A 69,884-nucleotide genomic window follows, 5' to 3' on the forward strand; every position below is an offset into this window, starting at 1 on the left:
GAATCTGTAAATTATATCCTATTAATTGTTATGAATTTCCCTTTTTTTAGTAGTGTCAACTTCTCTGTTCCTCATTATGTTGATTTTGATTGTTTGGTGTTGCTGCTGCGGGCTTCATGGTAACATATAGGCCTACGTATTTTCTTTTGTAGGCCTATATTTTTATGTGTAGCTATATCCCACATTAGCTGTTGTTGTTCCTCTCATGAATACATGAGTTCACCAGCATGGGTTATCTAAAATAGATAAAAAAGAATAATAAGAAAATATTTAACTGAATAAAAAATGGCTTCAATGAATTACTATAGGACGGTCAGTGTAAAGCGGGGGTTTTCAACTGATTATGAACCAGGGGCCACCACCCTGACTGAGAATCAACCTGGGGACCATTGTTGTGTTTGGAGGTGGATATGGGCGTGGTGCCGTGGTATGGGGGAAAAATATATCTTCCATATTATAGAGGGTATGCGCGTGACATCATCGTACCTGGAAGTTATGCGGGAACGCCCACTGAGTGGCAGAAAACTACTTTCTGGCCTTGACAGCCCATTCATCCAAACAGAAAAGTCCTGTCTGATTGCATTAAACAATGTTAAACTCACCAACATTGCAGCTGTACGAAAAGCTTGAATTATCCTCTTTCTATCTGCAAAGTTTTGGTTTCATAAAAATCCACCATAGAAATGTTATGAGCTACTTTCTGTCAAGAAATGCCCTGCATTTGATTATTTTTTTAAGTGTCTTCAATAACAACATTTTGCTGCCTCCTGCATTATGTGACATTTAGAAACAGGTGGTACGCGGGACAGTTGAGTGATTTCCAACGAGCTCTTCCAAACTCCAACACTCCATGCTGCTCAATGTTTTGCCACTCAGTCTAGATGAGGGGGGCGTGTCCTGATGGGAAAATCATGCATGTGCATATTAAACTCATGTTGCTGTTCATTGTAACTTACTCTAGGCCTATGTAAGAGTAAGCACTCAACCAGGCAATCCGGTACAGTTTCCCTTGAGATTCTAACTCCCTTTTCTGTCGAAGTTCTTGACGTCCGACTTCCCAGTAACTGACAACATTGACGTGCATTGTTTCTCAACTTGTAGTCAATTCAAATCTTCACTTTCCTACATTACTAAATGCATGGTCACCAGCTGAAACCCCATTAAGGAACAATAAAAGGAAATGTTATTCAACACAACAGCCAAAACAGGTAGGCTACTTTATCATGCTAGGTCTTTCTCAAATTCATATAAGGGAACACAGCCAGATAGCCTAGTTCCTTCCTACCCATTGTAAGGCAGACTTGTATATTGTATTCATCACATTTGAAATGTATTGAAGGTGAAGGGATACCATTGAGTGTAAGATTTGAACTATAGGATTTTATTTGTATTTTAAACATGCTTTTGGTCAATATATTTGCACATTGTTCTTAAAATGTAAACGTGTTTTCTAGCAAACAGAGCCTTGCATTTATTTGATGAAATGACCTATAGGTTGTCATCTTTTAGATCTGCTTTTAAAAATAAATAAAACAATAATCTATCTAAATTACATTTTAGGGATTCCCAGGGTTAATGTGTTTAACACAATTGTTTCTATTAAATAGTTGAATAATGATATTGTCAAAGAATATCAGACATTCTACACATAGTCAGTCTACATTTACAAAAAGGAAATTTATTTAATCAGCATCGTCCATGGCATCACCTCCAAAACCCTCAATAAACTCCAATATGTTCAAAACTCAGCTGCCTGCCTGTTTACCAGTACCCACTCCAGAGACCACATGCACCAGTCCTCCACGACCTCCACTGGCTGCCTAAAAAAATCCACTTCAAAATGTTCCTCACCATGCACCTTTAAGGCACTCCACAACCTGGCTCCCCTCTGCCTCTCTGACCTAATTGAACCGCAAGGTTCCCAGTTCGATCCCGGGCTCTCCCCCAGAGATAGATGTCGACGTGTCCTTGAGCAAGACTCTGAAGTTCTGAACCCCTAATTGCTCCCAGTGGTTGCCACCATTGGTGTGTGAATGTGGGAATTGAGGATACTGGCAATGGCTGGGTTTCCCAAAGGTCATCATGCGTAGGAAGTGGTTGTGTGGTTCTTCTCAACAACACCCTCTTCACTGTGAATTATAGATATTCCGTGCATAGATGTGCCACGCAATGGTAGGCTGGTATGGTAGGCCTCAGGCCTGAGGCTTGCTATGGTAGACCTCAGGCCTGCATGTGTTTTCATATAGGCCTACATTTACCTTGCCGACATCACTTCACCTCTGAAGTTTTATTGAATAATATTTGGACTGCTGGACAGATGACAGTAGGCTCTCTTCACTCTTAATCTTGTTTAATTTAATTTAATTTCTTTATTGCTGAAGTAGGCCTAAACATGTTTGTTTAATTTAAAAGTTTAAATTTAAATGAGATGAAGAAAGTCATGCACGAGTCAGACCACACATTTCTCTGCGAATGGTTTTACTACTGCCACATGTCGACAGGCTAAAGAGGCTTTAGGGAAACAGGTTTGTTTATGTATTCATGCAGGAGGCCTTATGTGCGCAATGAGGACAGGTATGGCTGTGCTCTAGTGACTAGACTAAACACTGTCAAACACAACAACATAGAAATAGACAACATAGACTAGAGTCTAGTCTATGTTGTTGTGCCATGCAGCCAACCTAGAAGGGTGTGTTCAAGCTATACAACATTTCTTTGGGAAACCCAGCCATTGACTGTTTGCCGCTTCACCTCCCAATGTATGAATGAATGGACCATTGTAAAGCGCTTTGAGTGTGCATAGAAAAGCGCTATAAAAATGCAATACATTATTATTATTATTATTTCCTCCTGCCCCGTTCCCTTATGGGGTCCAGACCAGACCAGGTGCCGGCCCTAGGTCTCCATGGCTGACCCCTCCCTCTGGAATGCACCCCCCCTCCCTCCCTACCTTCAAAACCGCCCTGAAAACACACCTGTTCACAATTTACTTTCCGAGTTGGCTTTGTACCAACTCTTGTTTTTAGTTGATACTAGTTGGCCCACCCAAACACTTTGGGTTACGAATTACAATTGAACCCTTGGTTATTCAAATTACGTGTTGGCCATGTGTTATTCACACACTCTTTGTTTTTGTGTGAGTGTGTGCTGTCACAACACAACCTTTGTTCACCCATTGCTTGAACATGTCAATTTTAATATTAACTTGCTGTGTTAAAGTTACTGTACGGTCCCATTCTGGGGGCAATTCCAGGGCACTGCCAACATGATCAAAGCCACCTGGTTGAGCAGAATTCTTAATTTCCATGTCACATGCAAATTGTAGATACTGTTTTTGCATGTACCCATGCCCGTGTTTGTGTGTGTTTAACACCTATTATTCTATTGACTTACACTTTACAAGGTTCAAGGTTTCTTTATTTTTGTCTCCCAAGAGAGAAATTTGTGTTGGACCCCAAGGACCCTTCCTGCAGCATACAGATACAATACAATACAATACAATACAAGACAGTACACAATACAAGACAACAATGCACACAGTGACCCATACAACATAAAAAAACCACACCCAACATACCTAGTGCAGAAGATGAATTAAGAACATCACCTCATAACCTTCGACCCCTACCCTGTCTGCCCTCTGCAAGGACTCTTGCAGGACACAAGGACTCAATCAAGGAGTGTGATTGACAGGGGGACAAAGGAATGCTTGTACCTATTGTATTTGCACGCATGGACCTCGTACCTCCTACCTGATGGCATTAGCCGATACTCGGGGTATAGAACATGGGAGGGGTCAGACACAATTTTCTTAACCTGTCCAATGGTGGCCTGCTCAAAGATAACCTTGATGTGATGCTTATCCTATACGTACCATAAAGAGAAAGACTATAGGTTCTATTATGGAATTCCCATGCGATGATTATGTCAAATTTGGTAGGCTGTTTTCTGAACTGTCCACAGCACACCAATGAGACAGAGTGAGAAGATGGAAATTGTGTCATCTAATATGAGCTGAAGAAATTTTGTGACGATATGTTTGAAAATGGACGAAGTGCTCCTTTAAGGCTGTATACGTAAACAGTAAAATATAGGTAATGTAGATTTTTTTTATGAATTTGTATTCATACAATTCAACTAGGCCTATATGATACAATCCACAGTTCTTCAATCTCTGCTCTATTAGTTATGTAGCCTACTGTACCGCAACTTTGAACTTAATTGTTGGCATGCTCTGTTGAGACTAACATTTTAAATGTATCTTCTCCTGTAGTAGATACAGCAGGGAACAGGTCAAGTACACAGCGAGCCAAAACAAATTCCATTGGTGAATCTGCCTCCTAATACCGGTAAGCATAATTCACATTATTTACATACATACACTGGAGTCTCGACCCATAATAATACATTTAAGTGAAAATGTTACTTTATAAGAATAGATAATAGTAAGTTATAAGAGAAATGTGTTTTCCAGAGCTGACAGAAAATGTCATAGTAACGTCATTCTGTAGTTTCTTAAGTTCAGGGTTTAATGTGGAAGGGATTCATCCACAGCACAGAATAGAATGGAACTCTAGGTTAAACATGCCTTTTAAACAACCTAAATTAGCTGATCTTTGATGCAATGGTGGTAGCCAACTATGTCAAGACTATCTTGTGCTGGGAAATTGGAGCAATACATAACAAACTCAAGTCATCCCTCAAAAACGGCTGTTGAGTATACTCAGTCTCAAAGCGTTAACTGGTTATCTTTCATTCTGCCTTTCAAAATGTACCTGTTTAGATACAAGCTATACTATTTTAATTAATGTATATCTGAAACTCAATAACTCAAACAATTGCTAAAAGAAAAGAAAAGCACAAAAAAACTATAAATAATGAAAAATAAGAAAACTAATCTGAATTTAAATTTAGAGTTCCTGATTGAGTAAATTCCTGTTTACCGTGCTCCAGGCAGCTCCTGACTGACTAAGGCTTTTATTTTTAGGTGTGCCATATGACCCGAGGCAGCACTGTATTCAGATGGCAGGTTAATTGTGATGTAATGGAGGTAAGGGAGGGACTCCAATACATGTTCTGATCCAGCTTAAGTTTCAATATGAGACAACGCTGTTGCCTGTTTTTATTTGTATTTGATGTACAGTCAAATCCACAGTACTCTAAGGAAGCCAAATTGAGCCCAAATGTATACTCTGAGTTGTGTACACTACAGTACACCATAGGCCTACTGTATGTATCCATAGCTGAATAAATCTGATTATGTTTTAGGTTTTTCCTTTGCACCTGAAATGAATTACGCCTATATGTTGCATGACTAGTTTAGCAACTACCAGTTGGCAGTTAATGTATAGTTCCCCTTACAAAGTACAGTGGATGCAGTCTGTCTGTCCCTGCCACAAGTCAAACAGGTTTACTGTACACCTTTATCATTAGGCTACCGCAAAGCAGTGAAAAAAGACAAAAATAAATGAAAATGAAAGCAATTAATATACACAAGCGTGCATGGTGCAGACAAGGCACAAAGCCTACTTAGTAACACAAGACAGTGTTTGGTTGAATTGCATGGTATGTGCACAGCTATTCAATTTGAGATAGACATGCATACAGTGCAGTGTAGATTATTCACTTGTGCAATCTTAAAATATTTCAGTCATTCTCGTGGTAGTTTTAGGTGTGGGTGCAGTCTGTTTTGATTGTGTAGCGGTTTGACTTGTATGACTCATCGACTACCAACAGAAACGGCTCACATGGTGAATGAGGTTTCATTCATTGAATAGTGTTTGTCTTAGTTTACACTTTACAGTATCATCTCTCTTGGAAAATGTATCCACTGTGCTATGAAAAAAGGTGGGTCGTACCAAAGTCAACATAGCTATTCAATGTATTTTATTATGGGCCAAGGTTTTGTATTGTTACTTAATTACTCAGTTTCAAGCTGACATAGGCCTACAGTTTTGTCAAAGCCTCAAAGCAGACTATAGGCCAGCACCTATTCTTAAAATACAGATTAAAGTGGCAAATCTGTTACTTTTGTCAGAATAATACAAAATAAAACAATAAAGTGGCAAATATGTTACTTTTGTCAGAATAATACAAAATAAGAAAATATGTACTCACTTTAACACAAAACCAAATATACAAAATGTGACCTCATAATGCTAGAATATGCTTCAAAGGACTCACACAGAAAACATGAACACATGATTGGTGAAACACTATTTAATGTAAGTATTTTTCTTTTTGAGTAGTACTCGTTTATATGAAGTTTTTGCATAGTATTGTATATTTGTTATTTAGTTTAGTAACTAAACTAAATGTTACTAAAGTTTCTATGAATTGAATACTCAGGACCCCAATGGAAACAAGTCATAGTGCTTACTTGGGTTCAATCCTTTTAGCATTGTATTTTGCATTTAACTGTACAGTTCTGTGCTTTTGAATAAAGTATACAATCAATCAATCAGCCAGTCGATCAGCCAATCAATCAATCAATCAGTCAAAGACAAAATGTCAGGCCAAATGACAAATGAAGCCACACAACTCACTGCTGTCATCTAGTGGAGAATAGTGGAATGTAGTTTTTTGTCATTTTCATGGAATTCCAACAGCAGCATTCAATGTGGTGTATTACTGTTTATTTAAAGCGTTAACTGTATCTTACTTCTATGAAATGTCAAAGTTCGCATTTGTCTTGCAATGTATTGGTTCCTTTGCATCCAGATGAACGCCAGCATCTCCTCAGCTGAGGATTCTGCCACATTCTCCAAAGTAGCCATGCATTTGACATGGTCTGGCTGAGCTCCTCTTACTCCTCTTACCCAGGTCAAAATGTTTTTCTTTTGTTGCAAAGAATGGCAATGTTCCAACAAAGGTGAAGTACACCAGAAGCACATTTCTGAGTCAAACGTCTCCCCCACACTGTCTGAGAATGCCAGCCAGCAGGACTCGTTTTGTTTGTTCCTTCTCCTTTGTTGACAGCAATGTTCTCAATTAATTATTAACAAACAAGAAATAATGCAACGGTAACACAATAGAACAATGTAGAGAAATAAATAATGGAAATAAATAATTGGACCGTTAATATGCAGACACTGTGGAATTCAACTGGACCTGTAAATAAAGCCAGACAGACAACTGCAGTAGTGCCTGCTCCCTGATTCAGGTGTCAGATATCCATGACAGTAGGCCAGTGTAAATACTAAGCTCACACTCATGCCAGCTGCTGATACCTGCTGCTGTGCATCCACCTGTTGTATCTGCTTTATTTGATATGAGTTCCCCAGGGGGGTTTGGTAATTGATCACTTCCACCTCTCGTGTCTGTTTTACGCTTAGAATGGAGTGATGGTGAGCACCATGCAGAGCCAGTTACACTAAATGCATCTCAAATTTGATAAATATAATATTTTCCATTAGTTTTCTGACTGAAGTGTAATAATTACATCTATCTTTGTCTAATGTTCAGGTTTAACTTTACTGTATTTCGTTTCCTATTTTTTTTTCTCATAGAAATAGCACTAAGAAAATAAGTTAATTATTATTATTATTATGTATCCAAGGAGATATGTTTCAGGAGAACATTCAATGTCATGTACAATGCTAAAATATAACACATAGATGCTTGTAATCGACAGTATGAATACTATTTGAGTTCCCCGAAGTGCTCCAAGAACTGTCTTGACTATTTTAGAATGGCCTCAATCCACAGTCACTGCCCTTTAAAAACATAAAGCTCTGTAAAGTTTGAGAGTGCCGTTACGCTCTGTGGGAGTTATACAGAATAATATTATGTGAATAGATTCATGCATCCGTGAGATTTTGTCACTAAAGCCTGAGGGATCAGAGGAGGAAAGGCAGATGGCTTAGTCTGACTGAGGTCACGGCTCAAAGGTGGGTTATTTGTGAAAGTCAGTGACAGTTCTTTAACACAATAATCCAGCAAAGCTGATATTCTAGATCCGTACACTGTGTGCCACTGCTGGCATAGGCCTGTTAGCATAATTACCTTTTTTCATGTGGGACATAATCCGTCATCCATTTACCATGGTTATCACAGAGTGTCTAATGGACTCATGAAGAGATGTAATTGCTACTGTTCATCCATCTTCTTTCCCCCCCCATGCAGATTATTATAAAGTTGATCAGACGGAGAAGAGTATTATTTCTCAGTCCAGCGGATCAACTTGGCCTGAGTTCTTTGGAAGTTTTTCTGTTGACTCATGTGCCACTCAAAATTTAATTGGAATTGTCAATCTGACTCACTGCAATCTGTGTTATGTCTGCACTTTTAAGTATTGGAACAATGCTGGGTTGACGATGCTTGACTAAATTCAGAAGTGATGGTTCCTCCCACCTGATGAATCACAAACCTGTACAATTACACAGTAAGAATCCAGAGTTGAATTAACATTAACACAGGATTTATTGTGTCATTTTGAATGTCAATGAAAACGTTTAAGCATGATGCAATGTCAATGTGCAAATGCAGTTTGAGCAGGTCATAGACCTCATAGTGAACCCATTGCCCCAAAAGCCTATTAATGAACTTGTGGGAATGAGTGGGAAAAGCACAGTCATTTCAGCTGGTATTGTCTGTATTATGTTTCCACACAACCTGCCTTGTCTGCACAGGATGAGTCACTGACCTCTGTCGCTTTCGAACAGCAAACATTCACCATGTGCAATTTGAAAATGTAATTTAGTAATGTGATGTATTCATCATTATTCATGGGATTGTATGATCAATGATTAAAATTCTGTGCTATTTCTTGGTCCCTGGACTCTGCTGGACTCGGCTCGGAATAAAACAGGACATGTGCTTGTAAGTGTGTGTAGGCCTGACATTATTTTTGTCAAGTTAAGATATCAGTGTGTACTTCGGATTAGCTCACATTCATATACACACTCAAACACACACACGCATGTACGCAGAAACATTATACAGAACAAAAATTATACTGTGGTAGTAGTCCAATATTCTATTCAGTTCTATTATGTATTTGATTGGGGAAACTATACACACAAAAATCTGACGATTTAATAATAGAAAAAGACACCAAGACTGCTTACAATCATACAAATATATTTGTCATTTTATTGAATAATATTTCTTAATGAGACATTTCCCTTCAATTCAGGTAAGAGTTAATGTAGAAATATACAGGTCTGATGTGAAACTCAAAGAGAGGGTGAATTGAGGGTTCCTTTGTCTCTAGTAGATACTGAGGAGTCATCTCTTAAGATGAACAATGACGTATGCATGCTCTCCACATGGACATGTTCGTATTTATTGCAGACCACGGGTTTGTCTCGGACGTCTTCTAAACCTCTTTATAGTCTGTTATCCAATTGGTATTGTCCCTTCTTAGGTTGCAGGCTGGTATAGTACTCTGTTCTTTGTATATTGCTGGTCTTAATACCTGCATCGTTGTTTTCTGGAGTCGTCACAAATCCAGTTAGTTCCTGTTTACTTCCTTTGGTTTTCCTAAGGAGTCCAACCATTATTGATGTGATGAATGTGTTCTTCTAAGTCCCTGTTAACACTGGGTGGGACCTTATGATTCAGCCCTTCTCTCAGCAGCTCAATCTGCCAAGGCCCGTTGCATTGTCAATTTGTATGGCTTATGTTCTTCTTTTTCTGCTTCTTTTACTTATTTATGTATTTATTTATTTATTCTTTTTAAGATTTCCATTGCTTTCGGAAGACAAGATAGCACTGAGATAAAGAGAGTCAACAAGAGTAGGGTTAAGGGGTTGTGATTCTTATCATTTTTTCTTCCTTCTTGTATTTTTGTGGAAGTCCATCAAGGTCCTAGCTAGAAACGACTGGGACGTGTGTTGGCATCAGGAGTCGTTGATCTAGCTAGTGAGCTTCATGTTTCACTTGTTTTCTCTTAAACATGTCTGTCATGTCACAGACACACACTCACGCACGCACGCACAACACACACACACACACACACACACACACACACACACACACACACACACACACACACACACACACACACACACACACACACACACACACACACACACACACACACACACACACACACACACACACACACAGAGAAAGAGAACTCAGTCACTCAGTGGGGTTCTCAGAACTCAAAACTCAGTGCGGTTCAGTTCAGGTGACGTTCACAGAAGGGGCACATCAGTATGCTGTAGGTACAACAGACACATGCACATCAAACCACTACTCTGTGAGGAGAAACATAACAAAGAAATAGACCACATGAACCCTATAGTGTCCCTATTCTGGGGCAAAAACATTTGGTATATATAGTGAAAAAAGGAACAGGCCAAGTATACAAGTAGAGCCCCCGGGGACCCCAGTCATAGGCCTATAGGGTTTAGGTGGTCAAATACTGTCATGTACCATGAACCCCTGTTGATTCTTGACCATCAGAGTAAATAAATGTAGTTAAAATAAACTGATGGCAGTTGAGAGATGGACCTCCCTGTTTACTTGAAGTGTTGTTCATAAATAGAGGCAGGGCAAAACAAACACATATTGCACCAATCCGGCATCATACATACTTTACAATTGCATCTGAATACGATATAAACAGCCTGAACTTTAGAGAAAAGCAGTGTTGCCCTGTTGTATAAACCCTGTGTGAAAATCTGATTGGGAAACTATTACACCTTTTAGGATGATGGGTTGGGATGTTCGAATACTTAGAAATAACATCCTTGCAATCAAACAAGGTGTCTGGCTTGTAGCTCACCTTAGGACTGGCTTCTCAGCAAGCAGACAGTAGCCTATCATACTTGAGACTGAATTGTCATTAGAGAGAGGCAGAGAGCTAGCTACACACACATTGGTTTGAATTTGAGATACATACACATTTTATGCACGAGTGCGACCATGCACAATATTAGTGTATTCACAAAAGTGAATTAGGTGACGTCCAGATGTAATTGGTGTGGAACGTTTTGTTTTGTTACATTTTGAGACAGCTGTGAGCTATAGTGGAAGTATATAATGTAAAGGGACATAAACAAGGAAACTTGTCGAATGGACATTCATCTTATTTGACATATACGTCTTCATAGAAAGTAATTCCAGTATTTCTGTTTTTCCTTTCTCTCACAATGAAGAAGTAGATTGCTATTTTATTGCATTTCTTTTTCTTTTTTTTTAATTGCAACACATAGTTGCACTTAGTGTATTGTCATGTATAAATTATCTAGTAATGTCTTTGATGTCATGCTGCACAAGTTTAAAATATGCTTCAAGTCAAACTGCCAGTGTAGTAGTGAACAGTGATGTTTTAGAGACAGTCACACCGTAAACTATCCATGATGACAGCTGAGATACAGTTATTATTATCATTATTGTTGTTTCCAATTACTCCCACGATGTTTATGTAAAGAGAGGAATCACTGATTTCTGACTCACAGCTGATGTTGTTAGTTTCTGTTTGCTGCTAGACATGAAGAAATGCAGCCTGGTGTGTGTGTGTGTGTGTGTGTGTGTGTGTGTGTGTGTGTGTGTGTGTGTGTGTGTGTGTGTGTGTGTGTGTGTGTGTGTGTGTGTGTGTGTGTGTGTGTGTGTGTGTGTGTGTGTGTGTGTGTGTGTGTGTGTGTGTGTGTGTGTGTGTGTGTGTGTGTGTGTGTGTGTGTGTGTGTGTGTGTGTGTGTGTGTGTGTGTGTGTGTGTGTGTGTGTGTGTGTGTGTGTGTGTGTCTATTATGGAAAGGTACAGTATATACCCCTGAGGCAGTGAGGGAACTACATCCCCCACTTTTGATGTAGTGTGCAGCCAGCCTTCTTCTTCAAGCCCATTTTTATAGGTAGAAGTCAAACAACAGCCCTCTGAGTTCATTATCAAGAAACATCGTTTTGTGCTCCCTTGTGCACCTATAATGGAAGCTATTGCACTTATCACCAGGCTATCCCTGTCAGATTGTCTTTTATTGGGTCTGTCGATCACTATCACTCTCTCATGCAGCTCTTTTCACTCCCTGCTTCTCTGCCCCTTTACCTTTTTCTGCATTTCACACACACACAGTCACTCACCCACACAGATCTTGAACACAAAATGAGGTCATTATACACACTTCACTCTTACACCCACAAATGCACACGTGTTAACTTAGAACTACACACATATGGGCCGGATAGTGGACAGAAGGTTAATGGTCAGTAGACACGTAGGACACGGCGACACGCTCTAGCAAGATTGTGCAGGAAATGGATTATAACTTCAAAGCACACATGAGAGGCCACGTGTGAAACACAACTGTCCTTGTTTTCCATGTCACTACCTCCACGTGGCCCCCGGAGACCTGCTCTCCCATGAATTCACTCTTGTTATGGAAGCAGATCTGTACCTTTTGCTTTTGAATCACACTTCAAACAGTGGAAGTGACATCTTTTAATGCCTCATCTGGCTTATTTGAGAACCCGTAGAAATGACATTAGTAAGAAGACTAATTGGCCTATAGTATTCACTGCTACAGTCAGTGATTCCAACTCACGACAGCCTTCATGACACTTTCTTAATTAAAGTCTTTACCACTTAACTTGCTACATAACATACATCATCATACTTTATCCATCTCAGATTTGCTTAAAATCCAGTTTGTCACACTCAACGTGAATAAAACTCTATCTCACTTTCTTTTTCCTTCATGTCCAACAACATTCTATGTTCCTTGCTGCCTACATTCGGTATCAGGACTGTACAACTTACTCAGACTTTCAACATTTCAACATTACAATATAACAGAGTGTTAGACAATTTGTCAATAACTGCATTGCATTTATGATATGATGTTTTAATATTTAGCTGAAATAATTTTAGTGAGCAGCTAAAAACAGAAAACATTTAGTCAAGGAAGGCTTCTTTGCCTTAAATTTACAATGCTTACTTGCTGTCAGTCAATGAATGCCTCCATGAGGCTTCCATTTAACGAAAGGTCAATAGCATGAAATAATTAAATTACCAGCTTGTATGCATAGAGTTTGAGATATTGTGTGGCACACAAGTGAAAATATTTGCCTACTGTATATTCCTTTTCATTTTCAGGCACTTGTGATTTGGAAGGTATCTGTGCATGTGTTTGTCCAATCATCATTTTATAATCAGATCACATTCAGGAGCTGCCAAAATAACAAAAATTTATTTATTTTAGTTGTGCCTTCATATTTTTTAAAGACTTTAACTTTCCTCTACTCATTATTGAACGCCCTGTCATAAATGCATATGTTGTCTATTTGTCTTACATTCTGTATTTCCACATGCTGTTTAAAAACCCTGCAAAGGAATCCAGCTTACCTTAATGCCCATTTCCCATGAACGTACATTAAGAACATACTATGTCTTCCTTTTCTTCATGCTCGTACCTCCTGGATTATTCTCCAATTCCCCATACAATTCCTGACATACTTTCATCCTCACTATAAAACATTAATACAACCTCCTCTTCACATTCTTTGACAATTCTTAATGACAAAGGAGAATATTTGTGCCACGCACCGGGAACCCACCGGGATATACATTAACACTTAGACTGCCGCCATTTATTGATAAATTAGGTCCTAATTCACGCCAGCATTTTTTTAATTTGAGCTCTTATTTTGAAAAGCCACATTTTGCCTCAACCGGAAGTGAGCTCATCTCTGCCAGCTTTATGTTGCCATGACAACCTTTGTTTACTTGATCACATCATGCCGGGTACACTATTGCCCTCCACAACGTCGGCTCGTGCCGTCAAAGAAACGCTGTTTTGACCAAAAATGCCATCTGGGACAAGGAATAGGAGATACAGGCGATTGAAAGAAACGGATAGAATGGATTCTTATGGCGACGAGGATCTAAGATGAACGATCCAGTGCTGTGCTAACAACACAGCTAGCTAACCGGCTAACGTAAGTAGCATTATGGCTCGATCGATCAAATGCACTATAAAAGCGCGATTGACGGCGATCTTAGGCAATGGCGGCAAGCGTTTTATTAATGAATTGACATTAATCTAAGGCAATGGCGCGGAGGGTGTTAAGGGTATTTTCAACATTATAGCCTGATTAAACTGGACACTCCCCAACAAAGATATTTTAGTGCTCGTCTTGAGACAACAAGGAAGTCACTAAAAATATGTCAATGTTCTTGACTGCATCCATTGTGACATAACATACATAGACCACTTGTGGTGACATCTCCTCTCTATGTGACTGACTAGACTAGACAGCACCCAGGTCACACATGCTCAGTAGACCCCCCCCCCAACTCTGACAGCACCATTGCCATGACAACATGCTACTACTGCATGCGATTCAAGGTCAACCAAAGGGACTGCTCTCCCACGCTGTATGGCTGTGAGCAACCACCTTTTACCAGGTTGTGTCCTTTAATAATAAGGTCTGTAGCAAACCTATATAAAAAAAGTATGTGTCCCAAATATCACCTACTACTCACAGGGAGACGTCTCAAAGCCTCCTGCTGAAGGGCATGGACAGCGCGTTCCTCTCCATCCACACACATCACACAGTAGACTTTAAAGCCACACGCATACTTGTTTTAAACATCCATACGAAGGAAGAAAGAAAGAAATAAATAAAGACATTTTGGTGGGCGAATCCTCCAAGGTGATTGGATAAGGTTGGTGAGTGGATAAGCAGTGAGACATCTTCAGAATAGTAAGCAGGGGCTCCAGCTCACAGCCCACTTCGGCTTTGATGTTCACTTCAAACCCAGCTTTATGTCGACAACACTTTCCAAGCAAACTATACACAAAAGAGATCTCCACCACGCTGTGGCTCAGGTGCCCATTGCCTTACTGGTTCTCTGAACTGGGTTCACACATAAATAATTACCACTATCACCATGGTGGTGAGAAAGGCTGGCAAGAACCCGTCGCTTGTTCAAAACAGCATTCTGGGTTTCAGTGCTTGTCTATAGTCAAGCTTGTCCAAATATCGTTTCATTAAGTTTAAGTAATTTTTTTCAATGGCTCTTCGCCCTTCTTCATGATTTTTTATGTTTGACTCAGAGGGCATGTGGCTCCGTTATGTCCTCACATTTCTGGAGGCAGTGGGGTGTGTATGGAGCCCCTTGGTCTGCATGTGAACCACACAGGTACAGTTTAGACTAGAGTATCTGTCTATCTTCTGATGTGAGCCTAACAAACACTATATTGCATTATATAATATACTGATCATCAGCATCATCTTAGTTCTGATAATAATCATGGTCCTATTATTTTAAGTCATTATATTGTTATTGGTCATCATTAATGATAATAATAATTATAATAATAATAAAATCATTTTGATTTAGATTTCAGATAGTTTCGGAGGCAGATATAGCTGATTTAAAAAAGAAAGTACTTAATTGAACTACATTAGTCTTGGTGATTGGCTGGTGGGCAGAGGGCAACAGTCTGTGTGAGCTTTGAGAGAGCGACTATGATGACAAGTGAGCTGACGCTGCCATCACTCTCTCTCTCTCTCTCGCCACGTAAAACAAATTACGGCAAATTGAAAAGACAGTATAGTGAGGCGTAAGGGAGCTGGGCCGTTATCCATTTGTAACTCTGAGAGGGTTAAATGAAATCAACAGGAGCGAGAGGTATAACAGTGAATACTTGAACGAAAAAGAAGAAAGAGAAAATGTATGCCACTGGTTGTCAGAGGATGCAGAGTGTGGAGTGACGACAGAGCAGTGAGGAGGGGCATGGTAGTAGTGCTGACTCGGGATCTGGTCTTTCTCTCTCTGGTGACGGCTGAAGAGGGGGAAGTCCTCTCTCTCTCTCTCTCAGGCCTGGCTGGCTGCTGACGGGCTGCTCTCATCCCTCAGCATGTAGCAGTGCACTTCTGGGGTATGGTGGCCCACGGGGGGGGGGGCATTCTTTCAGCCAACCCCAGTGCTTGAGGGTCCGGACTGAGTTCCCAGTGTCACTGCTGACCTTGCCCCGCCCTCAGGGCTCCTGTGCTATGAGGCATCAGCCTTTGGGGCCTCTTTCCTGCCATTCTTCACGGATTCTGACGTCTTCACTGGAGGCGGAGGAGGAGGAGGAGGAGGACACTCTTCACTGGCTAGGTCGTGTAACGATGGCTCCTTATACATGGCAACTGTGGGGAAAGATAAAGTATTAGTTAATATTAGAATATCGTCACTGTCGGGCAGAAACCTTGTATTTCGACGACGTGGTTCGCCTGCCTGCATGGCCCGGCATGGGTCCTCCCTTAGGCCAATTTATATATACGATTTTCTGTGGGTTTTATAAATATATTTAACCAATGAAAATAATTATAAAGGCCTTATGACTAAATATTAACTATAGCTTGGCATGGCCAGACAGATTCCCCTGCGTGGTTCTTTTTTTTTTCCATTTCCTGAAAAGTAAAACATTGGAAAGTTTTCTGCCCGACAGCAATGCAATAATGCTGATGAGCAGTGATGAATAGCATCCAATGACGCAGAACCATCATTATCTCTGCCAGTCCGGAGGTGAGGGGGTCTACCCGAGGCTAATCTTGCAACTGAGCCGGTCAGCACCGGCATTCTTTATGCATGCTGGCAGAAGGAAAAATAAGTACCTCCTTGCATTTCCTTTCTCAAATACTGTGAATAATTGTCTCCAGGCCGAAGGCACATTGGAGACACTTTGTTTTGCACCCTGTCCATCTGTCCGTCCATGTGTCTATCTGTCTGCTACCAGATAATCTCCGGCACTATTGGTCCGGTCGCTACGTGCACACACACTCCCTGGATGCCAATTCCGAACCTCTGCCCAAAGGTTTCCAGAACGGCCTGTAATAGCGCCACCCATGAGGCTGCAAAAACACACTCTTTTATATTACTACTGATTTTGTCCAAAAATTGTAAACAGCATCTCTATAGTCATTTGATCCACACAGATCTTTTTGATTTTCCATATCCATCTTGATTGTCTAAGACTGGCTTCCAAGGTTTGCAGGATTGGTCCGTTTCGAACAAAATGTGTCAAATCATGAACACAGCGTGCAGTTATCGAGACAGTTTTCACACACATTCCCACTAGGCTGAGGAAGGTTTTCACAAAACACATTTTTGGAACAAAATGCCTCAAATCATGAATGCAGCGTCCCATGGCTGTGAAAGGCCTAAGAAGACATGATGACACCCTTTTCACATTGGCCTATTAGAACGCCTCCAGGAGGCCACAATAACCTGACCTAATCTGACCTGGCACTTTTTCTAGTTTTTTAACGGAATTCAACGGCAATCGGATCGGGCTGAAACCGCACCCAAATATGGAGCCATACAGTTATTGCTGGCGGAGATACATGTTCCACTGAGCTGGAGTTTGCGTCATGTGAAGGCTCGTGAGATCCCAGAATACAAAAGTGTCACATACCCTCGATAACTTTAGGCAGGAAGTGTGCGGATGCTTTGTTCTTCTTTACCCGGTTACCCTTCATGACCTGGCCGTCTTTATTGATACCAATATACCAGGCGCGACCCGAATGTATCTGGCGGTAGAGCAGTGAGGAGTATGTGACGTAGTAGTTCTCAAACACGCTCTCCTTGAACTTGCACTCTGGAGTGAAATGGTCCTATGGGGAGAGATGGGGCAGGACAAAAAGGGCAAGTCTGTTATTAGTAACAAATAAAAGAGAACACAAAGAAATGAGTTTTTGAGCCTGAATGCCATGCACACACACACACACACACACACACACACACACACACACACACACACACACACACACACACACACACACACACACACACACACACACACACACACAATGACACACACACACACACACACACACACACACACACACCCACACAATGACACACACACACACACACACACACACACACACACACACACACACACACACACACACACACACACACACACACACACACACACACACACACACACAATGACACACACACACACACACACACACACACACACACACACACACACACACACACACACACACACACACACACACACACACAAAAAACATTAATTAGGTGAGCATTGCCTCAGGAAAGGTAAAGGAAAGCTAAAATTCTATCTCTTTTCCAGTTTTCACTTTGATAGTATGCACAAATCTGACCCATGGGAGGAGCACGAAACAGTTGCACGTGTGATGTGATTGCATTAGCATCTCTGGTGAACTTAACGCAGTCCCCGTAGGAAAAGTATACAGAGCACATGTAAAGCACTGGGAGTCTACTCTTCACTTCCACACCAATAACACACCCGCAAATACATGCATGATGACATCAAACTGTCGGGACTATTTCAGATGCATTGAATCTGAACACATATTACAGGTCTGGTAAGTGCAGGCAACTGGTTGCTGGACAATTATCATGTCTCCACACACCAGTCATTGTGTCCCCGACAGACTACTGAACCCTGTGTAATGTTTACCAGTGATTATAACCAACTTTGACAGATATACATCTCTCTTAGTCACCATCAGGGTCCTTCCACTGTCAAAGAGCAAAGCCAATCTGCAGGATTGATTTAGCTAGAGCAGCAGGGCAGAAATGGCTGACTGGAGAATTTCCTCTGGAAGACAGAGCAGGGCCAAACGATGACAGCACCCGCACGGGGGGGCTTTAATAAAGACTCAAATGTAGATTGAGAGGGTCTAAGTGACCTCTGGTGTCACGCTCATCACTGATCATCACCTATGACCTTCACAGGGAGACACTATGCTTTGGGTGACTGCAATTATGTGTGTGATGTCCCCATCTCTGTGTCCGCTTGCACCCCTGGCTGTGCCCATTTAACCACCCTTCTGTGCACCCTGCAAAAACAAACCCTGCTACCCTCCTACCGAATACTACTACCACCACCTCCAGGAGCACCATCACAGGCAGGGCTATTTAAAGATCCACTGACAGGTTTGATATCTTCTGCTGTGCTAACACAAAGAAGATAGGATCGATAGATGATCCCCTTCATTCATTATTAATCAGGCCAGAGAGCACGAGGGGGTGGCAAGTGCAGGAGAGAGGGGAGATAGGAGGAGAATGGTAGAAGGAAAGAGGAGGAGATCAATGGGGAGGACAGTGGTGGGTGGGTGTATAAGGGCGAGGGAGACCTCATGGTACTTTGGGTCCCTTGTGGCACCAGAGGAGGGACACTATAGGCTCACACAGGCTCTTTAGTCAGAAGAACCTCCCCAGGCTCTGACGCAGCGACGCTCACCTCTTTTACTGATAAGAGCACTCATGACCGCCAGGAAAACACCCTTCAACTAGCGCTCTGAAATATCACTAATGAAAACCTTGAGGCCCTCCAGTAATTACCCTCTATAATCAGTCCCGTGAAATCAGCCTAATGATATTTGTTTCATTAATCGGCCATCTCCAAAGGTATGAACCACTTCACATGAGAGAGGGAAGGAAAGGCAGTACAGTGAGAGAGCAGACACAATAATTGCATTGCTGTGCACATATCTCAAATGGTCAAATTTGCTCTTCAGGATAAACCGCAATGCCAGTGTGCCAGTTCATCGTAATTTGATACAAATGAATAATTGTATAATAATTGTTTCCCCATCTCTGTTCACCTCAAAAACACCTGCAGCCCCACAGCACAAAGCCAAATGCTCAGAACCGTGGAAGAGAAACCAATTCACTTCTTTGGGATACCAAGAAGAAGAATGGCTGCAGGGGATATTAGTGTTAAAGTTTTTTTATGTATTGTTTTTAGCATGGGTGAGGGTTGAGCACTTTTAAATGGTAAATGGGCACATTTAAATGGTAAGAGCTGAGCGCAGTGTATGAAATTAAATAATCATATCCTTCACGTAGCTCATACTGACAGACTTGGCCAGTCTCCTTTCCATTGCCTATCAAGCCAGAATGAGTTATAATGAAAGCAGACGAGAGAGGTAATATCTAGTGTCAGTGCTGAGAAATCCAGAGGATGGAAAGAACCTTTTTATCATGCAGAGCAGTCTCCCGACCTTCCCCTCTGCCTCTCCTTTCCTCCACCCACCCTCCACCTCCTTCTTCATCCCTTGTGTCAGATTACATCTATTCTAACTGCTTGAAGAAGCTTAACTCTCGTTGCCACCATACACTAGGATTGCACCAACATGGCAAGGACAATGAAGTACCTACTGTTGAGTGTTAATCTAACTTTGAGAGTATACGAATGGACCCAGTCCATTTTTAACACTCATGAGTTTGCAGTGCAGCCAAAGTAAACGCGATCGTATAGATCTAAAGTTCCATGCATTTGTCAAATTTACATTATCTTTCATTCTTTATACATTTAAAAGGGGGCAATAACAGTGTGGTTAGAAGAATAAAACAGAACTAGTGTCCTCCATCGTGTTTTATATATTGTATATTTCCAAGTAAACTTAGTAAAGCAACAGTGCACATGAGTATGCAATCTGCATGAACATGTTGCTCTTGATGTCGCAGTCCCCCATCTAGACAGCAGGGGTCATAGTGTCATGTGCATGCATATGCTGCCTGCATCTATTGACCGTCCCATGAGCTCTCTGGATAATCTAAAGGGAAGCCATGAAATCTGCCCAGCTGCAGTAATCCTTACATGTTTTCATAGTGCCGCATTATTTGTCCCACTCAAATCAGAACTTCAAATGTAAAGCTCCTTAATAAAGCCCCTCCTCCCATCCCTCTCATACAGTAGTGTGCGTTTTCCCTGCACTGTGTGTGTGTGTGTGTGTGTGTGTGCGTGGTTGGCTGCCCACACTGTGTGTGTGTGTGTGTGTGTGTGTGTGTGTGTGTGTGCGTGCGTGTGGGTGCGTGCGTGCGTGCGTGTGCGCATGTGCATTTTTACGTTGATTTACATCCAGATGCAGATGTTCTATGACATGCCACATTACATAAGTCAATAAGGCATGGATGCACTTATTAATAGCAGTTTACCATGGATGCAAGTGGGAGATAATACCGTCTGGTACAAGGATTTATGGGCTGTCTGTGATGTTTTATGATGGCACGGCCTGGCCCAGCTTGGCTTAGCACGGCAGGGCCTGGCGAAGCGTGGCTTGGAGTGATTGAGCTGAGGTGGAGGGTTAGGGACTCATGCCTGTGTTATACTGATTGACATCTGGAAAGGCCTCCCGTCAATGTGATGGATCTGAAAAGGGCGTGTCTGCTGATGGCCCTTCCTGACCCCCCACACTGACAGGTAGCTTTTGTTTCATAAGCTAGTAGAGACAAAGGAATCCAAGGGCAGAGATAGAAGGGGAGAAGGGCGACGTACAACACACAACACAGGTCTCCATGCGGAATCGAACCATGCAGACAGTGCGATTATGTGTTCGTCACAATATCATAAACCTGTAGATCTGCCTAATCTGTTATGAAATAGCCGATTTAGACGCTCACAACACATAGTGAGCTTGTAGATCGGGCTGCTTTCGCAGAATGTTCACCCCCCCCCCTCCAAAAAACACAAACACTGCATTTCTTTTCTTTTGCTACTTTCATTGCTTCCTTCGTTCATTCATCTGTTCTATCGACCTCTCCTGTCCTGTGATAAGAGTGATGCTATCTTGCTGCCTGTGCTGTCCTGCATTTCAATGCAATCTGCACAGGTAAAGAATGGACAGGGCCACTTATCCACAGAGCCTTGCCTCCCTCCCTCTCTCTCATCAATACACACCAATGAGGTAGACCTAAATATTGACACGACACATTAATAATTGCTTTATTCTCAGAAGGAAGAAAGCAATTGCCATTCATATACTTGTGATTGGCACAAAACCTGATGTGTCAATAACAGCATTGAAATATGTTAAACTTTCAGCTATACCGGTCCCACAGTGCTCTCTCTCTCTCTCTCTCTCTCTCTCTCTCTGCCCCTCTCCTCCTCTCTCTCTCCTACAGATGCATGCACATTGCGCATGCATGCTCAAATGCATGTGTTCACTTCTCTCTCTCTCTCTCTCTCTCTTTTGCTCAAATGCTCTGTGTTCCGCTTTATTTTCCCTTTGTTCTCTCCACTCTCCCTTCCCCTTTTCTTTTGGCCCAGGAGGGGTTTCCAGAACACAATCAGTAGATGATGAAATGGGGCAGGACTGCGCTGAGCTCTATTTTTACATTTAGGATCAGCCATTTCCTCGTGCCCGCCACAGGTAGTGAGGCTGAGACTCCTGCCTGAGACAAGGGAAGAGTGACACAGACTTCCCCCTGCACCTGCTACAGTATCTCTCTCACTGGGATCCCTCCCCTACAACCTGTAATGTGTGAAATGAGATAGCTCTCAATTCACCACCACTCACTTCACTTTTGTCTAATGCCGAGCTTACCTATCAGAGCATTTCTCTATCATACATTTTACTGCAGTTCTTCTTGAACATGCACATGCTCTATTCATCTGCTCTGAATGCAAACTTAAACACAGTTCCACGTATAGAGCACAAAATCTGATCTTGGTAGTTGGTATCACTGGAATAAAGAGCCTATGGGAAGACTCCAATAAAGGCCTCTAATGAGGCTCCATTTCTTCTAGGACCCTATAGTTGACACCAATGAAAACTAGCTGCACCGTCACGTGTTATTTTGTTTGTTTCCAGTCCTGTAAATAAACTACAGCTTCCTGTAGGAACACACTCACCAGGTGTAATGATAACAAGGTTTGTTTTCATCTCCCTGTCCCCTCTTGACATCTTATCCCTCATGAGGTCTGTACTTGGCCCCAGCTCACAAGCTTTGCTATCACTGTTATACTGATGACACTGAGCTGTTTTTCTCCTTCCCTCCCGCTGGCACACAGGGTGACGAGCGCATTATTGCTCCAGATCTCACATTGGATATCTTCCCACCATATTCAGTGCAGACAAGACTGAGTTTCTCAAGTCTTCCCGATAGTCCTCCCTATAGCTTCATCATGTCCCCTTCTGTGCTCCCTTCAACTGGTCTCCGAATGCTGTCCACATCCAATTGAAATTGAAACATTTGTGATGACCTATACTGCAATTAAGGGCATTAACCCCTAGTAAGTATAGCCTTGCCGAGCCATGGGGCCCATAGGGCAGGAGCCTATCTCCTGTTTCTGTAGCGTGAGGCAGCTTGATGTACAAGTACACCCCCTGGACATGACGCTAGTATGTCGCAGGGACTTACCCCCAATCCAAACCTTGATGCTGAGTGTCAAGCAGGGAGGCACTGGGTCTCATTTTCATTGAGTCTTTGGTATGACCCGGCCCGGGGATTGAACGCCAACCAGTCTCAGGGCGGACACTCTAACCACAAGGCCACTGAGCTGGTTAACCCCTACTACTACTACTACTAATGACCTCACTATATCATCAGTAAGATTGCAGACTCACTCCTCATTTTCAACAGCAGTCTGACAAACTCATCTCATCACCAACACTCCTTTGGATCAGTTAATGTTGCCTCATTTAATAGAGCCTAGTTTTAGGGCTACATAGGCGTACACCTTGTATTACTGTTCACATCATATGTATGTAAACTGTTTGTCCACAAACATCATACATGCTTGTTTTTCCCTACCTGCAAAAACATGGATATCACAATTAGGTCCATGCCTCTGTGGTATGCCTTTTTTAGCCACCAGGACTCTTTTATTTATTTATTTATTCTGCAACTGATCATTACCTCCTCTTGTTTCACTGCAGTCAATGAACGTGATTCTGAGCTTAAGCACTATCAATGAATAGCTCACTGCAGGAGCTCTATATCTAGCAAGCGAGCTCATGTGTTAGCCTAAAAGCATCTGGCAGCTCATTATGAGCCCTAATTATTTGCCTGTTATGCAATGCAACCCCAGGTTGTCCCTGACAACAATGTGGAAAATTCTGAAATATGACCTTTGTAGCATGCCTGCCTTGTCTAACACATTCCCGAAGAGGATTTTATCTATTCTATTTTTATCTGTGCCAAAGGCTGACACCATACAGTAAACCTCTGCACAAGAGAAAACAAACAAGTTAAACAACTAAATTGCAAATTTCAAAATGCAATAAATGTACACAATAAAATATAGAAACAGAATAGACTGAATTTGAAACACAGAAGCCCTGACAGAGCCTGACTTGCGTGAGTACATGCGCGTCCGTGCATGCGTGCACGCGCGCATGCGCTGTTTAGGACAACAAAAATACACGTGGTAGGAGGAGTGCGTGGGCGGGTTCTTCAGAGTGACGATGTGAGGGGGGAGGGGGGAGGTGGGGTGGAGTGCAGGCCAGGGGAGTGGCTCAGTTTTAATTTGTTTGGCAACACCTACACCTTCTGTGTACAAACACTGGAAACGTGTCTATATCACCTTTAAAACAGCTAAAAGACATTTGTGACAGTAGAAAGAGAAGTTAGTCATATCGTCATGACAAACTGCTTTGGGAGTTTACTCTCCGACTCCAATTGGTTGGATTCTCCACCAGGTGAGTTAGCTACTACTGTATGCTTAGCTAGCTACCTCACGGCCTGCCGGGCTACACCAGGCTTTTCGGGCACGTTTTGTGCGCGTTTACCCTAAAACGCGAACCCCGCGTACGGGCACTTGGTGTAGCTTGGCCTAACTCAGTTAGCAGCTGAGTTAGCAGCTATATTGCTTAGCATTAACGTTTACATAAAATAGGGCTGAAGTTAGCCCAGGCCAGGGCTAGGCTGAAGTGTGTGTAGTTTAATTCACTTTTATTCACGACAAAGTATTTTTGTATGAGGTGAAGTTATGTGTGTGTGTGTGTACATTAGTGCGTGTGTGTGTGTGTGTGTGTGTGTGTGTGTCGTTGCAGAAGGGAACCCTGGCCTGAACCCTCCTAGCTCCCTCTTCACTATAGTCTGGGATGCAGGCTATCAGTGGAGGGGAGCAAGATCTTGGCTTCCTGTTGTCTGACCATACTGTGAGTGCTGGACCCTGAAGCCTGCCCTACAGAAGAAGAAGAAGAAGAAGGATGGAGATGACTGGAGAGTGGAGAATGCTATCTAATGTGTCTCTGATGAGTTCCAAAGTTTGACCCTGGCCATCACTTACTCAACTGATGAAGTCAAGTAGATGACTGCTCAAGGTACGAACCTTTTCTTTTCTTTCCCTGCTGCTGCTTGTGTTGTATGCTGTGTGTGAATACTAATCGTGATTCAAGCAAGGACTTGAATGCTGATCTAAATTGTGTATGTTGTTTCTGTTGGTTGTGTATGTTGAAGGTAGTGAATTGTGACAGTGTACAGTATGTATCGGCTCTTGGTCACTTCATTTATTCTGTGTGAGTTTGTCCTAAGTTCAACCTGCATGTGTTGGGCTTTGACTTAACAGCCAACACTGATGTGGAGCAGTATGTGTTTTGTGTTGTGGCTGCTGTTGGAGGTTGTGAGTTGTGAGTGACAGGGTAGCGTTGCTGTATTGGTTCTGTATTGGCTGGCTTGATGGCAAAACTATGGAGGATTATTCCATCCTCGTCTTTCTTTCTTTCTTTCGGGCTGCTAAGTATATGAAATACAAGCTGCTGTTCTATTGTTGTCTGTACTAGTAATGTGATTCAAACCAAACGTCTCTGACACTGGTTTTGTTTATAGATAATGGTCTGTAGATTGTATGGAGGAACCTTTGTGGAGATTGCTCAAAAATCCCAGGAGAATTTAAGGATTAAGAGTGTTTTTCAAACTACTCCATATTGCAGAAAGGGCGGTGCTCTTGGGTTACAATGGCAGAATTATTCCTCATGACGACTAGACGACCTTTGCTGCGTGTCACTCCCCATCTCGCTCCACCTATTTCCTGTCAGTCTACTGTAGATCGGCTTTTTGGCCAAGAGATTTGGTTGTAGACAGAAAGTACAGAGCAAATTTTACATTACTATTAGGGATGCACCGAAAGGGAAATTCTTGGCCGAATACCGAATATCCGAATATGATTAATATTATATATCTTTTTTCCTACCATTGCTTTCATGGCCGTACCTTAAAGCTACCTGATTTATGGCAAAATAAATGGTTATGGCAAAACTTTACTTAAATAATAATCACTATTATGGGTCCATAAAACATTTATTCAGCTCTTTTGAATCCATTAATTGCATACACTATTCGGTGATATATTTTCTGCCTATTCGGGCCGAAACCGAATAGGCCGAAAATTCATTTTTAGCCATTTTCTGCTGAATATTTTCTGCGGCCGAATATTCGGTGCGTCACTAATTACTATGTCTAGGTTTTATTAGGCTATCACTCAAGAACAGATTCCAAGAAACAAACAGCAGAGGGCGCTGTTTTTCCCTTTTTTGCCGATGGGTCCCCGGATTGAGGTTTTAGTGGTCAAACCAACAAAATATACAAACTCCACCAAAATGTGACACTTCGGTCAGCCATCTTCCCACATCACCGAACGAGCCGCTATATCCTTTTACATTCATCTAGCACAGGCAGGTTTCATACTGTAGATCAGGGGACCTCTGTTTTCTGCCTCTACACCTGTGTTTTTAAGTAAAACTGTTCTGATGAATTGGCCTGCCGTACCATATTTATGAACATACTCCACCCGGCCACCACGGCACATCTTCAGCCCCTCCTCTCTACTTCATTTGTCTACCATGCAAGTCCACACTCATAACCTGTTTGCTGTTTGTACCAAACATATCTCAACTTTGTTGACCCAAATGATGCATGCCTATATGTATTCACAGAATTTTGACACCTCCAACACTTCCTCGAGCTCTGTTTTTCATCCCCCCCTCTTTCAAAGACACAGGGATTTATGCGTGCAAGTGCAACCACGCAAAGAGAGTACACACAATTTACAGTCTCCACCGATGCTATTAATCTCAGTTACTTATAATAACAGCACCAAACACAATGTGAGTAATTGCTCATATTACCGTGGCTAGTTCCAGGTTTTATTCTGGGCTTTTAGTGTTTGATGGAGTAGAGAATCAGCACATAAACCCGTGTTTACTGCTATGGCAAAGGATTAAGGCCTGATTGCTATTTGTTCTCAGTCAAACCCAATTCAGTCCCATGGACAGTTACAAGCTTCCTCGAGTATACAGTGTATTATTAGCTAGTCCTTAACCATAGATAGATCATAGCCTATTATTGATACATGCATTTTGAGGCAGGTGGTCCGCGGACCCCCAAGCAAGCAAAGCACTGTCTCTTTCTCTCTCTCTCCTCACACACACACACAGACACAGACACAGACACACACACACACACACACACACACACACACACGCACCAGATCATTGAGAGAGAGAGATAGGCTCTCAAGAGGTCGTTCATTAGTAATCATAACGCGATTAGCATCTCAATAGCTAACATATGTCCCGTCGGCATCACATGCACGTTCACACGAGCCAGCGCTAACTCGTAGAGCTGCTAATACTTCTGTGGGCTGCAGCTCTGCGTGTTATGCAGCTGTATGAAGTTGTGGGAATTTGTGACTGAATTCGATAATAAAATAACATTTGAAAGAGAGCAAGCTAAATCATTTTGGATGAAATTTAAAGCATTGTGTATGTGTAATGGCTCATGGGAGAAGTAGTTCCTTCATTCTTTAAATACGTATGTAGTATGTACACACTACACAGTACACAGTCTTGTATCTTCGCTCTGTTCCATTTAGTGTGCCGTGGTTCTCAAGCTTTTTTTAATTTCAAGGACCCCTATAACTCTGAGAGTGTACAAATGGAACCAAATAGACCCGTAAGGGTCCATTCGTACCCTCTCACAGTTACACACCCTTACAGCAGGGTCATTTGGAACCCACTCAAGGGTTTGAGACTCACTGGTGTAGCAGAGTGTTTCCACTGAGCCAACACACGCAATAGCAGCACCCAGACTCTGTTTGACCAGAATGGAACAGAGCCTTCATTAGTATCAGCAGTAACACCTGAAGGAAGATGGAAGAAAGAAGGGAAAGTTCTTTCCAAAAGGGCGTGTATGCATAGAGCCCATTGCTCATCGTGACTGTGTGTGTGTGTGTGTGTGTGTGTGTGTGTGGGGAGACTCGAGCGTAGCTACTTACAGAGGTATAGAGGTATCCCTCATGGTTCATGGCTAGGTACATCCCTGTCTTCGCCCCCTGGATTGCCACAATCCGTAGTCCCACAGGAATCAAGTTGAACTGTGCTGTTTTGGGAAGTGTGTGGGGGAGAGAGAGAGAGAGAGAATAAGAGAGTATATAGACTGCAAAATATAACCTAGCCTAGAAAAGCCTGTAATTGTTGTACAATAGAGGCATACATATGTACAGTATACTGTCGAGTGTCGACTGTTTGAGGCTGTTTGCAATTGGAACATTTTCCGGCTCTTGAAAACAGAAAGTGTCTCTCAGGACAATTACTGACTGACAAACTTCTGAGTGGATATTCACTGATGCACTACACATCCATCATAATGTTGCTTGCCATTCTTAAAAACTTTAAGATGCAGCTGGGAAACACAGAATAAACTTATTTTCAAATTCTGAATACATCAATGCATCAATCTATCTCTCTCTCTCTTTGCTCTCTTGTCTCTCTGTCTCACAGTCTCACACAGGTCGAGCTCATATGCTTGATGATTAGACTCACTGCATATGTAATCTCTCAAGACAGATTCAGCGTAATGAATTGTTTTATTTCACTCAAATTTCACTCCAGGGCTTTGTACAAAACACTGCTGCTGGGTGTTAATGGGAACTAAGAAAAGTGAGCCTTACATATACTGTAACTTGTATTGAAACCTATAAAATGGATTTAAATTATATATAGTTAATTAAAACATCTCAGCTGTTGCACCTTGTCCTTGGCCTTGTTGGTCTCCTCACCATTGCACAAGGGCAACTTTTTTTTTTGTCAAATAAGTTTTTTTAATTAAGAACAGGTTATAAAATAAATTATATAATTAATAAAGTATACGTTTTTTCCCCTTTTTTATGAAAAACAAAAGAAGAAAGGAAAGAGAAAAAAAAAAACACAGACAAAAAGAAAACCCTCAATCCCTCCCACCCGTACTGATCAGTGACACCGCATAGACTAAAATAGTAAGATGATGAATTACCCATTGTGGAAAACAACATCTGAAATGAAGATGATACAGTCAACCACATCAGTGGTATCCTGTCCATTAAGTGCTTCTACTCAAATAACGGACATGGGGCAGCCAAACCTTAATACATTTGTCTGTCTTTGTTTTTCAAGAAGCACCTTATTCTGCACAAGGGTAACTTTAAACTAACCGGAACATTGTACAACCCATCTCCACATCCTTTAGGTTCACAGGGGTTCACAGAGGCCATTACAGACCATTTGGTACCCAGCAGCAGCACGTGCACCTTTAAAGTTGTTGATTGTTTTTACTGCCTATATGTAATTACCATCTATCAATATATAGGTACCCACCCGCACTTGGACACTTTATATTAATTGCATAGCTATTATCACGTGTTCTAATAATATTTAAGGAGTTTGTCTGTCTGCATATTATTTCGCTCAGATGAAGCCCTTCCAAGGTTGAAACATGTTGGCAGTTGCCTTTAATAAATAAAGGCTTTTCCTCCTTTCCTCCTGAGTGCCCAGATCGTCTGTTGTTTTTTCCTCATTAAGCAATGAGTTCAAAGCATTACATTTGGGATGATGGCAAATATTTCTCTAAAATGATAACATTTTGATGGTGGGGACTATCCAGTTAGCCTATATTTTGACCAAATAGTGTGCAAGAGATGTTTTTATTTCTTCTCAATTTAGACTAGTCAATTATGTTTTACGCGGTCATTATGCCAATTAATCCTCGCCACACATTTCAGTGGTTTGCCACTGCTGTTGTACCTGGCCTATACTGAGGACTAGCACCTCCATCCACTGCTGTTGTACCTGGCCTATACTGAGGACTAGCACCTCCATCCACTGCTGTTGTACCTGGCATATAATACTGAGGACTAGCACCTCCATCCACTGCTGTTGTACCTGGCCTATACTGAGGACTAGCACCTCCATCCACTGCTGTTGTACCTGGCCTATACTGAGGACTAGCACCTCCATCCACTGCTGTTGTACCTGGCCTATACTGAGGACTAGCACCTCCATCCACTGCTGTTGTACCTGGCCTATACTGAGGACTAGCACCTCCATCCCACTCCTCCCATTCAAGACCCCTTGTAGGCTGTAGAGTTGTCCCCATTTTTTTTCAGACAGAGTACAAGTATTCATTTTTAGTAATCGCCGATACTGAGTACCGATACGAGTACTTTTTATTTTTGTCGACTAAGCACTTCTTTTACCCCCTTTTTCTACAATTTATTTCATTGTCATGCCGTGTACTTGTAGTGATACTATAATGGTCAATTATACCACAATAACAATAGCCTGAAACGTCAAAATGATTTTTATTTTGCTTAATGGAAATAAAACATTTTGTTCTTTTCAGAGACATCCTAGAATTATCTATACCTTTCATAAAATGTTGACCTTGTATTGCTGACTTTCTTTCATTATGCAAAAAATAATCACCTATGTCACGATGCTTGCACATGTGCGGGGGGAGGGGTACAGACTCAAACATTAACACATTAACATTACAAGTTATGCTAAAAGAATAACACAAAAGGCCCCCGGGGGCTTGTTTCCATTGTGTTCATTTGTACTCCATCAGTACAAATGACTTCAGTATAACCTCACACAATGCCTTCTCTCTCTCAAACCCTAACCACACCGTAGGGTCCAGACGGTGTTAGTGTTGCCCCTGCGGTGTGATATGTCTCGATGCACGTTGACCCACGTTGACCCTAGTGATTCAACGCATGGAATTCAATGGCCCCAAACCACACCAAAGGGTCGAGACGGTTTTAGCGTTAACTCCTTGCAACCGTTTGGACCCAAGGAGTTGCATGGTGACCCTTTGGTGTGGTTAGGGCTTTATGCAGACACGCAGACACATGCATCTTCATTCATGTTGTATTTTATATCACTCATTCATGCATCAGACATGCTTCCATTCTGCCACTGAAAATAGCATATGCCTATAATTTAATACATATATGTACAGGCTGCGTGAATGAGTTCCTGCACATGCATGTGTATCTGATTGACAGGCCAGTGATTTATGACCCCTTGACAGGTTGACAGGCCATGAGTGAATTATGACCATGCATGGGGCATCACCGTCTACTAGCCTTCACCTTCCTCCACCCACAGACCACCACTGTGGTGTGGTAGCAGCAGCGAGCTCCCACCCCGGGGGCATTGTAATTGGCTAGATAGCATATAGATCCCATAGGACAGATGCCTAATTTGGCTAGTTCCGGTCGATAGCCATGCGGGACACACATGGCTATAGCCTGGAGGGACAATTGCTCTGTGATTGTCAAAAACAGACATTGTTGTCTTTGACATATTCGAGAATATATATATAATATATATATTGGAATTGACGTCCTTGGCCTGCTGGGAGCATGCACTAGAAATATGAAGCCTATAGGCCAAATGAGCTAGAGGACTATAGGCCAAACGAGCTGGCTGCACGCACGCACGCACGTGCGCGCACGCACACACACAGGCAAATGCATGAATCTCCTGCCCGAGAGTAAATGTCAGCCCAATAGATCTGTCAATATGATACGTTTTACTACCGATCTTCTTGTTGGAATCCCTAACAAACAACCCCCCCCCTTTCCACCTGATGGACTATAGTGAACTCATAGGTTGCATACAGTAAATATTTAGATTTTTAATTATTAGTACTTATAGAACAGATTTTTAATATATTATGCTTTTAAGTAGTTCCTCTTAAAAAGTCGTTTTTATGATCTTTTATATAGTATCTGTGTTTGTGTGTACTGTGATCTCTGTTGTCTTTACCACTGCACAAAAGAAGTTTCCGAAAGGAAAAATAAAGTTCTTTGAAGTTGAAGTAACATATGATACGAATGTTGTTTAAAGGTGTGGCCATGTTGTGCGTTTCATTGAATATGACTCTGATCATATTAAACTGCGTAAACTTTATACCTAAACTATATTTATATCTGTCAAAGGCATGAAACACAATAAAGCTCAAGAGCTTATTTCCATTGTGGTGCGGTGTTATCTGAGGATGCTGTCATGAGGATACAGTTTGAATCTGATGATTCTGGAACATGATGTCATTTACAAGACTGACATATCTTAAGCAGCAGGGATCTGTTGTGAGGTATGCGTTACAAGTATTGTTTTTCTTCTATTATTCTATTATGTGTCGGGACTCATTGTTGATGTAATGGAAGTGGATACCGTTCTCACAAAGGTGTGTGTGTGTGTGTGTGTGTGTGTGTGTGTGTGTGTGTGTGTGTGGCGCCACTACACGTGCGTGCGCGTTCTTCCAGTTATTTTAGCTTATTTGTCCCGTTAACACCTGAGGCCGATTCTACAGAGGCCTTCCAAACCAGTAGTTCTTTCAAGGTCTTTCAAAAATAGCAGAAGATGTAAGCTTGCTATTTTTGAATAGCCAACTCAAACATCTACAATGACAAAGATGCTTTCCTGTTTTTAATGGGTTATATATGAAGGCATACCGTCCATGTAGGCATGGCTGTATGTTTTATGTTAGGCGTGCCCACACTTTTTGACTCGAGAGCTACTTTCAAAATGACCAGCTCAACAAGATCTACCCACTGAAATAAATTATACATTAAGAAAAATGTACCTGAGGGTTGGAATAGCGGCACTGGTGTTACATACAAATAGAGGGGAGGATATGGAATAGGTAGGGCTTTTTGGTGTTTAATTTATAATGCTACCAACGTTTGTGTACAGCAACCCAGGCCCTGTTTTATGTCTGTCAATCAAGTCACCTTAATTCAAGTGGCAGATGCCAAAAATATTCTTTTAATATTTAAGTTAAATATCCTTTAGGGGCATGTCATGTGATCTACCTGCACAGCCTTTGTGATCTTCAGGTAGATCGCGATCTACCTTTTGGGCACCCCTGTTTTATGTAGTAATGGTTAACTATATGCCATCTGCATGAGTAATACGAATATTCTTTGGACCCAGTGTTTCCCCTATAAATAATTAAGGGAGTGGGGGGCTATTTAATGGCTCAGGACAGCAGGGGAATTAGAATGTTCCCTGTTGGATTCCCCACTCCCTCTGGGTGGGTTACTGTCTCCCTCTGGGTGGGTTACTGTCTCCCTCTGGGTGGGTTACTGTCTCCCTCTGGGTGGGTTACTGTCTCCCTCTGGGTGGGTTACTGTCTCCCTCTGGGTGGGTTACTGTCTCCCTCTGGGTGGGTTACTGTCTCCCTCTGGGTGGGTTACTGTCTCCCTCTGGGTGGGTTGCTGTCCAAGTTGGTCAGTCGGACGGTTCTCAAGATACGACGTACACTCGCACAGAGATTTCCCGCATTTATAGTAGGATGAAAATAAGACAATATGAGTTGTCCACCTTTTAACACATGACTCCTCCTCATTGCCTTTTTTCTCGCTAGAGGGTGTTTATTTTACAGAGAAGAAGTTACAACGCGAACACACAGATGGTGATGGTGAATTGAGAGCTGTGTCCTTTTGACTCTGTACGCTTTATTCACAGTTGTAGCGCGCACACACACACACACACACACACACACACACACACACACACACACACACACACACTTACAGAAGGAGCTGCCTTCGTCCTTTGTGCCGTCCATGGTGCCATCTGGCTTCATCTGCAGGTAGTATCCAAATGAACTGTACAGCCTGGTGACAATACCTTTCAGCTGCGGATCTGTGGAGCAATGGGAAAAACGCTGGTTTATTATACAAGTGCTGCTGAGCACAAAGACTCACAAAAGTATTGTTGGGGTATTCACAGACCTGCAAAAACCTATAAAAGTCGCAGGTTTTTGTTTGTTTGTTTTGATAAAAGAATCCACAGTGAATAACACTAACAGCCATGTTATTCACGGCCTGGCGTTCAATTGCCTGCCAAGAATACTGCCATTCCTACTATGGACTTTTTCTGTCTGTACTCTTCATATAATGCCAAGTGATCTGCTGTTGACAGTCCTTGTGTTTCAATCTCTCATCGGGTTTGAGTTGATGACAAACAATGACAAAGTACAATGAGTGATACTATAGTCAACACAGTAGACTAGCTGTCTGTTATTCAGCATAGTTTTATTGTTGGATATCAGCTGTCTGATGGCATTGGTAAAGGTAAAGGTTTTAAAATGTGTCAAACTTGTTTCTCATCACCGGGCAGTGCAGGGTTTATCCTACTGTAGGGATATGGCTAAACGGATAATATTGCGAACAAACAAAACTACAATACATAGCCTTCCTGGTCAATGATTGCATAAGTTGAGTACTTTTCTAAAGCAGGCTCTCATTTGTGCAGCTTTACAGTATGTTGCTATTCTCACTATTCATATTTTATACAGTATATATTGACTGGCTCAACTTGAGCAAACATACCTAATGTCAACCCCACTTAACCCATTCTGACCTGAGACCAGATTCATACGAGGTTTCCACTAGGACACACACTGGTCTGATTAACCCATTCTGACCTGAGATCAGATTCTAAAAATGTCAGTCGTTCTTCGATTTTTCAAAAATAGCAGACCTACAAGCTCGTAGCGCGCCACTCGGTGGCGCGCTATGAGCTTGTAGATCTGCTATTTTTCAATAGCTAAAGCATAACATGATGCTAACACCGAAATGGGTTCCCGGTCAGAATGGGTTAAGTTGTAAACAATGGTATTTTTGACAACAGCTTTGGTCATTGGAGGACAAAGTCATGTTAAGAGAGCTAGTCTATCCCCAACGTCATGAAATATACATACGGTAGGCAACGGAACAGGACAGTGGAAGAGGGAGGATGAATACAAAGGTTGAATTTTTGATGAGACCCGTCCAAGGGTAGCCTTTTTTGTGTTCATTTAAGAAACATAATCAGAATTCTAGCAGTGGCTCTGTGGTCAGTTCCCAGGCCCCCCAGCCCCCAGTGTGATGTTTAGGCGACCTATAAGTTGTGTCCTGGGCCGAGTCTCTTCTCCCTAGGTCAGGCACCTTTAGTGGCAAAGACGAGGCGAACTCTGCACATCCCCTGCCTTAACTTGGCTTCTCAGTCACTTTCACTATAGAGAAAACAGCCCAGGTGGACCCAGCGGACTCCCATGCAGCTTTAATGAGGAGGATGAAACATGGATGAAGGAACAGTTTATGGAAATAGACTCTGGAGGACTGACGACCATTTGGGAGCTCCCCTCCCTATAAAATGCCACCTATGCCCTTGCTCTCTCTCACGCACACGTGTGTATGCACGCACACGTGTACGTACGTACGTCACGTACGTACACATGCACGCAGGGAGAGAGAGAGAGAGAGACGCGTGCACAGAGCAAGCTAGGGCACTGCGGAATCTGCTTGTCTTCAATCGCACACTGATGCTATAGAGTGAGGAGTGTGAGTGGTGAATGACTGGAAGAGAGAGACAGACAGACAGACAGACAGACGTGTGTGGGAGGGATTATTTCCCCATAGGATGAGTGCCACGGTCAAGTTATCAGTAAAATTGCCACAGCTTCCCACCATAGTTACAACTAAGTATACTTGTGTCTACAACGGCACCGTCATCCCTCACCCCTTCACACACATTCTCTCCTTCTGCCTTGGCATCTCCATCCTTTAAAGGCACCTTGCCAAACACCTCCTTCCTCCATCCCTCTTTCTCTATTCGTGCTGTCTTTCTCTCTTTACCTCTGTTTCATATCCTGTGAGCTATGTGTGCTTTCATCCTGCCTAATAACACGATACATCACCCAATCAGAGCAGGGAAGCCGTTCATTACTTGTCCCCACAGACACAAGAGAGAGAGCTGAGAAGCCGGAAGACGGGGAAAAAGAAGGAAAGGAGGATTGGAGGATATAGTGAAAGGAGTGAGGTGACACTGTGCCATTAAGAGTGACAACTGCATATTGGTGTAGAAGCAGTACATTTAGGCTGACGTTTATTACAAAGCCTGAGCTGTATGGGGGGGTAAACGGCAATCTCAAGCTTGACGTCAGGGGCACTAAAAGTGATGTTTCACCTAATGGGGACTTCCAACTTATATTACACCAACACACTAAGTGTGTGTGTAGGTGTGTGTGCGCGTGTGCGTGAACATTTAGGAAGTAGATAAAGTGCTCCTCGGGGCACAGGTCTCCACAGGTACTGTAGGTTATTGTGGGCCAGAAATGGTCGGAATGCACCGGCGTGTGTGAAGTCTGACGGAAATTGGAAGCTGTGTTCATGATTTCAGACAATCGGGATGGAATATGAAAAATACCTCTCTTTCTTGACCATAGATATAATTTAATGTGTGCCGATTTGCATGATGTTTGTTTGGACAAAATCAGAGGTTCTGCTCTGGCAGGGAGGGATCCAGGGAGTGTCCGGTTCGATCTGGCCAACTGTGCTGGAGATGAGCTGTTCACGGACAGACGGACGGACTGACGGACGGAAAACATAGCCTCTCAGCCACGCCTTCAGGGCGAAATAGTTCCATACATGGGCATTCCCAGCTGATACCCCAATATTAAGCCCATATATGGGAATGCCAATATATGATCATATTGTGACAGTCATGATAACCACTGTGGTTGCCGCAAAGGTCACAGTTGACTATGGAATCATGCATTTCCCGTCAGTCAGTCAGTGTATCACTCAAAATCTACCTACATGGGGAAAGCCCCATATATGGTGCATCCCCAGGTCTCGTGCCATCACATGCGACCTCGGTCGCCCCCCAGGCGTCTTACTGGTTAAACCTATACTGTGATAATGACGTTAGGTGCCAAACAGCAAACAACTTACAACTTAGTGCATAAACACTGACTTGCCGTGTCCCTCACTCGACTCAAGGTCACAACATCACATGAATAGTATTACATTACGGTGCACACGTGCATTCTGTCAACGCGTCTATCTGTGCCTGCATGCCTGGGACGTACATATGCTACTGTATGCTTTGACTGATGTGGCATTACGGACAAACACATTCTACACGTTGCAAGAGACTTGTCACACTGTAACCAGAGTCACTGGGTTATGCTCATCATTATAACAGGACAAAATGGACACATAAACATTTGATACACCAGCGTACACTTTGACGCATGCACGCACGCCCGCACACACACACACACACACACACACACACACACAGTTTTTGAGGGGCACCAGTCCCTCCTATGCCCAGCTTTGTGTGTTTGTGTGAATCATCGCAGTTGATTACTGTACTACAGTAATAGTAGCAGTAACACAGAACGGGATTCATGACATATCCAGGTCTAAACCAAGTTGTGTTATTCTAGGCCATATACAATTTGGAACAGTATAATGCATGCGCTGATGTTTATAAAACATGCCTGCCATCAAAGTCCATGTGACCCACTATGCTTGAACAAAAGTGATGTGTGTGTGGTCACGTCACACAAGGTGACACGTTAGAAGTTCTGCGCGCGTGCGTGAGTGAGTGTGTGCGTGCGTGCGTGTGTGTGTGAGGAGTTAAGCCTATACTACTGTGTGAGTGAAGCCCTGACTCATGGCTCATAGCTTGGTCTGTACTAGTCTAGCTACTATTGGACCTGTGATCCACGGCTTGCATCACACCGTATGTAAATTAGGCATTTACTTCACAGGGGAATTCAGTGGTTTGTGCTGATGTCATAGCTGCGTGGCTGTGTAACATCAAATGTGTGCTTGTGTTGTGAGATCGGTGAGATGTCCTTTGAGGCAACTGGCAACAGTTTACGGGCCATATTGTTTTCACTTTCATGTTTAACGTTCTTTTGGGCACCCCTATAACTAGGGCTGTGAATCTTTGGGTGTCCCACGATTCGATTCAATTCCGATTCTTGGGGTCACGATTCGATTCAGAATCGATTCAAAACGATTCTCTATTCAAAATGATTCTCGATTCAATACACAATCTCAATCTTCATCACAATCTACTCCAGCCAACTGAAGTGACTATACTACAGTAACTTGTAAAGACATGTTTACTGTGATTACAGTAAACATTACAGCTTACATTTCATATAAAAAACACCATGTAGTGAAAACTCCTGTAACTGTAACCAGAAAAAAAACAAAAAAACAAATGATTTTTGGAAATTATGAATCGTTCATAACGGGAATCGCAAATCTAATTCGACATTTGACACCCCTACCTATAACCCTAACCCAAGCGACATTGATTTGCACCAAACTTGCTGTTATGATGAGATCTCTTAGGTGTCTTGTGGGTCAGCTGCCAACAGTTTACTTTAGGAGGCCGTTGTCCTGGTTGTGAGGGGACATACTGTAGGGCAGTGGTTCCCAAACGTTTTAGCCCGTGACCCAAAAAGAGACATTTCATCAAGTTCTCCCTGGTACCCAAACTACCAAAAATAGAAGATCTACAAGCTCACAACGTGTCACTTTGTGGTGCGTTGTGAGCTTGTAAATCGGCTTAACCCATTCTGACCTGAGATCAGATTCAAACGAGGTTTCCACTGGACACACACTGGTCTGATTAACCCATTCTGACCCGAGATCAGATTCTAAAAATGTCAGTCGTTCTTCGATTTTTTCAAAAATCGCAGACCTACAAGCTCGTAGCGCGCCACTCGGTGGCGCGCTATGAGCTTGTAGATCTGCTATTTTTCAATAGCTAAAGCATAACATGATGCTAACACCAAAATGGATTCCCGTTCAGAATGGGTTAAACATTTGTTTCCTAAATTATGAAATTTCTCAGATTTTTTAATTTCAGTTATAAATGTTACACAAGAGAAGCAAAATGCCGTTCGTCGTGTGCTGTGCTGCTTTGGATTATATTTGTTTGTTTGTTTGATGGAGAGGTAATGGCTGTGTCAGGCGGGCGCTGTTTAAGAATTGCTGATTTGTTACTGTCGGATGTTTCACTTTTTTATTATAGGCTGCTTAATTAATTGTGCGTCACTGCTTTCATAAAGCCGGCTGTGGTTCTGCTCATCAAACAAAAATGTTTGGTCAAACCATGGACCATGGACTCCCATTGGGAAAGAATTGTAGCGGCCATTAAACACAGACAAGACACAGAACATGTGTTTGATATGTGTGTATGAGGCCTGAAACCTTCTGAGTCAGTGCACAAACGCTAATCTCGCATGGTCAGGTCCAACAGCTTATGTCATTTCCAGTGACGGAGGGTTTGATCAAAAGTCTGACGTTTTGCCAGAAAAAACGTCAGTTATTAAGCCTCTGATCGACTATAACTAGTCTGTTATAACCGTTTTGTTTTTTTGCACTGAAATACTTTAACACCTTGGCCAGGGACTAAAGATTACAAATATTATAGCCTATCTGTGCGAGGAAAAAAGTATCATATAAGGAGCTCTCAATGCAGCCACCATTCAGTCGGCTCCATATATGGGCAATAAGGGGGCATGGCCATGGGCATATAGTATACTGATGACATCAGTGATCTCCATATACTGTATGCAGTGTATGGGCATTAACCCATTCTGACCTGAGATCAGATTCATACGAGGTTTTCCACTGGACACACACTGGTCTGATTAACCCATTCTGACCTGAGATCAGATTCTAAAAAATGTCAAGTCGTTCTTCGATTTTTCAAAAATAGCAGACCTACAAGCTCGTAGCGCGCCACTCGGTGGCGCGCTATGAGCTTGTAGATCTGCTATTTTTCAATGGCTAAAGCATAACATGATGCTAACACCAGAATGGGTTCCCGTTCAGAATGGGTTAAAGGGATGGAGATACAGAGATCTCCATATATGTTCATATTGCTCAGATTGAAGGTGCGAGTTGACATACATTATGTGCGGCCCGAACTCTAGTTAAATGGAAATGGGCATAGTTGCGAACGCAGTGAGCACTTACTATGAGACCTAGCAGATCATGTCTGTCTGTGCGTGCGTGCGTGTCCCCCCCCTTTGTGCCCATATATGGAGCTGAGTGATTTGTTTGTGATTGATGCAACACACTCCATATTTGGACGTATAGCTGCTTTGGGGACTCCTTACATATGGCTGAGTCATGGTGACATGAGACTTAAAAAAATAATAACTTAAAAATAAATCTTAAAAGAACCCAAATATGTACGAGCTGCGTTCGCTTCCCGCGTTTGCGCGTCTTACTGGTATTCAATAACTAAGTTCCTGAAGTTCCTTTGTTACTGCAGCCACACTATATATATACTGACTTAATTCCTAACTTGGAATCAAATTCCCCCAAAATTGTCACGCCTTTGTGTCCCTCACCCTCATGGGCAAAGTAAAAAAGAGAGTCAATAGACATGCTGCTACAAATCCCTCTGAACTGAAAATGTACAGTATTTGCAAGATAATCTTCATCTTCATATGCAACGGTATAAACAAACTAAGTACATTTCGTAAGCGCGAGAATGGGATGGTATAGGTATAGTGAATAATGTCTATACATTTAGTATTTATCCTGCTAAGGGAAAAGATGAGTTTGTTTACATCCTATTTTCATTTCCTACTTCACTAATGCGCCATAATGGACTGGAGTCTGCTGTGATCAAAGGAATCTGGGGAAAGAATATGGGGTTTAGCCTCAGGAAAACACACATATCTGCTAGTACTATCCATTAGATCCCGTTCTCAACGTAGAGACCCATTTGTACACTGTGTTAATTTAACACTGAGGATAACAGAGGACACCCAAAAAATAAGAAGAAAGAAAACGGGGGGCCCAAAATGGCCCGTGACCTAACTGTAACACACACACACACACACACACACACACACACACACACACACACACACACACACACACACACACACACACACACGGGAGTCCTTGATATGAAAAAGGTTAAGACCAGTGCATGTGCATTATATGATTTCAGTGAATGCAGTTAATATTCACACACACACACACACACACACACACACACACACACACACACACACACACACACACACACACACACACGGGAGTCCTTGATATGAAAAAGGTTAAGACCAGTGCATGTGCATTATATGATTTCAGTGAATGCAGTTAATATTCACACACACACACACACACACACACACACACACACACACACACACACACACACTTAAGAATCCCTTGTAGCAATTTAATTGCTCTGCAAACCAAGCAGTGGTAGAGGTTTATCTGTAATCTGTGTGGTGTATACCCACTCCCAGCTCGACGTTGCTTATCGTTATGCTAATGTATTTTGTATCTGGCATGATTTGTTAGTCTTTAGCTCAATGTGAGCTGTTCTGTGAGTTGCTGTTGCCCCTCTAGCTGAGGTCCTCTTGATTGGTTTGGAGGTAATTACTGGGGGGGTTTGCTTGACTGAGCAGCCAAGGGCATTTCTCATATTGCTCTGACTGAAGCCAGACCAAACTACAGGGGTTTTCCTCTGCTTTCATTTTAAGGACTCCCTGTCTCTCTTCGCTCCCTTCAACATCACTCTCCCTTTCAACTCCTCTACCCTCTATTTTCCACCAGTTTGCAAGATTCTCTCTCTCTTTCTCTCTCTCTCTCTCTCTCTCTCTCTCTCTCTCTCTCTCTCTCTCTCTCTCTCTCTGTCTCTCTGTCTCTATGTGTGCGTGTGAGAAAGAGAGAGCATTCTGTCTCCAGTGTAGTGTTTGATTCTGCTTCTAATAAAATGAGAACATCTTTCTCTTTTTTTCCTCTCAAAACTGGGCCATAAGCTCTGGAGTACTGCTAGTAATTATCAACCTTATGAAAAGCTATAAAGGGGAGGGGGTGGGGGGGGGGGGGGGGGGGGGGCTAATCGTTAAAGCCAGTTAACAATATTGGGGCAATGCTGAGGAGGAATGGAATAAATATAAACCTCCAGACGTAGTGGGGTAAAAAGGATGGAGACGAGACGAGAGTGAGAGGGAAAGAGATAGAGAAGGAGAGGTCAGGGAAGGAAAGGGTATAGGTTGCAAATGAGGACGTATCTATCGGTACGCATGGAAACTGCAGAACACGAGGAGAGGAGAGGAAGTGGTATAAGCATAATTGAGGCTTTGTATGACCTCCTCATTCGCAGATTAAACAACACCTTCTTAATTTCAATGGAGGGCCTCTCTGTCTCTCAGACAACTCCACATGATACCCACAGCAGATCACGTTGACGAGCCAGAGTTATTACTGCCAATTAACCCATTCTGACCTGAGATCAGATTCATACGAGGTTTCCACTGGACAACACACTGGTCTGATTAACCCATTCTGACCTGAGATCAGATTCAGTCGATCAGTCAGTCGTTCTTTGATTTTTCAAAAATAGCAGACCTACAAGCTCGTAGCGCGCCACTCGGTGGCGCGCTATGAGCTTGTAGATCTGCTATTTTTCAATAGCTAAAGCATAACATGATGCCAACACCAAAACGGGTTCCCGGTCAGAATGGGTTAACACTGCTGACAAGGACGTGTCAAACACACGCCATGTGAAATAGGACAGCACGCTGGTTCCCTTTCACACATTAAATATTCACACGTTTAATATTGTGCTCCATTGACATTTGGACAGATACACCACCCGTGACATTTTTTGAAGAGAGCCATCCTGCAGACTGCAGGAGATTCAACGTGACACATTATTGATGTGATGTCTCATTGTCTTTGCTTCCTTTAGGCATGATTATTATTATTATTATTATCACTTGTAGACATTAATTCATGTTCTCGTGGTTTACAGTGACATGGCAAGACAAGATGTAGGATGGTAAAGAAGATGTATGCCCTGTTCACACAGTTGCTGTGAGCTTGTAGGTCGGCTACATTCAGCCCGGGACACATCGGTATCGGTAGGCTGCATTCTGTGCGTTCATCACGGCTACTGTTTTGACTTTTGACAGGGACGATGCGCGTTGTCCGACATTACTAACACTAAATCTAACCCTAACTCTAACCTTCACCCTCACCCTAACCTCAGTCTTAACCGGCCACGTAACTTAAGTCCCCTAACCTCATATCATTCTTAACCGGCCACAGGAGTCAGTTGACAACGTTTGTCGTCACTGTCAAAACAGTATAGCCGTGATCAACGCACAAAATGCAGCCTACTGCAGATGTTGGTAGGTCAATAGACGGCTACTGAGAGCATTCAATGCTCTGATTAAACGTGATTTTGACACCTTCAATGCATTGATGGCATTCGAAGCGGGAGCAATGGACGCAGTTCAGTGGGTGTGCTTGTCTAGTATGCAGCATCTCTCTCTGACAACTCTCAAACTCTCTCTCACACACACACATACACACACACACACACACACACACACACACACACACACACACACACACACACACACACACACACACACACACACACACACACACACACACAAACACACACACCCACTTTGTATGAACCTGATAAAACGGCTCGCCCGTTCCCTTTCCCATGAACCCTCCAGTTGAAGCAGAAATAGGCCTATGAATCTGTTAAAAGAACAAAGGCTCCTACATGCCCACTCAGGTCTAGACCTCGACGAGGCTGCGTGACGATCACACACACTGTAGTAAACAAACAACTAATCTAAGCTGCATGGTTAATGATGCACAATTAATCTGCAGAACTTGAACTTGATCTGATTGATGTTGAAACACCTCTTTGAGTCAATTACATGCTCCATGAGTGGAAGTGTTTTGCCTGCCAGTAGCAATGCTGCAGCATAGGGATACATTCATTGGGGTACTATTGGTGGAGGGATTCTTGTGCACGTTTCAATCAAACCTTTTTTGAGATGAAGCTTAGGTGACACAAAATCATATGACAGAGTTTTGGTGTTGTGTGCAGTGCTCGTATGAAAAGCTACAGGGCTATTCTGTTTGTTAATTCCTTCTGTCACTAATGCTTGTATTGTACGGGGTGCCGGGGGAGACTAGGAACACATACCAGCCGGGCCCGGGACAGGCACCTGCATATCGGACTAAATTGGCATAAAACTAATGAAGTAGTAAGAGAATGCAACCAAAGCATGTCAAGTTGTCAACCAGCAGTCTGTCTATGGATGTAACACAAACTACTGTACATGTAAGAGCCATTTGAGCCCTTTTTGATTTGATGACATCACTGCATTGCCAAACTCAGGCCAAAGTTGCCAGGTTTGCAGTGAGGGAAAACCAGTAGCGCTAAAGTATAAGACTTTGACACTAAAGGTGTGATAAAATAATCATCCAAATGGAAATTCATTCAAAGGAATTCATTACATTTTGACTATGTAACTTAAGTGCACAATTCAAGGACTAACCTAATATAGCACAAAGTAGTGATTTAATAGGACAAAATAATGCATTTATGAATGTCCCAGATGACAATAATACACTGGACCATAAAACAAGTCTCTAACAAGACTCTCATACATTGTTTAAACTTATTTTATGCAGTAGTGAATTTTTTTGTTTGATTTTTAATAACAAAAGCGATTGTGTCATAATGACAACAAATCATATTAGTGCCATAGTTACACCATGATTGGTGAGGTGACCTATTTAAACATTTGATCCCGCAGCGGCTGCTGTTCTAATTGTGGAGATTGATCTGATGCAGTGCATGTACAATTAAATCAGCCTGTTGTTTACCCCACATTACATTTGGTAGGTCACCAACTAAGGCATAAATAGCAACCAACAGAAAAGTTAACAAATGAAACATATATTGGGGTAACAGGGGCAACAGGGGGTAACAGGGGCCAGCAACCCCTGTTGCAGCACTCGCAAGAGAGCAGCAAGGAAGCTACAAATCGTACAAATGAGCAATTCTCCCAGAGTCTCCCGAGAGGAGGGGAGGGGAGGGGAGGGAAGGGGAAGAGAGACTCGCTAAAACAGATTAAACGACAACGACAAACGACAAAGACAATGACACAGACGCAGTGAAGGCTCAAACAAATCACCTTGACTCAAAAACACCAGGGTAAGGCCAAGTGTGGACAAGGACGGATTCATGCACACCGCACAGACTTATCGTCTGGTGAGACATACTGTAGGAAGACCCTAGGCAGTAAGCAAACCATATAGAGACCTCTCAGTGTCTGCAATCTCCCAAGAACACACAAGGCAGAGAGGGGGCCTCCTGTTGGCTCTGGCAGGTGAGAAAGGACAATAGCTGGAAGCCTGGATGAGAGGGGCAGTGATTTGGCCAATCACTGCTGACCCGCCAACTGGAGAGTGTTGGTGGTTAACCCATTCTGACCGGGCACCCATTTTGGGGTTAGCATCATGTTATGCTTTAGCTATTGAAAAATAGCAGATCTACAAGCTCATAGCGCGCCACCGAGTGGCGCGCTACGAGCTTGTAGGTCTGCTATTTTTGAAAAATCGAAGGACGACTGACATTTTTTAGAATCTGATCTCAGGTCAGAACGTTTCATCAGACCAGTGTGTGTCCAGTGGAAACCTCGTATGAATCTGATCTCAGGTCAGAATGGGTTAAGGGTCGAAACACTTTAAGAAGGCAGGGGACCTGATGACCTCTTTTCCAGGCCAAGGCTTTATCCATTACAGATGGATTATAATCACATCTTTGATTTATTTACAAACTGTAAGGCTGTAATGTGAAATGTAACTTGTTCTTTGCGAGTCCTTCGTGAGGGGAAGTACTGTAAGAACCAAGTTCTTACAGTACTTCCCCTCACGAAGGACTCGCAAATAATGCCATAAATTGACATAAACATTTGTAATTACACTGGTCTCTACTGTCATACACGGCTATCGTCAAGCTCAGACAAACACACTCGAATGCAATCTACGCTGCTTTGCTTAGTTGACAGACAGCTTCAAACAAAGACACAAATAACATAGCCTCGCGTAGCGATGCTAATATCACTGCGTGGATATTAGTCTCGTCCCTCTCGTGTTAGTTTTTTTTCGAGGCAATATCCCACCAGATATTTGAATACTGGGCTCTGGTCGATTATAGCCTGGTTCCAGACTAATCTGCTTGGCCGTCACCATTTCGGCCGTGGAGTCCTCCCACAATTGAGACTGGCCAGACTAAATCTGCCTGGGGCAATATGCATCGCAAAGGCAGATGAAGGCTGGCTAGTGGCTATGCAAGGCTACAAATAACACACATTAGGATGCACACTCATGTACACTTTGTTATGTGCACAGCACACATGCCCACAAATGCATACACGTTCACACACACACACTTATGCATATGGCAATCATTGTCACAATTGCAAAGCATAAACATGTGAACATGTTGTAATATTATTCCTATAGAAACACAGATCAGCACAGACGGTAACAATAAGCAGAGTCCGTTATTTCAATACGAACACTGTAGGTGTATAAACTAAGGCAATATTGAGCGTGACCATTCTGGGCACAGAATGCTCTTACAAATCTGTTCATCGTATGTTTGCACTGAACCTATTCCCCAAATGTAGTTAATGTTGTATTTATGTCATTAGCCCGTAGGTTCATTGTCCCGAAATTACTATCCCCATGCCATCTCTAACCCTAACCTAAACATCACCGCAAGCACGGAAGCAGTGCAGGTTCGCCAACCTTAATGCATGTTCGGACTAACGGGACTTCGGATCTATAGGAGAAATGACCTTGCCCATTGACATTGACCTTGCACGGAATTCTGAAACATATATATTTGACTTTGCGTGTTGAAGTGCTCAGAATCTATTTATTGGAATAAAAGTCAATTATTTGATATGACCTTTACTATACTGTACAACTATAGCAGACATTGTTCTTTAGATTAGATTTACCCACCTGGGAATACCCAAGTATTTATATGAAATACATGATTTATTAAATAATCTTTTCACCTGGATTTACACACACACACACACACACACACACACACACACACACACACGCGCACACACACACGCGCACACACACACACACACACACACACACACACACACACACACACACACACACACACACACACACACACCATTCAATCGTACCATATGGCAAAATGTAAGCTTTAAGAGAATAGCTTACTTTACATATTCCAACATCCTTTGTATAGGTCACAGTAACACAGATGAATAAAATTTGCATATGGATAAGATATGCATATGCATTTTAAGACCCCTTTTGGTCCTCGCCCTTTATGCTTCGTTTTACCATGAACAGTGAAAATAGCCAAACTACAAGCTCACAAAGCATCACACCTTAGATTTGTATATTTGCTATTTTCACAATGTGTGTACATTTTTAACATTATAATTCACTTATAATGAGGGGCATTCCACTCATTTTCAACATTTTACTGTGTCATTAATATACCTTAGTTAGAGCTGTTGTGTGGAAATAATAAAAAAGTCCCCCCCCATTCTGTGTTTCCCAGAACTGTAAGTATGAAAAAAATCATTAACATGGTGAAACACATCTTGATGACATCATCAAGATTATGTGATTTTATTCAGACCTCCAGTTCTAGGAAACACAGAATGGGGGGGACTTTTTATTATTATTTCCACACAACAGCTCTAAGGTATATTAATGACATAGTAAAATGTTGAAAATGAGTGGAATGCCCCTTTAGGGAAGAACTGTTATGTCTATTCATGTTCTTACCCAAACCTACTAGTCTTCACTCTCTCACACTATTCTTATCATCATCGCTGAGGCTGTCCTCTATCCTCACTCTTTCTCTTGTTAGAGGTTAAAGTCAATCTGTCCTTGTCAGGTTTAATCAAAGTATCCACAGATTCAATTTAGCAGCCATGTGTGCGAGGTTAAGGTAGCATTCTGTCATTTGTTATCTTTAGGGCAAGAGAAAACAAAAGGATTTTACTAATGCATACTTCTGCCCTGTGCACATGGACACACAAGGACACACGGACAGAGGTGAAAACATGATCTCTGCTTCCCAGCCTTAAGGTACATCTGAGATAAAGATTGATTAGTGTAGCAAATAGCAATAACTACAGCATGAAGTACAACATGACATCTAAGCAATAACAAGCCATACGATCCATTTCCAGTGATCCAGCTGTTCAACATGTCCTAATGAATTGGCATTGCCTCAATTAACACTGACGCTCTGGTTATCAAATGGAATCCTCAGTTTTCAATTCTCCGTTCATAATCAGCTCTGTTTTGCAGTAGGCTACGGAAGTAGTAGAAATGTAACATGGTGAGAAATAAATGTCAATGAATAAGTACAGAAATCCAGCTAGTGCATAAAACTTGGATTGTGTGCCATCAGGCATTGCTTTAAACCTACAGGTATATGCGATAAAATATCACTTTACTTTAATAGTGTAGGTTTAAGTCTGAGAGGAATTCCTATCTTACTATCTCATCTTCTCCCCCCACATGCTGTGTCTTAAACAGTCTGTTTCACTCCCTGCATGTCCACCTTCCCTTTTTATCTGCACACCTATCTCTCCCCTCCTCAGTTACTCCATTTTGATTAGTTCTTTATCTATCTTCACCTGCATCCTCCCCATCCACCCCTGGCTTCTGACACACTTTCTTCTTACATCTTTGATATCTTTAAGGCCTCTTACTAGCCGCATCCCCCTCCCCCACCCCACAGTCTCTCCCTCTTTCGGTCTGACCCCTGTCGCTGTCAGTAAAGTTCGGATGAGAAGCTACCTAACACTGCATTGTCTGATCAGGTGTTGTCGAGTAAGCGAGTTTGTGGCCCTGATCTCTTGCGGTCAGCTTAATGCTATCCTCTACTGGATGTCTCCTTGTAACCCTGTCTGCTGCTTGCCAAAAGGGGCCCCAGATTTGTGACCCAACAGTCGATTGACTCGTTGGATTCTTACTCCTACACCATGCTAGAGCCCACTCCTTGCCAGAAGATGTCTGGGACTTCACCGTCTCCTGCCAATTCATCCGAACAGATCAAATGCCCTGCAGCAAATGCTGTCTTTTAATTTTATTCAAACATTTCTGCCGTTACAGAAACAATCAAGTGGACACCAGTCTGTAGCGTTATTATTATTTCTGTTTTTATGATTGCGTGCCTGTTATAGTATAATGACGATAATGTGTGGGTGAAGCTGTTCTTTAGAGCGGTAGTGAAGGAGATACACAGAGGCAAGCAAGGGGTCACTGTCCAATATCCTACACCTTTCAAGTCAGCTTCCACCTTGAACACTCTAAGAGGGTGATTATTGATTAATCAGTATACATTAATGAGCTGAATTGATCTCAAAAGGGGGAGGCACCCCAGATTACTGATAGAGACAGAGTGCTTTTATCAGGGAAATGCAGGCAGCCATCTTAAAAATGACCACACAGGGGGAGAGGAGGAGGAAGGTAGACTGGAAGAGGATGAGGGAGATGATGATGAGGAAGGCTGACTCAGTTTGACAGGGGCTCTGCACGCACACACACACACACACACACACACACACACACACACACACACACACACACACACACACACACCAATACATGAGTATTGAATTATCACTACACATTCTTACAAACACCAAAAGAATGTCATGCAAAGGTTAAATGTTTCTACTCCACCATCAATTTTTAACACAACATCAGAACATCTGACACAACTTTTAAACAACTATTTTGGAGATCTCAAGTAGTAAACATTGAATGGCTAATGTGAGGAATCATTTTCATATCAAATGAAAGTAGGGGATCAGAGCTACAGGGTTTGATGTCACACTTATTGACCCAACATTTTTGGAACTACAGCAGAAGTATGGTTTTCCTGCAAAGATTAGAGATCTGAGATATCGGGCTTCAAAGTTTGGATTTTCATGCTTGCTTCTTTGAAATTGGACTACTTTGGGAAAATAATCTCTGCTTTGTATTTATATATTTTAATTGATCCCACACATTGATAACCCTAACTTGATATTATGCATGATTTCATATTTACACACCAATTTCAGTTGCTGTGGGTCTTTTTAGGTAGACTTTTGTCCATAGATGTATTTGCGTGCGGGGGTGCATACTTAGTTTAGACTAGTCATTGGTTAGACATGGGTTAAGGTTAGGTTTAGGTGTGCTGCCCCGTGGGAGGTTAAGTTCAGGGTGAGGGTTTGAGATAGGTTGTAGTTGTAGGACTAATGACTGGTCTAACCAATGACTAGTCTAAACCAAAAAGTCTAAACTAAGTACTACACCCGTATTTGCGCTCTCATGTAAGGTGTGTGGCCGCCAGATGACCAGCTATATGAGCAACATGAAAGGCAGCTCTTAAAGGTTAGCGTGAACAAGGCCAGAGGACAAGACAACAGCAACCGCAAGGTGCACAAGGTGCACACGGGCAGCTGCAGTTCAGCACGTTTTCAACCTCTCCCTGATGAGGCCACATTTGCTCCGCCAGCCCTAGAACAGTGGTTCTCTTTTTTTTACCCTTTTCTTTTTCCTTTATTTATTCAAGGAAGCCCATTGAGAGCCAGCCCTCTTTTTCAAGGACGCCCTGATCACACCATACCTCAACCTGATTTTTTTTGGGGGCGGGGGGGAGGGAGGGAGGGGTCCCCAGATGACAGTGCAATTTCAGGTCTTTTTAAAGACCTAAAAGAAAAACAAGAAAGAAAGAAAGAAAATAAAAAGCCCATTACTGCGTCAAAAGTAATTAACTAATGATACTATAAAAATTGTCAAATAATATGAGGCAACATTTTGGAAAATGTATAAGCTCACAACTTGCATTGTGAATCGTTGTAGATCTGCTATTTTCCACAATATTTATCTGTGGAACGGAGTCAGACAACTCCTAATTCAAGTGCTTTTCAGAGTGGAGGGGAGTCTCTAGTTCAAATATGACTATTTTGGGGGGGGTCAAGCTTACTTACTTACTAAGCTTTCTTAACTAACGTATGACTCATGATGACTATTTTTATGTATTTGATGTATTTCCATGTTTTTTGTTCTTGCTTACTGTAAATTGCTCTGGATTATGAGTAAATTGTCAAGGCCCGAAAAGGTTGAGTACAAAGTGCAAGATCAGAGCAAATGGCATGAACCCTATAGTCAACATCTATGTCAGGGTAAATGGTTACATAGGAGGTCAAGAAAATAATTCAGCGCTTAAAAAGAAAACTTCTAAGCTGTAGGATAGGACATGGGGTGCCTGATTGACTTTGCATAGTTAGTGCACTAAGCACATGCTTCACATATTTTGTACGGGAACCCCTTTTGGTGTTAACATTACGTTATGCTTTAGCTATTTAAAAATAGCAGATCTACAAGCTCAGCGCGCCACCGAGTGGCGCGCTACGAGCTTGTAGGTCTGCTATTTTTGAAAAATCGAAGAGCAACGGACATTTTTAGAATCTGATCTCAGGTCAGAATGGGTTAATCAGACCAGTGTGTGTCCAGTGGAAACCTCGTGTGAATCTGATCTCAGGTCAAAGGATAAGGTTAAACTTTATATTTTGGACTGAGGGTGGTGCTTGAGGAAAGGTTGTGGGGTCACTCAAACGGTTGGGAATAGGATTCATCCAGGGGAATACAAATGCACGAGAAGTGCATCATGACAAACCGTGTTTTGCGGACTGTCCTCCATCAAGAGAAACTGTGCACAATATTAGCACTCCACACAAAACAAGTGGCACAGGTTCTCTAGCACTGTTCCTCAGCATAGCTGTCAACCCCAGTGATGATATTAGCTTGTCTAGCCTTCAGGCTTCTGCAGAGTCAGACATACAACTTTGCAAAACAGACTCTGCTTGGTAGGCAGTTTAGTTATTTAGGCATGTTTACTCTGGCTTCCACGCTTGGGGGGAATTTCCTGGTTCAGACCTGGTGCAAAAGCAGCTGCAGGATTACATTGGTGCATATACTACAGTACACACGCACGCACGCGCGCACACACACACACACACACACACACACACACACACACACACACACACACACACACACACACACACACACACACACACACACACACACACACACACACACACACACACACACACACACACACACCGTTGTATGTAATCAAAACATTAAACTGGATATAGTTTTTCTTTTGTTCAATAGTTGAATAGCCAATTAAGGTTTATATCTTGAATTATTCGGTTAATTTGAGTGTATTACAAAAATGCACATTTTGGAAAATATAATTTATATACATTACATACAATGAATAAATTCACTGAAATCCAGATATCATGTCTGGTGACAGAACCCCCCCCAGTAAGGAACAGAAAGTAAAGGAGAAGTATAAATGGCCCATAGCTGCTACTGACCTGGTTTTTTTTCGTTTCGACCTTTCCGACCCCCACATAGTCGTACTTTGGATATCAGAAGTAGGATCTGCTTCTGACACAGGGACTTGTTGCTTTTGGGACAGGGCCTGCGCTTGTTTGCTACCGGTCGGTTGGCTTGGTCGTCCTTGACAGCCCGTTTCTGTCTGATGAGAGAGCTGGCGAGAGCTGCCATCTTCCCCCCCCTCTCACCTTTGGGAGGGGGGTGTCTTCTTTCCCAACAACCCCTCTTCTGGTTAGGGCTGTTAACTCTCCTCGAAGCACCGAGGTGGGACGAGGGGTTCTGGAGGAGAGACCCCCCTCCTGGGGGAGCTAAGGATGTAGGCTATAAGCGGCGCTAAACAAACACTAGTTTAGTGTCAAGCTTCCCGAGGAAGGCGGACACTTATTGTGTAAGATGCGAGTCCACCTACAATCTGATGGAAAACTACTCTACTCTTTTCTAAAAAAAGAAAAATGAAAATGTGTCACGCCGATATCAAAAGATCGCAGTCAAAAGTGCTGAGTGCTGTGGTCACATTTTCTGTAAAACATAGATTATTCAGTGACTATATAACTACTAAAAATAATAACGTATGGACTTTAACCTGCTTCTCCGCTCATCTTGTCCACACATTTAGAATATACCTACCAAAAATATATAAAACAAAAAAAAAAACTAGTTCACAATACAGCAAAAGTAACTAAATTCCTATATAGAGAGATTATACTCTTTTACGTATAAAAATAACACCTCGTCCAATGAAAAGTGGCATCATCGTGATGCTATGAAACGCATAAAAATGCGAGAGCAGCCAAGCTGGCTGTTACCGCCTGTGTAGTCCACGGAGGTCCAACTTTTCCCCCCATTTAAATGTGCATGCAGGGAACAATAATAAAATGAGATTCTGAGCAGTAATCCAGCAGATTTAGATCCAGAGGTAGTAGAACTGCACGTGGGACACACACGGACGCGGCAGACGGTCTTGCAGGAATGAAGACAGGAACAGTGCAGAGGGATGGACAGAGAGATCTCTCCTCTACCTCCGATGGCATGCTCTCTATCCCACAGCCCTCACCAACCCACCCCTTCCCTCCCTCCCTCCCTCCCTCCCTCCCTTCCAAAGTCAGCGAGTGAGTGTGAGAGTATGTGTGCGCGAATTCCAGCAGCCACCATCAGTAGGGGTGACATTCATGAAAGAGAGAGAGAGAGGGAGAGAGAGAGAGGGAGAGAGGAGATAGAGAGAGTGAGAGAGAGAAAAGAGAGAGAGAGAGAGATAGAGAGAGAGAGAGAGAGAAAAGAGAGAGTGAGAGTGAGGGTAGGGGGAGGGAAGGAGAGGTGGTGATGTGAGGGAATTGAGCTTGACTGGAAACAAGGGGGGGGGGGGGGGGTACAGGCAGCAGCCACTTCTCAGAATTAACGCTCTGAGAAGCTACAATTTCTACGTTGTACATTCACTCATCCATTTGACTGCCCTGCTGAAGCAGAAAGATAGCGCAACGGGCAAGGGGAGGTGAGAGAAGTGTGTGTGTGCGAGAGAGAGAGAGAAGAGTGCTTAAGGTGCAGATTGTGACAGTTCTCTGTCTCTTCAGGAGGAACAGCAACACTGTGGGCTATTTCACGCACGCGCGCACACACACACACACACACACACACACACACACACACACCACAAACCTTTTGTAGCATGGTGGAGAATAGAAGCTGTTTTAATTTTGTGTCCGTACCCAGGAATTTGCAATATCATCACTAAATGCTGCCTTTTATTTTGTTTCTTTATTCTATCCATTTTGCTATGTCAGTCTTTCGGATGCTCCACAGGCATTTACTGTAGTGTCTCACATCATAGACACAGGCTGGGATACACTATCCCTGACAGAAACATGAGCTACAAAATGAGCCACCCCCACATCACATCACCCAAGGTTAACAAAAACTAGATTTGGGAAGAAAAAAATATTTTAGTTAACTGAAATAAAAACAAGAACGATGCTGTACAAGAACAACACCCGTTTTATTTGATATCACTTCTTCACACATTCAATCACATGCAGTCCTTCACAGAGGTTTTGGAGTCCAACCTCATACAACCAACGTGACTGTGACGTCACGTGACATATAGCCACGTAATTTGGTGACGCGTTTATTTAACAAAATCAGACCTGTCTGAACTGAGTGTTGCTGTGTGTGTGTGTGTGTGCGCGGCTGCGCGCGTGAAGTAGTTAATGACTATCCTCCTCTGAAGCATTTTACAGTAAAAAAGAAAGGAAAAAAAAAGTCCAGTTCTCAAGTTCAACTCATGAGATGCAGGAAGAGGAAAGTTATATACTGTAATTTGTTTGTAACAATGAAATATTAATCCTTGTTTGTTTTTATTAATTTCTAAATGATGTCATTCAGAAGAGCATTTGTCCAGTCAAACTATATACTGTATATAGTACCTTATGATCAAGATTAGATTGTTTTCAAGTTATTTGCTTCTAAATGAGACTTAAATGAACGGATAATTGCCATCATGTCATTCTTTAGCTTGAATCAGCTGTGCAGCTGAGCAGAAAAACCCTCTTAGTAATTCTCCTGCCGTACCCTGGAGACTCCACCACGATAAATCAACTTTTTCTGAGGGCTGATCAATCCCATTTTATTTGGCATGGCACCTCTTTTACAAGGCAATTGCCAAGGAAACCAGCAGCGGAAGCATCTTGAAAATGCAAGGTCAATTTACATTATTTCTAACAAGGCCCAGCAAGGTCACAGTCAGCCAGGCATTGATTGACAGGTGACAGCAGATGTTTGGCTTCCACAGGGGGGTGAGAAAGAGACGGTAAAGACAGCAGAGACAATGCTGTTAGCATTGACAAGGAAACGGAATATGTTTTCCCCTTTACAGGATCGGTTTCTCTGCTCCGTCTATTATTCTTAGCCACCATCCATGTTCCTTACTATAGTATAGACAGAACATCATGTCTTATAAATGCAGCCTGGTCGCCAGAGAAGATGTCCAAAGTGCAAAGCACAAAAAGGGCGTTCGTTTGGGTTAGGAATACCAACAGTCCTACAGTCATGATGAGTCCGACACCCTACCCCAAACTAAACTAACCCTAAACACACGCGGAAGCCAAGGGTGATTTGTAACCGGCAATACATGTCTGGAGTGACGGTGTTGTCGGACTCATGACTGTACGGTATCTAACAAACATATGCACGGACGTTGTTTAATCCCCCAAAAAACGATGATCGTATATATATATATATACATAACATATATACAGTATATAACTGGTACGACTCACTCACTTACAGTTGCTGTATGTCACTCCCCTAATCTCTCTCCTTGTTTCCTGTCTCTCGATCTCCATTGTACTGTCAATAGAGGCAGAAAAGCCTGAAAAAATACCCCCCGCCCCCACACACAATAATAATAATAAATAATAATAATAATAATAATAATAATTCTTGTGTTTCATTTTGTAGCCTATTGAAGACATATACTTAACATTACTGCTGGCAAGTTTCTATTGTTTCCCATCTCAGGCACCTTTCTTGCATACATAAATCATATTCTAATATCCATGACCCACAGGTGAGCTGCTCATTAGGTCTGAGCATTACTGTATATAATGTTCTACACCAGTCTTAACATGGTCCCAGTCAGACCACTGCCTCATAATTTGTCCTCGGCTCTGTGAATCAACCTACAGAATGTGTATGTAGGCTACTAAAAATGCAGGCAGTAAAATTGTTATAAAGGTTATATACCTTTATTCAAGCTTCAGATGTTCGGCCCATTTTCACACCGAAGTTGTTTATTAACCGATGAAAACAAACCAGGGCTTTTTGTGGTGAGATTACTATACCTTTGCACATTTCAGCACTTTATGAAGTACCATAAGTTGGGTCTCAAAAGTCTAACACAATTTCCTAAAACCAGAAAACGTTTTTGTTTTGTTTTGTTTTTTATGCTGACATTGTTTGTTACATACTTTCGTACGTGAGGTGAAGGATTTTTAGAGACAAGCCAACTCTAAACCAACCACAGTCTTGCATTTGGGAGTTAAGTTAGAACTACATTTACAGCCTGATTTTGGGTCTCTCTCTTTTTAGAGAGAGTCCCATAGTCATCTTACACGGTTGATCCTAGGTATTGCTAATCAATACCTAGTATTGCTTGGTCAGACATACATTAGTATTGCTATTAGTATAACCTACACACTACACAGCATTTAAATGTCTGAATAGAGGATCAGGGTGACCCAATTTTGTAGGTTGTATTGTAACATTTGATTTAGTAAAACATTACATAATATAGCTTTAATGATGATATTTTAGAACACAACAACAATACATTGTCAAAAACATGTACTGTATTTGTGTCAGTGAAAGATTATATCAGAAATAGCTGTTGCATTATTGAGAAAGTTACACAGTATGGTAATTTGAAAATAGTTTAGATATAGAACAAACTATGGTTGGTTTAGTGTAGTAGCCTACTTTAGAGTAGACCACATATACATTGTGACCATTTCTGAAGCAGTCAATCAGGGTTTGTGATTTGCATCATGAGAAGCAGTCCTCGTGTCAGTAACGCGCTGTATGAACTGAATCCTTTATGTTGATCAATCTAGTAGACTTACTGATGAACCACAAATTGACATCGACCCGTCCGAGAAGGTATTTTCTATAGCTGTCACTGTGGGTGGGAGGAGTGGCTCAGGGGTAGAGCAGTCTGATGGGAACCATGAGGTTCCCAATTTGATCCCGGGCTCCCCCAGAGCTACAGGTAGTATCAAAAGACTCTGAACCCCTAATTGCTCCCCATGTGCAGGTCGGTGGCGGTGCCTTGCATGGTTAAATGCACCATTTGGCATTTACCATTTAATTACATAGTGAATACATTATTTCTTATAGTTATAAGTAACAACTTGTTGAGTTTTTTACGTCAATTTTTTACAGGTGGCATCCCTACCATTTGTTATAGCTTGTGTGCCACTGTAGGCCTATTTCCTCCCAGATAATGGTCATTATTATTATTATATCCTTAGTTTCCCAAAAACTGTACATTTAAGTGTCAAGAAACTATTACTGTGGACACATCCAACAGCTCATTCAAAAAGATCTGCAAAAAAAATGCTTTTTTACATTGGATTACACAGAGGAACAGGCATACCACTTTCTCTTGACCTCCGTCACATTTGCTGGTGCATTCACATTGTACGGATTATAATTTTGAGAGACCATTCCATATTAAGCCAGTGTGATGAGAGGTACATGTTCCTGGCAGTCATTCCTATACAGTCCGGTTTCCATTGAGGTCCATTTAAGCAGATGTAATGCAGCTCGTCCCCCATTTATTGGCCAGCCAGTCCCCTTCAGCAACAACTCGCCAGGGCCACCATGCGTTGTTCGCTCAATGTGTGGCCATCACATACCCCCTTCAGAGCTCTCACTGAAACAGCCAGAGGTAGTTACTTCGAGGTCACACTGAGCCTGCTGTGTGTGTGCTGCACTGTGAAGCGGCCGCTGGTGTCCTTCATATATCCAATGGAGGGCTATGTGTGATCAGTCTGTAAAGTGAATTCCCTCCCTATAGGTATAGGAGGTAGGCTTGTGTGAGTCGAGGGCCCATTTGATTGCCAGAGCTTCTTACTCCACCGTCCTGGCCCCGTCCTGGGATGTTGGTTCTCTGATGGACCCTGCCGAAGAACAGTTCCAAGAAGTCCAGTCTGTTGCTATTCTCTTGTTTGGCTTGTCAGAAAAACCCACGGGGACTTCCCATAACTCCGACATCCTGTTAGTCCAACATACGTGGCCGGTTAAGACTAACCCGTGGCTTCGACATACGTGGCCAGTTAAGACTGACCCGTGGCCAGTTAAACTAACCTGTGTTAGTAATGCGTGAGTCGGACCAACACACCGTCAAAACCTTGAGACATCGGACTAAAGACATGGCCACCTCAGAGTGACAGTCAATCCCCCCTCTCAAAATGAAAGGTTTCTCAAAAGTCAGGACTGTGTATACGACTGCGTTCTTATAGAGAGAATGCGGTCACCTTGCTGGAGCACCACCTGGTCACCTTTTGATATTTTTTGGCTATGACCAACTGGAGCTGAGGGCTGAAAGCAGGGACTGTCCAGACCCACAGAGAGAGTTGCGTCACGCTTTGATCTCGCCACAAAGCGGGGGGTGCTATGGACTGTAGACTTTGTTACTTCCTCATTGGGATAGAATGAGAACCTCTGCATTCCATTCTTACAATGGGAGTCTGCTAGTGACGAAATCTCTCTCTCTAGCGGTGGTTGGGTTGAGACATGGGTCTGATCAACATGGTCACGGTTTCTTTTATTGTTAGAGTACATCTTGTGTACAAGTACATATTTTGAGTGTAGTAGCACTAATAGTAATTGTAAAAAAAGGATGACACACACACACACACACACACACACACACACACACACACACACACACACACGCAATTACTGATTACTCTAAATGCCCAGTGTGTAGATGTAATCATCTACACACTGAGGCCTGTATTGCCTTCTGCCCAAAGTACTGTTTTTGTATGTCATAGATTATAGATCGATTGAGACTTTGCACTGAGGGAAAAAAAACAAGTTGTCCTTGTGTTATTAAGCATATCAGTACAGTGGCCGTAACTGCTCTATAGCAGCTGTATATTGCGGAGAACAGGTTGTCCGCCGGATCTTTTTCCTAGGGTAAAAACATAAACATAAGTATGACTCCAGATTCAGGCAAGAGCCCTGATCCGAGCCCCACTCACTTCCATTATACAATCAAAGTTAAGTATTTAAAAAAGTATCAAGTAAAAAAATTGTGGAGGTATGTACTGTACCGTGGCCTACTTGCAGTGTGTGAGTGAAAGTTGGTGCTGATAAGCTCAGCGCTTTTCGAGTTTAGTTCGATACAGACAGACACACAGACTGACCTGAGACGGCTAGTCTCCTGCATAGCCACACTATAAAACCATCCTGTAATCTATCTGAGGCCTAAATAACATCCAGAAAACTAACTTGAGCCCCGAGCTCATCAAGGCTCAGAAAGAGTCAATAACGAATTAAATGAAAAAACATAACAAAAAACTAAAATTAAATTAAAACAAAACTAAAAGCGGCATTAAATGGTATTACAATTGTACATAGACAAGTGAAATTGATACAGTATAATATAAGCCTTCTGTGCAAATATTTTCTAACAATCCTAACCTCTCCTTATTCTGCACTTTTCCCAATGCTGCTAGAGATTCTAACATACCTGCCGTAAGAGATATTTTACCTGTACTTTTAACTTCATAACCTTACCTATAACCTTACCTATAATTGTCTTCAATTTTTAATTTGACTTCAATACATTCCTTGTTATCATCATCGTCATCATTATTCATATTTGTAGTAGTAGTGGTGGTGGTGGTGGTATAGTATTAGTATTAGTTTTAGTAATAATATTAGTATCTTGTCATATTGTATTGTGTTAAAATATGTTGCTGCTTTTACCTATACAGTATGAGTGGGTGACAAAAAACTCCTTAATCTTCTTTCTTTCTTGGCTCCCCAGTATGGCACCTCCCATACTGTACCTTAAAGACATGATCCAACCCAGATCAGCTAACACAGGAATGCTGCCCGAGCCTTCCCTAAAACTCCCAGGACAACACTTCACACGTCCAAGACTCTTCTCGCTCCTATAGCTCCTAAACTATGGAATAAACCCTTCATTGCAGTCAGAACTGCAGACTCTTCTCCGCCGTAGTAAGATCACCTTTTCAGGCTGCTCCACCTCATCCCTTTCACTTCTCTCTCCTCGTTTTCCCTTCTTGTCATCCTTGCTCGATAGATGCTAGTATTTTCCTTGACCACAGATGTTGTCTAGACATAATGCTAAAATAGTAAATACCGGTAGTGTAAATGTGCCCAAAACATTGCACGTAAAATGTTCTTCCTGTGTTACAATGTTATAGGAACATTATTGGGGTTGCAGTGGCTCGGAAGGTAGAGCATCCACATAAGAATCCCGGTTTGATTCCTAGCCCCCCCTCTTGTTAGTGTTGAAGGGTCCTTGAGCAAGACACGCAACCCCTAACTGCTCCCGATGAGGAGGTTGGTGCCTTGTATGGTTTCCTCTGCCGTCGTTGTGTGAATGGGTGAATGCAATGGACATTGTAAAGCTCTTTGGATAGTGGGCACTATATGAATGCACATTTACAATTATTTGAAATTATAAAACATCCTTAAAATGTTCTTTGAACATTAGATTAGAACTTGCATGTAATGTTGGCCAATGTTGCCATTCATTCCCTGCTAGCTGGATTAGCTATACCTACATTTCCTAAAGTAGCTTCACAACACTGTCAGTGTGAGCAGAGTGGTCACTTCCAACGTATTCCAACATTCTTCTGGCTCATATGGAAGTCGTGGAGGCGGCACCAGGCGCCCGGGGTCTCCATCATTCTGGTGACATCTGTGCACTTTCTACGGTAGTTCAGTCTGCGGTCCGAGATCGATTCCATCAGTGGTGTGGCGGATAACCATCCTATCTCCTGACTTGTAGTCGTTGGACCTCCTCCTATTACTATTCTTGGAATGGTGTATTTCTGACTAGGCTCTATGTGGCCCCCTTTGGGGGATCCAGAGTATGTGGGGGCTCCGGTGTATTTGGGGGCTCCGGTGTATTTGGGGGCTGCGGTGAACTTGGGGGCTGCGGTGAACTTAGGGTCCTCCTTCTCGGGGTCCTTTACTGACAGGGGCTCTTTAATCTCACATAATTTCCTCCTTAATTCATTATTGAAAACTCTGTGGATTGCCTTCCATTTTCGCTCTTTCCTGATCTCCTCCTTAAAAACTTGAGTTTCAAGGACAGTGACTAGGGACCGAGGCTTCGCTGTACCAAAAGACATTTTAGTTAGAATACTCTCTTCAAAAGGTAAGATCTCTCATTACATTCCCTCTACTCACCTCGTTTGTCTGCAGTGAGCCCTATAAAGGATACGTAAGGTTATTTATGTCCATAACGCTGTGACATCACCAGCCCAGCCCAAATATGGGTTTAACCCTGGCTTGGAGCAATGGTGATCATTTGTATTAGTTTAGTTACTACTAGCATACTGCCCTGGCAATGTGGGTACCCCAGTTATCTAATTTAACACCATGGCTCTTAAGGAGACCGGTGCTATATTTATTACCAGTAAGACGCCTGAGAGCGAGAAGCGACCTAAAGGACGAGGGCCCATGCACACATCCGCCTGACAGCAGACTGCTGGGCGAGCCTGACAGCAGACTGCTGGGCGAGCGCTGGCGCTTTGGCATGGGGGGGTCAAATCAACATATGGAATGAATTCTGTACTGGCCATATATGGAGCGTGTCTTGAGTGTACAGGGGTTGATGAGGTCAGATCAACATAATAGAATGTCAGAACAGGTCAGCTCCATATATGGAGATCTAAGGGTGGCAGCGGGGGCGGTGTGTTGAGTGTACAGGGTTTGATGATTGTATCATCAAAAAATGATTGTATTGGATTATCGTATCATTTTATATATAATAATACTTATATTGCTATTAATAATATTTAGTTAACCTTCTAATTCATTGATTCACCCGTACCAGCCAGTATTTTCCCTGTGCAACCCTTATTTTGAAGGACCCAAAAACCGTAACGGGATGTTACTTATGTTGCTTACGATGTGTGTTGTGATGGATCGGATATCCTTCTATCGCTCGGAGACCATACAGTCCCACCGCAGTCCCACCGCGGCAATCAGTGGGGCGGCGGTGGCTCAGGGGTAGAGTGCCTGGATGGGAACCGCAAGGTTGCCAGTTCGAACCCGGGCTCCCCCAGAGTTACTGTCGAAGTGTCCTTGAGCAAGACACTGAACCCCTAATTGCTCCCGATGTGCTAGTTGGTGCCTTGCATGGTTTCCGCTGCCATCGGTGTATGAATGGGTGAATGTAATGCACAATCTATGTAAAGCGCCTTGGATAAAGGCGCTATATAAATGCACCATTTACCATTTACCAATCACTACTTTGACTATAGACGAATAAAGCTTGTTTCTACCAGAAATGCCATCTGGGAGAAGGAATCTGAGATAGAAGCGTTTGAAAGGAACAGAAACAGATTTGCGTGCTGATCACGATGGATGCTTTTTTTTCTGTTTACATGATCACCTAGCAACCCAATGCTAATGTTTGTAACATTACTACTCGATCGATCACAACCACTATAAAGGGGACCATTTGCCATAGATCTAAGCCAATGGCTGGTGGCCAGACTATTTGAAATTACGCAGATCTACGTCAAAAGCGGGGAATGGGTAAAGAAACGTTTTATTTGGAGACGGCTATACTCATTTTCCAGCAAAAGCTCTTCAAGGTCAAGGTCTCTTCTTCTGTTTTACGAGAGAAAGTGTTTTATTTTATTTTATCTGACAGATGTTTTTCATCCAAACTGACTAAATGTCAAGTAAGGTTGACAGTGAAAATACATTAGAAAGAGATTGTTCATCCTACCCAGCTTCATCAAAGCAAAGCCATTGTTAGTGTCCATAACCTACCTACAGTATATGGGACTGTCCTGTAGATATGATCAATTTTTATTAATTTAGATATTAGAAATGATTTACAAAATATACTGGGCCAGATATTATTGCTTGCGGGCCAATGCTGGCCCACGGGCCACAGGTTGCCCTCCACTGCAATACAGTATGACACCCCCACCCCACTACCTTGCAGTTAAAACAAGCGATTTGTATAATAATAATAATATTTTAATAATAATAACCAATAATCATTATAGGAGGAAATATGATTGTGGCACTGCCACTTTAACTTGGAGAGAATGTTTAACTGTCTCATGTCCATAATCTCTCTTGTTTTTCCAGTTTTCATTCTTTTTTACCAAAAGAGTTCACAGATTGCATGTCCATATGAGACAGTTTTGTTTTGATCTGATTACTACAGACCAAGCTGATCTGTGCTATCCAATTTCCAGTCTCTCTCTTTTTTCAGTCTTCCTCCCTCATGTCTCCAAGAATGAATGAGTACAGAAATATGAGAGATTAATATGACCTATAATCCTGTGGATTAGGAGAGGATTTTAATGCCGGGAGGCAAAGAATGACTTCTGATTTGAGAATTAATCTACCCAGAACAGATTCTCATCATCCCTCCAAAAACGTTCCCCGTAAACACAAACAGAACAGAAGGCAAAGAAGCCCTGAGGACACATGTGTGTGTGCAATGTGCACGGGCATGTGTTTGTATGCGTTGCATATGCATGTATTCACCCATGCATGTTGCATGTGTGTGTGATCGTGGAACTCAGGAGGAGCAAATACAGAAATAGGATGTACATTATCTAGTGCTGCTACAGAAATTAGGTCACGTTATTGTGTTAGATAGCTGAATATCTATCTATCTATCTATCTATCTATCTATCTATCTATCTATCTATCTATCTGAATTACACTGTTACGCATTGTAGGTCAGACCTTACAAGTGTGTCCTTGTGGTTTTGATGTCAAAGCTGTGTACTGGAGCGAACACACACACACACACACACACACACACACACACACACACACACACACACACACACACACTGAGTTGTGCTACTTATATTGTAACATACTGTACCACACAGATTTGTTAAAATGATGTTTGATTCATTAACATAAGTTCTGGATGCAGCTTAACAGGTGATATCAAGAACGGAACCATCTACTATTTACAGTACAGTAGGTCGGTCCCCTAGCAGCCATTTGGTATGCAACTTGAGGCTAGGCACTCTGCACCCAAAACTGCGGCATAATCCCTTCACCAACCCTGTCCCCTTAATTCCCATAGAGGACAGCCAACCCCATGTTCACCCCTAGCACTCATCTGTCACCCCGTTAAGCCTCAACAGCAGCCCTGGCACTGCCTGCAATTAAAATTAAAATATTAACATGATACTCTAATCTGACTATTAGAAATACTCACAGATGCACTAGACCCCCCCCCCCCCCCCCTCCCCCCACACACACACACACACACGCACACAAATATCATGCCAACAGACTGGAATACACACACACACACGCACACACACACACACACACACACACACACACACACACGCGCGCACACACACACACGCAGCACATGTGAGTGCTAGCTTACATCTACTGTAGAGGAGACTGTACTGCAGCAGTGTGAGCCGAGGTAGGAGGAGTTGAAGCCTTCACTTATACTTTGGTGCACGACGGTGTCACTCTGGGTTGAGGGTTTGTTGTGTCCCACTTTGTCACCTTCTTTTGCTGCTCTATATTATGTGACAATGATGTGACTGGATGTGTCGGCCACCTCCCTCCAACGCTCACGTGGTTCACGCTGAGGACAAGTGGAAGCTAAACAGAGCAGTCACTTATTCCTTTAGTGCACAGTGCTTTTCAACCAGTGGTCCGGGGACCCGACGGTGGTCCTTGAGGGCGTTCCATCTTTAACCCATTCTGACCTGAGATCAGATTCATACAAGGTTTCCACTGGGACACACACTGGGTCTGATTAACCCGTTCTGACCTGAGATCAGATTCTAAAAAAATGTCAGTCGTTCTTCGATTTTTCAATAGCTAAAGCATAACATGATGCTAACACCAATAATGGGTTCCCGTTCAGAATGGGTTAACTCTTGAGACTGCAAAATGAAGGGTCCCATTTTGCGCTCTCAAGAGTTAAATTATTGTTAAAACATCTGCATTACGTAATTTACAAGAAGTCTACACAATTTGTAGAAGAATTGCTATTTTTTTTTACATTTGCCTGCTTGAAACGACAAAAGAGAGGCTAATGTCATGAAATGGTGGTCTGTGGCTCAAATATATCTAATAAATTATTGATATGAAAAAGGTTGAAAACCACTACTTTAGCATAACACCAAAGCCATGCAAGTATAAGCCTCCTTATAAAATCTCCTTCAAAGTTCTGATTGGTACAGTGTAATGTCACTCAAATCACAAGATAGTATGTGTTAACTTTTAATGCATTTCAAATAAAAAAACAAGCAGTTTAGTCATGAGGAGTTCTGAGGTTTCCGTGTAACTGAAGAGATTCTTTCCATGCATGAATGCAGCATGTACCAGTGTTGGGCAGTAACTAGTTACTTACTACTAGTAATATATTACTGTAAAGTCTGTACTATTAATACTTTTCCCAGTAACGAGTAGTGTAAGGTATTACTTTGTAAAAAACAGCACATATTACACATTACTGTTTAGTTTTAGTTTTGTTGGCTTGAAAACATTTAATTTAAAAGGTCGAGAGAGATTATTGCTTTATTTTATAGCCATTTTAGCTGGTTGGTGACTATTCTTCTTAATATTATTATTCAAAACAATTGGATTCAGTTCTAAAAGAACCTGACTAAACAGATTGTGTTGTTGTACATCCTTTTTTTCGCGGGGGTGGGGGGGGGGGGGGGAAGTAATATGTAATAATTATTATTACTCTTGATTCCTATTACTGTCCTAAGTAATATTGCCAAACACTGACTATCACATGAGATGCAGAATAACAATCTTTCTTGCTTTCACTTTTTAAAACATTGCACTGAGGATTTGTCTGTGAAATGGTCTGTGAGCTTCTACTCACAACATGGTTAAATAAAGATTAAAATCATTGCCGCAACAATGATAACACCCCTATGATTTACTAGGCTCCATAACCTAACCTGATAACAAGGTAGATTAGAACATCAGATAGAGGGAGATGAAGGAGAGGATGTTTCATGCTTCATAACTCATTCCAGAGTGAGCAATCATACTCATGCTGCCAATATGCATGCAAACTGCCATAGACTGCGGTGATCCAGTCAGGATATCAGCCAGTTCATATCCTACTGTGGAACCACTGAGCCTCATGGGTCTGTGGAGAAGATATGACAGTTGATTTTACACTAGAATTTCCGCTCAAAATCCTCTTGGTTGGTCTGATGAAATAATCTTCACTGAGAAACTTCTGAAAGAAGGGCAAGTGAAATGAACTTTATACTTCATCGACTCACAGACTCAACACACCAAGTAGCATACTGTTGCCGTCAGGCAGAAACATTGTACTACAGTATGGCCACAAATAGCACATCTGCAAGGTTGCAAGGATGTTCTAACAGGTTAGAACAGCTTATAGATCAGCAATTTTCTCTACTTTTGCGCAACACTGTCATACGACGAAGGGTATTCATTCATGAAAATAAAAAAACAACATATGAAAGTATAAAGTTAATAATTATGTCAGTCATGTCTTTGTAATTAAAGACAGGTGCACTTTTATGGTGGTTTTGAATGAGCATACCTTTGACCTTTTGATAGCTGGTGGTAGGGTCGGGTGTTCCACATTTTGGTAGGATATCAGTGGAGCTTCCTCTGGTATTGTGCCAGACGTGGTACTTTGGGCACTGCATGATCCCCTGAGTACCTTGAAGACAATGCTGCTCATTGTAGGTTGCTGTACTCAGTAGAAAGAACCTATGGAATATCCTACCTTTCATTTGGGCTACATCTTGCATCAGAATTGTTCAGTACAGCCATGATTCAAAGCCAGTTATATCTCACTAAAGAGCATTCGCAGCAAATCACTAGAAAGCGTTTTCCACGAAAAGGAATTGATATTCAAGTCGTTTATACAGTACAGTAACCTTGTAATCTAATGTTTTGATCATCTCGGGGATCTATAATTCCCCGTCTCCATTAACAATTCAAATACTTCTAGGCTACTGTGTGATTGAATGTCACACAAATCAGCATAAACATTTCATGAAGCTGAGAGAGTTGCATTGCAATCCCACCAGGACCATGTCTGTTCTCTCGGTCCAATCCCACCAGGACCATGTCTGTGCCTCGGTTCAGTGCTCATTCTTATTCAGAAAATGCATTGTCAGTCAATGCAATTATGACTGTAATCCCGTTTGTACATCACGAAACAGCTGCATTTTCTTTATGACTCAATTATGACTGTATTCCTGTTTGTACATCACAAAACAGCTGCATTTTCTTTATGACTCACATGACTATTGACTGTTATATAAAACGTTCGCCTTGATTACGTAATTAATGATTACGATTTTTATTATAAATGCAATAAAATCACACTTGTGTGAAGTGCGGGGTGCCCACTATGGCTGCCACATGGATGTCACTGCTAAAAGCAAACGTTAAAAGCCCATAGACTTGGCTGCCACATGACGTACATGTCCGAAAGGCTAGCGCCCCTCAAAAGCGGAAGATTGTAGTGCCGCGGCCCTCACAGGGCAGCCCGTGCCCTATAGAGGCTGAATACAGTTTCTTCTAATTCATTATCGCTGGCCAGCTTGGAAGTGACTGTGGGGAGTGGTGCGTTTTATATTTGTGTCTCTAGTATATCTGAATTCCTGAGCATGGACATTACAATGGTTTTAAACATGATATTAAATTGATTGTTGGTCACCTGTCCTCTCCTGTGCTGGCAATGCTCCTGTTGATTGGGAGGTGCCAAGGAAGCGCTGTAGAGGCGAGGGGTGTGGTTCCTGTTTTATATTGTAGCTTTTCTAATTATAGGCCTAATGTGTTGGTACAGTGGTGCCTGAATTATGAAATGTAAATGGATTAAGTAATAGTGTAACTGTATATAACTTATGGGCCTTAGTTTGCCTTGTTTAAGTTAAATGATACTAATTACTATACTGTGAGTGTTCTTGGTATGACCCACCTGGTATAAAAGGGTGGCTGAATCTGCAGACAGGAGTTCAGTTTGGTCTAGGCAAGCTATATTGAGCAGCTGAGGAAGAGAGCTGCTGGGGCCCTTCATGGAAGGGTGTAGCCCGTTGAGGTAGTTGCCTCAAGTTGCTGTTCTTTTAGCCTTTGGCCTGTAATTTTTTGTGCTTCATTTTTGGACAGTTCTTCACTGTGAATGGATGGTTGATGTTTGGAGACTTTCGGGTAAATAAAAACCAACAAAATGCATTCTTGGAGCCTTGGCCGTCCGGTCAACCTTTACATGAAGCACTACATCGTACAACGGTGTTGCAAACCCAAATAGCAGCTCCCAAGACGTCACATCCGCAACCTGTTGTGAGCTTGTAGATCGGCTATTTTGGAGTTTATGTTGATTTTAGTGATGCACCGAATATTCGGCCGCAGAAAATATTGGGCAGAAAATGTCAAAAAATGCATTTTCGGCCTATTCGGTTTCGGCCCGAATAGGCAGAAAGTATATCACCGAATAGTGTATGCAATTAATGCATTCAAAAGAGCTGAATAAATGTTTCATGGACCCATAATAGTGATTAATATTTAAGTTAAGTTTTACCATAACCATTTATTTTGCCATAAATCAGGTAGCTTTAAGGTACGGCCATGACAGCAATGGTAGGAAAAATGATATATAATATTAATCATATTCGGATATTCGGTATTCGGTTTTCGGCCAACTGTTTCCTATATTCGGTATTCGGTTTCGGCCAAGAAATTCCCTTTCGGTGCATCCCTAGTTGATTTAGTGCTAAATATCTGATATAACTGACATTTTGATCCAGTTGTGCGCATGCAGAGGCTTTCAAAGCATAACATGAAAGTCAATTGGCTGTGCAATAAGAAAGGTCAATAAATATTTGTATATGTACATTTGCCAGAAACGGTGCAATACTGCTGAGCAGAAACCACACAGAAGTGCAGTGAGAGGGGCTCTAAATGTGCCTCTATTTCTGTTTCTTGCCTTTTAGATAACAATGTAGAGCGAGACAATGTATTGTAACGAGATTGTGATATTCGCCTGCCAGAGCTGCTTAGACAGAAATACTGGAAATGGAGCAGAAATATAATACTAGGGGGGACTGGTAAAGAAGGGGAGCAAAGAAAAGATGAGGCAGTGGGAAGGATGGGGGGGGGGGGAGGGGGGGCTGGGATAGAGAGAGGGGGGGGGGGGGGGGGGAGATAAACTATTAGAGAGAGTGCAAAGACTGATTACTGTTACCCCCTTGACTCTTAATCCAGTTCTCAATAGTCGACTTCACCCAAGCTATTTCACTTCAAAGGTTTTGAGCCATGGCCAATTACGTTGCATCCAAGAGTTCCTTCTGGAACTGAAAAAAAAAAAAGTATAATCAAAGAGAATGCTAATTAATATTAAGTCAGAAGCAGAAAATACATCTCTCAGCTGTGTCAGTCTTCATTGGAACAGGACTGAATGTGTGCTATTCTCACAAACATACAGTACACTCAAGAACTTGAACAGCGGAAAAGACAGATCCTTTCCCTAAAAGATGAACCAGTCTGAAACGGCTCTGACTTAACAATGAAGCTTTCATTCCCCATTCAGTGCCTTTTGTCCCTTTTGTATTGTATATTTTGCAATAGTGCATACATATACTCTCATTACATTATAAATACACAAAATAATAATGTAACTGGACTCTGGACTTTGACACGCATATGCTCGCTCGCACACACATATGTGCATTCCCAGTTTTCCCACACACACAAACGTGCGTGTGACGTGCATACACACACACACACACACACACACACACACACACACACACACACACACACACACACACACACACACACACAGACAGACAGACACACACACGTATAGGAAATACCCCGTGAACGGCACCTCTTTTTCTTTCTTTTTTGTCCTCCACTCGTATGATCTCCCCGAAAACCCCAGCAGGTCTCTCCTTCTGTTTCGCCCCAGAAAACTATTAATATTTTCACTGTGTTGATGGAGATTAATGGACATGGACAGCAAGCAGTGCCGTAGCAAAAGGCAAACAGCATGAGGGAAGGTAGGGGGGGCAGAATGAGAGTTGGTAGAAAAC

At 42.3% G+C, this 69,884-nt stretch overlaps 1 protein-coding gene across 1 annotated transcript; it reads right to left on the reverse strand.

Moving 5' to 3' along the window:
• Positions 1-15,944: 15,944 nt before the first annotated feature.
• fgf11b (fibroblast growth factor 11b) lies at positions 15,945-52,236 on the reverse strand (the record flags this gene model as incomplete). Its single annotated transcript, XM_080779742.1, has 5 exons — positions 15,945-16,084; positions 17,353-17,551; positions 27,943-28,046; positions 33,527-33,637; positions 52,044-52,236. 5 exons carry the CDS (start codon positions 52,234-52,236, stop codon positions 15,945-15,947), a joined length of 747 nt encoding a protein of 248 aa, XP_080635868.1.
• Positions 52,237-69,884: the final 17,648 nt, after the last annotated feature.

This window comes from Protomyctophum bolini (genome assembly GCF_963924005.1).
Source record: "Protomyctophum bolini genome assembly, chromosome: 13".
NCBI lineage: Eukaryota > Metazoa > Chordata > Actinopteri > Myctophiformes > Myctophidae > Protomyctophum > Protomyctophum bolini.